This window comes from Cucumis melo, chromosome 8 (genome assembly GCF_025177605.1).
Source record: "Cucumis melo cultivar AY chromosome 8, USDA_Cmelo_AY_1.0, whole genome shotgun sequence".
NCBI classification, from domain to species: Eukaryota; Viridiplantae; Streptophyta; class Magnoliopsida; order Cucurbitales; family Cucurbitaceae; genus Cucumis; species Cucumis melo.
The window spans coordinates 9719537-9780484 of record NC_066864.1 but is presented as its reverse complement, the minus strand read 5'-3'; the positions used below and the strand labels follow the sequence as shown (position 1 = coordinate 9780484).

The 60948-nt window shown below is 35.5% G+C and overlaps 2 protein-coding genes and 1 long non-coding RNA gene across 3 annotated transcripts; all 3 read left to right on the top strand.

Moving 5' to 3' along the window:
• Nucleotides 1–7127: 7127 nt before the first annotated feature.
• LOC103497254 (uncharacterized) lies at nucleotides 7128–12846 on the top strand. Its single transcript, XM_051088439.1, has 6 exons — nucleotides 7128–7199; nucleotides 11149–11172; nucleotides 11370–12176; nucleotides 12434–12487; nucleotides 12584–12664; nucleotides 12781–12846. Exons 1-6 carry the CDS (start codon nucleotides 7128–7130, stop codon nucleotides 12844–12846), a joined length of 1104 nt encoding a protein of 367 aa, XP_050944396.1.
• Nucleotides 12847–22081: 9235 nt separating this feature from the next.
• LOC103497255 (probable calcium-binding protein CML36) lies at nucleotides 22082–23241 on the top strand. Its single transcript, XM_008459367.3, has one exon. It carries the CDS (start codon nucleotides 22445–22447, stop codon nucleotides 23021–23023), a length of 579 nt encoding a protein of 192 aa, XP_008457589.1. The 5' UTR covers nucleotides 22082–22444; the 3' UTR covers nucleotides 23024–23241.
• A 17665-nt stretch (nucleotides 23242–40906) lies between these two features.
• On the top strand, nucleotides 40907–44129 carry LOC127150574 (uncharacterized). Its single transcript, XR_007822976.1, has 3 exons — nucleotides 40907–40919; nucleotides 42761–42889; nucleotides 43206–44129. It is a non-coding gene; the product is annotated as an uncharacterized LOC127150574 (long non-coding RNA).
• The last annotated feature ends 16819 nt before the right edge of the window (nucleotides 44130–60948 follow it).

Below are 60948 nucleotides of genomic sequence, written 5' to 3'. Positions count from 1 at the left end.
AAACCTGCTCAGATAAGACGCATGATGTGCAGAGAGGCGAAGCGTAAAGAAGATTTAGGGATTTTTCTTTAATTAATGGAAATTTTAATATTTTATTTATTTTAATTACTTAGTAAATCTTGACGTTTTTAAAATTTCAAGAACTTTGGAAAATGACTCCCCTTTGCCTTTTCATAAAAATTCTTGACGTTTTATAACGTCAAAATTTAATTGATATGACTTGACATTTTTAAAACATCAAGGAAAAGTACATATTGCTTGACGTTTACAAAACGTCAAGAATGTTGAATTTATAAATATTCTTAATGTTTTAAAAAACGTCAAGAATTTAACAAAAAATACATATTACTTGACATTTAAAAACAAGAAATCTGAAAAATTGGCCTACCTCCACCTTTTAATAAAAATTCTTGACGATTTATCCTTCAAATCACCCATTTCTTGACTTTTTTTTAAAAAAACGTCAAGAACTAAAAACCACAATCGTAAAAATGTCCTTTTTCTAGTAGTGTTTGCTCATCTATAGTGAATCGAGTCTTAATACCACTTAGGTAATGCGAATAAAAAGTGCCCGATTCATTCATCACATATGCTTCTACAATAGAGCCCTCAAGACGTGCTTTGTTGATGGTTTATCCTTCAAATCACCCATTTCTTGACTTTTTTTTAAAAAAAGTCAAGAACTAAAAACCACAATCGTAAAAATGTCCTTTTTTCTAGTAGTGTTTGCTCATCTATAGTGAATCGAGTCTTAATACCACTTAGGTAATGCGAATAAAAAGTATTTGATTCATTCATCACATATGCTTCTGCAATAGAGCTCTCAAGACGTGCTTTGTTCCGAACATACTGTTTCAAAGTGCGCGAACTTCTTTCAATGGGATACAATCCAACTATAAGAAAGCAAACTACAACCTTGATTTTATATGGTATGTGAACGGCATGGTGTACCATAATGCTGAAGAAAGTAGGTGGAAATAAAGCCCTCAAGATGTTCTTTGTTCCGAACATACTGTTTCAAAGTGCGTAGACTTCATTCAATGGGATACAATCCAACTGTAAGAAAGCAAACCACAACCTTGATTTCATATGGCAAGTGAACGACATGGTGTAAGAGAATCATTCGTACGTACACCGAAATTCCATAACTCTTTCAATTCCTCAATCAATGGCTGAAGGTGAACATCAATTTTCCTACTAGGAGATCTAGGCCCAGGAATGAGCAATGACATGAAGAAATTTGAATTTTTTATGCATTTCCAAGGTGGCAAATTATAAGAAATCAACACAACAGGCCATATACTGAACAAGGTACTCATATGACCAAATTGATTAAACCTATCTGAAGTTAACCCCAAACGAATGTTCCATTGATTAAAAGCGAAATCAGGAAATTCACAATCAAAGTGTTTCCATCCCTCTGCTCAGCTAAATGTCTTAACATATCGTCTGTTTCACCACATTTATCTCTATGACATCTCATGTCAGCAGACCTTTCTTGCGAGACGAACAAGCACTGTAATCTCGATACGAATGGAATGTGGTGCAATACCTTATGTGGAATTTTTTTTCCTCTGTTAGGATTAACCTTGTACGGAGACTCACTGCATGTAAGACAATGTTGCAAATCGCCAAACTCCTTTCAATATAATACACAATCATACTTGTACCTATGAATAGTCTCGTATCCCAAGTCCAAGTCATGTAATTTTCATTTCACTTCATAAAATGAACTAAGAATAGTACTACTAAACATTAGAAATGTTGCATTAACAGTTCTAACAACGAAAGATTTGATACTCAGCTCCAATCGTTGAGAACTGTGACGTGTATAAACTTAACCAAAAAATTCGAAAAAATTTATGAATAATCGGGGTACAGCTCCCTTGTTCTATATCTATTATAATATTGCACGGTATGTCATTCTCCAAACGACCTTCCTCCGTTTTCTCTTCTTGTTCAATCGAAACTTGTAAATCATTCAGCATTCCAAACATTTCATCTTCTTTATGAAAGTGACTACTACTAGTTCCTTCATCAAAAGGTTTACTACTAGTTCCTTCATTCTATGTAGTACGGGGATATTCCAATAGTAAATAGATGTCATTTCACACCCTCTAATGAGTTTCAATTTAAGTTCATAGATCTCTTGCATGGACAACTTATTCATCCATAATCATCGACTTGAAACTTGGCAACCTCTAAAAACTTGGGTCACTTCTTCTCTATACTCAATAGAAAACTTATTCCTATGTTTAATCCAACCCTTGTCCATCGTTAAAGCCCCTAAAACATAAATATGTTTGGTTAGTCATATATTTCTCCTTTCAAATCCTAAACTTATTCCTCTAAATAAGTTATGCCCAATCTCTCAAACTTTTCACCAAAGCTAAGTTAAACTACAGAGACTACCATAACTGTAGGATAGTCATCATAAGCTAACCACAAACAACTTCAATCTTTACAACCTACCTATCCCTTCCAACATATATACTTTACAAGCTACCTTCCACAGCTTCAAACTCTTAAAAATACTAACAAACTCAAAACTAAGTTGCGACTTAATAGGCTACCATAACTGTAAGATAGTCATAATAAATCAACAACAAACGACTTCAAAACTACTAAGAAATAAACAACTAATTTTGAACTAAAGGCTACCATAACTGTATAGCTAAGACAAATCTCAACCACAAATTACAAAAATTATAAAACAATAACAACTCTCACCCTATACGACCCCTCTCCTTAAATTTTCAACCCTAACCCCTTCAAATTTTTAATTCAAACCCCCCTTCAAATTTTTAATTCAACCCCCCTTCAATTTTCAACCCACCCCCTTCAAAATTTGAATTCAACCCTCTTCCCTCTCAAATTTTCAATTCAATATAACTCACCAACTTAAGTTTTTCAAATAACCTCGTCCCTTTCAAATTTTCAACCCACACCATTCAAATTTTCAACTTCAAAACCGAAATCTATTAAAAAACAATATCCTAAAACTAATTCACAATCAAAATCCAAAAAACTAAACGAAACTAACCCTAAACAAAATAAAAATTTAAACTAAAATACTTACCGGAATAAGGACGAGTAGCAACAAACAACGACGAATGACGGTAGGGGCACGACAGCGAGGGACGACGGTAATGTGCGATTCTCTTCCTCTTCTCCTCCTTTGTTCTTTTTCTTTCTCTCCTCTTTTCGTTTTGGTTCTGTGATTTACAAAACTGAAACTTCTTTTCTATAAGGGAACTCTCGATGCATAATGAAAATATTAAGAGAACCCCACTATTTCCGATAGCATTAGTAATGCATCGGGAATAACTATACACATTGCCGATGCATTACTAATGGCATCGGGAATAACTAAACCCATTCTCAGTGTCATGCATGGCACATCATAAAAAGCGATATCAAATATTTAATTTTTAACAATTTATGACGCCTTTCACAGTGTGTCAGGAATAACGCCTCACATTACTGATGTTTTACTAATGGTGTCGGGAAAGTAGACGCTTATTTTCGATGCCATGCATGGCGTGTCATAAGAAAAGCTATATATTTTTTAATTGTTAGCCATTCCTAATGCACTACGTCAACACGTCAAGATTGGCTTCTTGTTTCTTAATTTCATGTATGTGACGTCGAGAAAGGTGACCAACACCCTATATATAAGACATGCCTTGGTTTCATTTAGAGCTTAGCTTTTCTCTATAACCACTTATCAGCACTACCATGCACCGTAGGAATAAGATACAACTATTTTACATACTAGTGCTCCCATAGTCACTCTCTAATTTTGTTGTCACTCATTGAACCTCTTTCATGCACTACTACAAAAATAACATTACTTGACGCTTTTTATCGATCAAGTATTTGTTTTACTTGACGCTTTTAAATGCGTCAAGTAATCTAGTGTCACACCTCATTCTAGGATTTTCCCTCTTAACCTAGATTGTGGCATGAAAACACTTTTTGAAATGACATTTTCAACCTAAAATCCGAGCGAATAAATTTTACAAAATTCTTAGAAATTTTGGCAACAGCTCCCTTAAAATATGGATTAGCCAAACCTAAAAAGAGAGGAAATTTTGGCAATGGCTCCATTAAAATATGGGTTAGCCATACATACATCGAGTGTGTCTCACCACATATCAGTACAAGAACAATTGCCTACCACAAAATTTAGAAGAGAAGAGATTAAGAGATGGAGAAGGCCTAGTTTTCCATCTCATTATGGCTATGACGAGATAGGACACTACTGATGCCTAGTTTCTGTTTTGTAAGTTGTGAGGCTCTGATCCAAAAAGAAAGTTCTATTGAAGAAGAACTACGACGAGATAAGTTATTTTGACTGACTAAGTGTAGTAAGAGGCACCTATGAAGAAGGATGCTATTGAAGAAAAGGTAATGCAAAGAGAAGTAGTTAAGCCATTGTGTGAAGTAGGTAACGCATTAAAGTGGCGAAGAATAAGAAGTTTGTGTTTGATGCTAAGAATTAGACGATTGGGGTCATAATGTAGGGAGAAGTACCTGTGCCAAATAGTATGGTGATAAGGTAGGTGTTTTGTTGAAATGACTAGACTGTCCTCTTGGAAAAATCAAGTGATATAAATAAGTTTAGCTTTCTAAGGAGATATGGTTGACGTCTCAAGGAAAATATCTAATCGTAATTGATATTTAGTTTATATGGCAAGTTCAGGTTGGCTATATAAGCGCAGTGAAACATTAAGGTGTAATGCCCCAATAAATTTGATTTCCTTTTCATTATTATCTTAAGTGTGGATATGGAAATTTCAAATTTATTTGAGGAACTTGATTATTTTGACCTTGTGATTAATTAAGGTTTAGAGTTATAATTATTTTGATTTGGATAATAATTGTTTTATTTGGAAAATAAATTTGGTAAAGTTATTTGTTAAAGATTAAAGATATTTGGGTTGAGGAGAGAGAGAAGTGATTTTTGTTCAAGATAATGGTGAGATATTATTTGGAAAAAGAAAAAGGAAGAGAAGGGATTGATGTGATTGGTTGGAATTGAAATTTTTGGGGAAAAGGAGTAAAGCATTAAATTAAAGCAAAATAAAATAAAATAAAAGGTTTTATTTTATTTAAATGGGGGCATTGGGATGTGCAATTAATGCACCATCACCATCATCTTCACCAAAGAAAAAAAAAAAAGAGAAAACCCTAGCAAGCTGTCGCCGCCGCCCTTCGCCAGTCGCCGCTGCAGCCTTTCGCCAGACACCGCCGTCGGGCGTTCACTGCAGATCAGCCGAGCCGCACCGCCACTCGTCTCGAGCAAGCCAATCCTCTTCGCGTCGCTCCACTCTCGATTCGCTCCCCGTCGCTCCGCCTGATTCGCTCCGCGTCCCCTTCGCCACGAAACCAAACGTCGCCCAATCGCGACCGTCCGTCGGAGCCGAGCGCCGTCGATTGAAGTCGTGAAGCCGAGCCGTGTCACCGCTTCGCGTAAACCCCGAGTGACCCGCGTCCAGTCGCCAGTCGACCCGCGTCCAGCCGCTCGTCGAGCCGCGTCCAACTGCTAGTCGGGCCGTATCCATTCGCTAGTTGAGCTGCGCGCCTGTCCCATGCCCAAGTCGTGCCTGCACCGTGTTCGTGAGTCGAAATTCTTCAAGCCGAGCCAATCCTTGCTTTCCCAGTCGAGCCGCCAAGCTGATCCCTGCTCTTCTAGCCGAGCCGCCAAGACCTTTTGAGCCACCTAGTTTTTGGTCCTTTCCCCACTTGTCATTAGTAAGTTTTTGGTAAGTTGGTTGGGTTTTTGGCATACCCAAAGAAGAGTAATTTTGCTTTTTAAATAATTTAGTTTTGGATTAAATTAAATAATCTTTCTTAAAGGGCCGGTTGGACCAATTGGAGTTGGACCGTGGGAGTTCTCAACTTAAAGGGAATTATTGCAACCTTGATCTTAGGGCCTCGCTGCTTGGAAAGCACACTTTTTCTTGCTGTTAGGACTCGTCGAGCAAATATCCAGGTAAGAGATTTCTACTACTAGCTCTACGACTAGAACCATGAGACCGCATACACTTCCAGTTATGCACGTTAAGGACTAGACTGTATAACACATGTAAATTAATGAGAGCATGATGTGACTGATGATGTTGGTTTTGTATGATGGCATGGTATAATGTGATGACGTGGCTTATTATGACTGTATGTTGGATATTGTGATGCGATGTGAGATGATGATTAGACTGATACGATTACATGATGATGTTATGTTTATGTATGCTATGGTTAGGGTACCTGTTAGCTTAGCCTATTAGAGTCGTACCTGCATGGGTATCCTTTCGGATCACCACCGATTTAGGACTGCGTAGTTCGACGGGACGCCAGTCTAGCATGGATATAGATATGATTCGAGTGATTCGACGGGATCCTCGTAGCCCGATTGTCTTAATGTTTCCTCCGGGTTCGCTACAGACAAGTATGTCCTAGGTGCTCCCCCGGAACACCGAAGACCAGATTTTCGTTCCTATGGGAGCGCATGTTGCACGTGTTCGGAAACGTGCTAGTTATTGAGTACCATTTTCAGGACTCTAATAGGAAGTTAACAGGCACCTAGTGGGACTAGTAGTGGGTCCCTTACTGAGTATTTTATACTCACTCTCTCCATGTCATGTTTTTCAGGTAGAGGCCGAGGTAGGGGCAAGGGCAAGCTAGCGAGCGACCAGAAGTGACCGTGGCGAGCCATAGGGATCTCTGCTTTCGCTTACACCCCGTTTTAAACATTAGTACTTGAGTTTTATTTTTCTTTACTTACTATTTTGTTTCTTTAAAAGTAGATAGGGCCCGAGTAGGATTTTAATATTTGTTTATATTTCGCACATTTCCCTTATTTGATTTTTATAAATAAAATTATGAGGTTTTATTCATTTTAACCAAACTTTGTGACTTAAATTATGGTATTTACATTTAGTAATGACTTCATCTCAGTATAAGGAGTTGGGTCTTTACATAAGGTGACACGTGTAAAGTGTGGAAGTGACCCTTGGAGGTGAAAGGTTGCTAGAAATAGGACCAAAGACCAGAAGAAAAGGAAAATGAATGCTAAATGTTTTACTTAGTTGCTTAAAGAAGATTTTAGATTGTTGAAAACCTGGATGAGGAAAACCACCAGTGAAGAAGAGGAAGCAGAAAGCCAAAGGGAGAAAGAGTTGAAGCTAAGTGTTATCGTGAGTGATCCTTTAAGACGAATGTTTGTCCGTAAATGTTGTCTTCAATGAATAATCATTTTAAATGAATGCTTGTTGTTTATTATAGAAACGTTATACGTATGATCTTTACAAATAAAAGGAAATATTTTATGAATGTTTGTATGAAAAGATTTCTTATCAAATCATTTTGTTGATGTCTATTGTGTGATATTGATAGTATATGTGACCAGTTGATCTAATGTCTCTCATTTTGATGTTGGTGTTGTGTATGTAACGAGTAGTGGTGATTGACCTATTGCAAGACGCTAGTGAAGTGAATCCCAAGTCTGAGCGAGTTTGAGTTGTGTTCTTAATGCTAGATGCTGGTAAATGTGAGTCTTAGATCTAGGTGAGGAATGAAATAAGAAACGCTAGCGAAAGTGAATCCCAGGTCTATCGTGTGATGCTGGTGAAGTGAATCCTAGATCTAGGCGATGAGACACTAGTGAAAGCGAATCCCAAGTTTAAGATGAGATTGAGATTGCTATGAGACGCTAGTAGAAATTTTGATTCAATTGTGTGATACTGGTGAAAGTGAATCCCAGTTCAATCGCGTGATGCTGGTGAAAGTGAATCCCGAGTCTAGGCGATAAGATGCTTGTGAAAGCAAATCCTAGGTCTAGGTGATTAGATATGAATGGGAAAATCTCAAGTCTCGACGGTGATTGATGACTATTCATTGAAATGAGCATGTAATGTTGTTTCACTCATCATGTTTGTATATGAGTTAAGAATTTGTGGTGATTCATTAAAATACTTATGTCCTAGAGATTAAAGATTGTTATTGTTGATTTTTTTGTATTCCCTAAAGGTCGTCTGATTCTTCAAGGTTGGTAAGGCCGAAGGCGACGATGAGTGTGAAAGGACTGAGCTAAGGAAAGCAAGCCTTAAATATTGTCCCAGAAATGGTTGTTGGGCGACCGAGGAGAATGATGAAAATAAGGTTCTTACACCTCTAAATACCTTGTTGTAAGGAGCAGCATTTCAATGGATGAAGAAAGACTTATGGATCAAAACTTAGGTTTATTTATGTGCCTTGCGAGAAAAAGGGATGTAATTGTTATGTGTGAACTTCATGTAAACTCTTAAGTTAATAAAGAAAAAAGTTATATTTATTCCACTACATTATTATTTGTATTTTATTTCTTAGTAAACGATTTGTGTAATGGCAAGAGTACTAGGCGATGATGTAAAGTCTAAAGGTTACATATTTTCTCGCTGCGATAAGTAAGTCTCTAAGATTCGAGGTGAAGGCTTTGTAATTAGACGAGTTGAAGTGAATTGTTCTGCTTACTAGGCGTTCATCGTGTCATCTTGCGATGAGGTACGGGATCGGTGTCTAGGTGACACATCCTCATCTGGTCGTAGGAAGTGGCGTTTGGGGTAGGGCGTGAGTATCGTATCACGGGATAGGGCTTCCATGCCTAGTTTATCATTTTCGTCATAGTGATAGCAACTGAAAGCGAAAGTTTGAGATAAATTTTTTAGTTTGATATTCATTTATGTTAAGAATTAATCGTTAAAGATTTACAGTTCAAAAGCAAGATTTATAAAATAGTCACCAACTAGACTATTTAGCTCACCCTTTTCCAATATTTTCCACTTTCTAGGAAGAGATCGTGATTTGTAAGCCTTATCAGTTGTCTCCAATCTACTGTACTAATTTGCTATTAGGTTTGTTACTTTTAGTTAGTATTTTTAGTTAAGGTCATGCCATCTACATATGTTTAAAGTTAGGTTAGTCAAGTTGTTTAGTTTACGTTTGGTTTAAGGTGTTGTCTGTACTTAATGACATATAGTCTTAACCAGTTCTTATAAGCTATGTAACAAAGTTTGTTTAATCTATGGGTATTGTTTAGGCTCAATGCTTAAGTTTTAAAGTGTTGAAGTTGTTTACACTACAAGAAATAACAAAAATGATAGATAACGAAAAACACCATAATAGACTTTTTATAGCGTTTTTCAAGAGTCCTGACAGCCCATGTTATTAAAAGTCTGGGTCTTTTTATAGCATTTTTTCAAAGCTATAACTAGTGCTATCGTAGAGTTTGAAGATATAGCTTATATACGTTGCTATAAAAACATTTGATACAGTTTTTCGTTAGAGCTATAATAAGTTAATATAGCTTAAATAATGTGTTATCTTTAAGATGTAATAGCGCTTTCTCGACTCTATAGTATAGTATTTATAACTATAATTTTCAGCTATAATAGCCTTTTTTCGATGCTATAGTATAGTATTTAAAACTATTATTTTCAGCTATAATAGCATTTTCTCGATGCTATAGTATATTGTTTATAACTATAATTTTTAACTATAATAGCCTTTTTCGACAGTATAGTATTTATAGCTATAATTTTCAGTAATAATGCTATTTAATCGTTTTCACTCAAAATATAAGTAACATTTTTCTCAAAAATCTATAAAACCATTCATAATGTACTAAAATTACCAAACAATGTAGTCATTCTAAATGTACCAACCATACACATTACCAATCAAAATACACATATTAGTAAATAATGTATGAACCACACAAATTAACCCTCAAAATACAAATAAAGTTCATCATAAGTCTACAAGCAAAGTTCGTCATAAGTGTACAATTTTTAGTCCTCTAGTAAGACGACTCCATTTCATTCACCTACATAAATTTATAAAACATATATTAATTAAACAAGTATAGAAAATCTTTAACAAATGTAGAAAAAAAAATATTAGAATTAGACAACATACTAATGATCACTTTATCAGATGGCCATGCAACTGTACTTCCCAAAGCTTCTTCAATACATGTCATTTCTGATGTTGGCCTCCACAAATATGCGTTTGGTTTCTTTGCTACATCAACCCATACTCTAATTGCATGTGGACCAATAGGAACATGATGGACCAGAGCAGTTGAATCATTAGAAGACCATCTTCCTTCAGCAACAATCTCTCCCGAGCCATATTAATCTAATAACTTGCACTTAGTTTGACTGTTGTTATTGATACTCTATGAAAAGACAAATATGAGATACTAGAATAAGAAGATAATGACATCATAAACAATTTTCATCCTATTACAAATAAATTTACCGATGGAGAAGGCATTGGAGGAATATTTAGTCGCTTAAGCACACTTACAGTAGCATTTGAAAGTTCCTCACTTGGTTCAGTCTATGATAATCACATATGAAACCAAAAATATAGTTAACTACTATGAGAAAAAAAAAGAATCTAAGTTAGTAAAAGAAAAAAAGAAATACATGTTTCTTTAAATAAGATAACATAAGTGCTTTCATTTTAATCATTTCATCTTTCATTGTTTTCATTTCTACCATTTCTTCCTTCATCTTCAAATATTCTTTTTCAAGAACCTTATACTTGTGGTCTTGTTGAGACAAAAGAGATAGGTTTGAACGAGTCACACCAAACCCAAATCCTCTTACATGACCATGATCGGGGCCAAGAACTTTACTTAAAGCATCATCAACCACGTTTGTTGTTGAAACTGTCGTCTCAGCCTCAGTTTGTTCAATACGCTCCTAGTAATATATAAACAAACAGACCTTAACAATTCTTAAAAATCTAAGCTGCTGTAACTTAGAGCTATTGTTTTAAGCTACTATTTTATTAAAGATCTAAGCTACTGTTTTAAGCTACTGTTTTATTAAAGATTTAAGCTGCTGTAACATAATTCTTAGTGGACTGTAGGTATTTTGGCTTGCTGTTTTGTAACTTTTACCTACTGTTTTGTAACTTTTACCTACTGTTTTGTAACAATATATATACACTCATAGCAATATATGAACACATATCTAACATTATGCTTAGTCAAAGTGATGTTCAGCAATTCTTTAATACAAGTTGTTCAGCAATTCTTTAATACAAGTTGTTGTTGTTGTTGTTGTTGTTTACTGTTTGATTGGTGGTGTGTTGTAGGTTTGGAAAGATGTGGGAAAAGTTGTAAGCTAAGATGGATAAACTACTTGAGACCTAATTTGAAGAGAGGAATGTTTTCACAACAAGAAGAGGATTTAATTATCAGTCTCCATGAAGTTTTGGGAAACAGGTGAATTTAGGTTTGAATTTGAATTGAAAAGCCAGAAATGGTTTTGTTTTGCCCTCTGTTTTTTAAGATTTTTTATTTGGGTTTTGTGTAGGTGGGCTCAGATAGCAGCTCAATTGCAGGAAGAACAGACAATGAGATAAAGAATTTTTGGAATTCATGTTTGAAAAAGAAGCTGATGAAGCAAGGAATTGATCCAGCAACTCACAAGCCATTGGAGGAAAACATGGAAGCCATTAAAGATGAGAAGAAGAACAGTACTTATAATAACGAGAAGCCAAAAATGGAAGCTATTCATCATCATCATCATCTTCATGGAAATATTTCCAAGATCAACGAAGAATCATCACAACATTTTGTTAACAAGATTGAATTTGATTCTCTCAGCTCTTACTTAAACGGTGAGTACAATAACAATTCACAATTTGCATCAGTACAATACAATTCCAATATCAGATCATATGATCAAAACTTTTTCTATTCAAATTCAAGTATTGGGATAGGAAGTTATTCAAGTTGTGAACATGGGAACGTGTCAAGAACAGATTTTTCTGAGAATTCAGCATCTGGGTTGACTTCATTTTTTATGAATGAAGTAAAAGAAAGCTCAAGTAATAATAGTTCAGTAGTGAGTAATTATTCAGGGTATCATATGAACAATAATCCAGGTGAAAACAACAACAACAACAACAATGAAGGTGGATTTTCATGGGAATCTGAGAACAAGCTCGAGAATTTGTTAGAGTTTCAAACAAATCAAATGAAGAACTTGGAATTCAAAGGAAGTTCTTCTGTTGAAGAATCAAAGATCATTCAAAATCAAATAAATTCAGCAACTTTTGGAAGCTATCATCCTTTAATGTCAATGTCAGAAAATGAAAGAGCAGGAAGTTTTGGAATCGTTCATCACAAATGAAATGTAAAATAAAAATATGATTTTTGGTTGAATATCAAAAATCATTAGAAAAGCTAAAATGCTAACAATTGACCTTGAACAACTCCAACTGACCTTGGCTTCTGATCATTTTAAAATGCTAATAACTTTAAAAAGTGTATCTTGTTTTTTGCTTTAATGTATATTCAATTCATCCATCCCCTTCAACCTTTGTAGCAAATTTGGTTAAAAATTCTCTTACTTCTATTTTTAATGGTAACAAGGATGATGAACTGCAAGCTGACATTGAAGGTGGAAATGGGGACATATTAACTACTGTCCAAATAGATAAACTTAGTAAATATTTAATTATCGCGAGTCATGTAGCCATGAACCAATTAGTGTATATCGAATTGTGCACCTGAATAATCCAGAAACAAAAAGTGAAGGAAAAAACAGTTGTCGATGGTCAGACTGGACACGGTAATGATGGAACAGTAGCTAATAGTGAGAAGGTGAGTTTTCCTTTTGTATAAGAATCGATTATAGGACCAAGGTATGGTTGTCTATTTATTGTTTTATTACTTTTTTTTTTTTTGGAATATAAAGTTTAACGTTTAAATTCTTGCAGGAAGATGGCATCAATGCTGAGCTAGCCTTGCTCCTTCTGAAGATGCAATTGTTGATTCTCTTTTAGAGAAGGAAGAAAAAGAAATTGCTTTTGGTAATTCAAGAGGGAAGAACTTAATAGGACACTGTGCACCATTTCTTTCCAAGCTTCGCAAAAATTTTAACTTGATGCATAAGGTGAATGTTTGCGACCTGTTTCATATCTATACAGCTATACTATAGATGAATAGTTTATATTACCCTTTAAATTATTCAATTATTCGAGTCTTGTTATTATTTATTAAAAATAATTTACATTGTAAAAGTTGATATTATATTACAAACAAGGTTAAATTGCAAGTTACAGTAATCTTTTTCACTAGGAATTATGTACCAATGCATTGAAGAAATATGGTGTTGGTTCATGTGGTTCTCATGGGTTTTATGGGACAACAGTAGTCTTCTTTATTGTTATAATATGTTTTCTTTATTAGGTAATTAGTCATTTGTCTTGTACTATCATTAATAATTGTTGTTTGGTCACCTCTATAGTATGATATGGTTCGATTTATAAAACATCAGTAGATTGAAACTGTCAGGTAACTCACATAAACTTAAAATATTTTTCTAAGCTTTATTTCAAGTTCAATAGTTTTTTAAATATTTTTGGGTACTGTTATTCATGTTGCTGCAGGGGGTTTCAATTTAGTTCTCCTGGTTACCACTACTTACTAAGTGAAATAAAAGAGAGTTCATTAGGAAAAAAAAGGTTCCATCGATGCTTGTGATGCTGGAGTACGTTACTAACCCATTTGAGTACGTTATTAACCCACTTCCATTTCGTCTTTCTCAACTGCTTCTAGTTTTTTGGTTCTTCATCATCATCAGTTCCAGATTCTCGAAGGCCCATAACATTATTTTTGTTTATATGATTCTCTAAATACTTATTAATGGGCTAGATTTTGAGTGCTTTCCATCACAATTTTTATTTGATAAGAGGCCCAGGTGTGGTTGCTTTAAAGCCTGTTGTTAAGTTCACATGCACACCAACTGTTTGTAGAAATGTTAGGTATTTTTCTTTTCCTTATTTGTGGAACTACAGATTAAAATATTTGAATTTAACATTCTGAGCTTAGTAGCTTAGAGTTTTTTTTTTTTTTCTTTTTTGATTTAGTAGCTTGGAGTTTGATTTTAACATTTCAATGTGTATTATTCAGTGTTTATATTACATTAGTACGTAGTTTTCTCTTTGTCTAGCTTGAGATGCTAATTCTTCATGAGATTTATGCCTTCTCTCTTTTGTAGGCATTTTCATCCTCCATGTGCATTATGAACTTACCTACTTTCCATTTTGCTTCTTTACTATAACACCATCTTTCAACACTGAAAACAACTCAAGCAAAGACATAGAAACTTCACTTACTTAGTTCTTATGATTGTAAACTCATAATCATTGGTTTTCAAATGATTTACCGAATTGCTTAACAAACACTTTGCAGGTGGAGGTGAAAATATTCCAAATCCTTGCCACTTACAATGGTCATTATGGAAGAATGCCTTGTTGTATATCTGAGAGAGCAGGTAGATCTTTGAATCTCTTATGCTGAACTTTAGATTTATAGTATGTGTGGTTGATATTTAGATATTATCAATTAAACATAACTACTGTAGGTGGATTACATTGGCAAACATGTTTTTTTTTTAAAGTTGATGAATGAATGGAGATTGATAGATGAGCTAGCAGTCTTACATGCTGTTTATTTGCTAGGATCAGGTATTTGTTAAACATTCTATTGTATGAGCCAGATTTAATTTTGCCAGTTTGTTTGCAGATCGTTGGCAATATCTTCATATTTTCAGCGGATCTGCGGCAGCACTTTAACTATGATTTTCAATAAACTGGACAAGGGAGAAACGTGGGATGATGATTTTGAGTTGAATACTATATTACAGGTGCACTATTGTCTTTAAAAGATTCTCACCCTCTAGTTGTGGGTCATCTTGTTTACATAATCTAAAACTATCGAATAGCATTCTTATGGTTATGATAAGTTATAGTTAGTGGTTATTTGAAATGGTCTTAAAATATTTAGTGGTTATATAAACGTGCATAATATTTAGTGGTTATTTAAAATGGTCTCAAATAATCATCATAGTTGTGGGTGTTTTTTCTCTTAAATAAGTTCTTCTTCTGCTTCCTAACTTCAAGTTACAACACTAGGTTCTTTCCATTATGTTTTTTTTATACTATTCTCAGATACATTGCTCTTTTTCTTTTAGTAGGTCAAAATTTGGTGCACAAGACATTAGGGAATTACTTACTGACTTCAAATTGATTACTTTAGCCTCATCCATCTTGGACCTTGGTTGTGCTCCTAGTGCCTGGATTCAAGTCTCATTTCTCCACTCTTCACCTTCCATTCCCTTGCTAACTTTTCATTTCACGTATAAAGTTTTGTTTGTTTTAGGTAGCTTGCTAGAGTATGGGGCCTTCCAGAAATGGAGCCTCTGTTTTTGGTATTGATATGAAGGTGAACTATTTATCTTCTTTTAGGTTACATGATTATGTTGGATCTCATTTATCAGAAAGTTTTAATTTGTGAAAGAAAATGTGGTTTTTGCAGAAAGGTTCCTCATGTGCATTGCAATTCAAGGGTATAAATTGTTTGTGCTGATGTTATGAACCTTCCCAAAAGCAAATTTAAGGTTCCTCATGTGCATTGCGATTCAAGGGTACAAAGATGCCACATTTTTTTTCAAACCTGCCTTGGTAGAACTTTTGGATATTGTTTGTAGAATGATTGTTGAAGTCATATCAAGTTGAAAGCTAAGCGATTATGTAGATGGTCAGGCGACCGTTGAAGGTTGAAGGCTGAGAAGGTGTTTAAGATTTCTAATTATTTAAGTATTGTATTAGGATTTTTTTTCATGTACTGTTGTAGAATGTATATATAAACACAACATTAAGATTTCATTTTGTGTATACAAATGTAAAGAACAAATATTATAGTTTCTAAAATAATATTAATTTCACTGATTTTTTGGCATGAAGAAAATATTTATCTACATGGACCCAACGTCAGTCTATAAAAAAATGGACAATAATGAAACAATTTAATAAAAATAAATTTGAAAAATTGGGTCCATAACAAAACAAATATGTCGTTTTTAAATGGACATTAAGAGGCCTTTAATGTCGGTTCTAACCCGACATTAAAGACACCTTTAATGTCGGTTCTAAACCGACATTAAAGGTCAACCGACATTAAAGGTCTTCAATAACACCATCAAAGATGTCGGTTTATAACCGACATTGAAGGCAGAATAATGCTCGCAAAGATGTCAGTTGTCAGCCGACATTACCAGCATTAAAGGCCAAATTTCTTGTAGTGCACCTGCGTTTAACAATTACTAATTGACCGCATATAAACAATTGGTTCTCGTAACAAGATATTACTATCTATGTAATGCGGGTTATTCAAACTCGGAGGGATTTCTCACCCCATACAAAGGCCAGAGGTACCACTTGCAAAAATGACTTGGCGTTGGAAATGCATCAACCATTGCAAAGAAATACTTCAACAAGAAACACACATCCGTAAGAAATGTCATTGAGCGCCCGTTCAGTCTTCTGAAGAGTCACTGGGCAATATTTTGTGGGAAGTCGTACTATCCCCTCCAAGTGCAATATCGCACCATCCTAGCATGTTAACTGCTGCACAATTTGATTAACAGAGAAATGACAAATGGCGAGACTTAGACAACATTAACGAGGGAGATTCGACATACGCAATGACCACCACAAGAGATGACATTCAGTACATTGAGACCACAAATGTGTGGTCTCAATGGTGGGATGAATTAGCTGAAGCGATGTTCACTAAATGACAGTTGTGTAACGCATAGCTAAAATCATTTCAAATTAGAACCCCTCCGTTGTATGGAAATTTAAATTAACTCTACTCTTTAATTTAAATATCGAATGTATGCGTGCATGATTTATAGCAATGGAAAAATAGAAATTAGAATGATATGTCCTAATATTGTTTCGCCTTTTGTCTCTTCAATGTGAAAATTCTAAATTGCTAACATGATTCATGTATTTGTTATCATTTATCATTGTCAGCTATGGCAAGCTCATCTCGTGCCCCCAAACATTTAAGAACGAAGGAGGAGGAGGGCACTCTAGTCGAGTGTTTAGTGGAGTTGCTATCCGCCAGCGGGTGAAAGTCGAACAACGATACATTCCGACTAGGTTACCTGGCCTAACTTGTCTTTATGATGGCAGAAAAGTTGCCTAGATGTCGTGTCTAAGTCACTATTGTAATAGACTGTAGAATTAAAACACTGAAGCAGACCTTCCAGGCTATCGCAGAAATGTGTGGATCATTGTCCAGTAGGTTCAGATGGAACGATGAGGCAAAATGCATCATTGTCGAGAAGGAAGTTATCGACAACTAGGTTAAGGTAAGGAAACTAATAAAAACATGACAATACTTCCACAATGTACTTTCATTGACCATTTTTCATATGGTAGTTTCAAGTGCTCATGTTTTTTATGCAGTCACATCGTACAGTGAAGAGCCTCCTTAACAAATCGTTTTCCTATTACAATGAACTTGTGTATGTGTTCGGGAGGGATAAGGCGATGGGTCTAATGAGCCTATCGGGTACAAAGGGTTTGACATGTTGGATGGAAAGGATATGGAGTTTCCCACCATGTACAACCAAGGGATTGACATGTCCTAGGATGATATACGCGCCTCGCGACCTGGTCGCGCGTTCGATGGTAGAACCAAATCTAGCGGATCAAAGCAAAAGAGTGGAAGCCACAGGGAAAGGGAGGAGGAGAGGGTGAGATTAAGATGATAAATATAGTGCTGGGGTGTGCGAATGACTAATTGAAGGCCATTGTCGAGTGGCTTGTGGCGCCCTTGGCAATGACACGCAGTTCGCCAGGAATTCCTACGCCTATTACGTGCAATACCCAACCTGAGTAGTTTAGACAGGGCAATTTGCCAAAGGGTACTCATCCGCAATATGGACGACATATATAGTTTCATTGAGATGACTGACGGAGAGAGGAAGAATTACTGCAGAGTCCTCCTACCAGACGACTCCATATAGTTTCTCTACTTCCACTGGCTTACTTGATGTTTTCTTACTTCACTAAGTATATGATTTGTATTGTTCTTTGTAATTTTATTTTATCAAAATATTTTTGTACTTACTTTTTTTCGATGTGTATATGATTTCTACTATTTTATGAAACTACTTTTTGTAATGTTCTAGTATCGAAGTTTGGTTTAAGAAGTGTTGGTTGAAATGAAGGCAATTTGTACAGTGTGTGTAACATTTCTAAAAAAATGGCGTTTAAGTGCTATGTAATAAGTAATTGAAGTCGCCATTATAAATATGATCATATGTGTTAAGCACGTAAGCAAAGATGTTAAAAACAAATGTAGGACGCACTCCATAATTACAAATACGCAATTGCTAGTTTTTATTTGTTCAAAATTTCTTGGAATAAAATTAGTTGAATTTGTAAAGAAATTATTGGAAAATTGGTGAAGTGTATTTACTAATTTTGGACGCTTTCGGAATAAAACAATATGCAATATAATTTTTTTTGTACATGTATAATGTGAATTGGAAAAAAATAATAAGTAAAAAAAATTTCAACCCTACCCACATAACACTTCCACTAAACACATCTTATCATAACACTACATACATAACCCTTCTCCCTAACACATCTTAGTCATAACAGTATCATAACCCTTTCCACATAACCCTTCCCCCAAACATCTCTTATCATAAAACTATCTTTCTAAACTCTTCCCTCAAATAAGGGTTATAATAAAACTAGGTTTATCATAACATTAGTTTTATCATAACTCTAACCCTTCCATAACTCAACCCTTCCTCCAAACGGCTCCTAATTAATAAAGTTTATCGATGGCTAACATCCAAATTTTTTCAGTTTAGCTTACCCAAAATTTTAAGGTTGAAACTAATTCAACCTTTGATGGAGAGTATATAAATTAATCCTTCCAACTTATTGGGAAAAGCCACAAAATTAACCTAAACATAAGGAAAATAACTAATGATTTTACTCAATAAAATTATCAACTAATTCATGATAAGCATGCAAACAACCAATCATACTTTTCATAGTAAGCATTCCCAAGTTACGCAAATCATTGTCCTTTACACATTCCATAATAACCTTAGACCAAACCAATAGCTACCCTTCATAAATTATCATTTCTTTAAAGGCTATCCTTCACAATTACTACAGTAACCTATAGACTATGCAAATAAGTGCCCATAACAATTATCACAATAACCAATAAGCTAAGCAAATAATTCAACTCGTAGCTCACAGTAAACCATCACAGTTAAGTATATTCAAATAATTGTCCTTTACACCTTAGCCTAATCTAATGGCTACCCTTCACAATTTAACAGTAACCTTAGACTATATAGATAATTCACCGTCACAAAAGATATCACAGACAATGCATATAGTTGTATCACCATTATTAATAGTAATCCATCCCTCAATTGGGGATCCAGTAGGAGAACCCTTACCTAAGGTTATGCTAAGTTCCTTGCTGCAAACGAAACCACAATTGTCCTATGCATAACCAAAATTAAATTAAGAATTTTGTCAACCATAATTATTAATTTAATTACCTTAGCTTACCAAATGCTTAATTAAATGGATGTTGAAAAATCCTTCAACCTTGATGAAACAATTTACCACTTAAATCCTCAAGTTTTGTCGAAGAGACATTCCAAAGGCATGCAACCAATGTAAATTCTAATAATAAACTTAATTTAGAGTCTCAATTAACCTTTAATCGATATTAAAATCTCACGTTAAAAACCCAAAACACTTACCTAACTCACAAAATCTTTCTCTTTTCTCACCAAACTCCGATCAAAATAACATCAAAAATTTTGAAATCTTAATAAAACAAGACAAATAGGTTGAGAAAAATATCTCAAATTTTAGAAGTCTAATAATGGGCTGGAAGATTTAGTGGCTAACTATGAGTGTTTAACTTTTTTGACAGACAAAGATGGAAAAGTACCTGGTAGATGAAGAGGGCCTAGCAAAATCCTTAGAAATTGACATTGTGAATAGCATAAACAAGAGGAAGACAACGCAACGGAGAACACATAGTCCAAGTGGAGGAGACAACACATCGAAGAGATGGAGATGGCGTGGTAGAGAGAAGCGGATGACTTGACAGACTTGCAGATGAAGAGACGACAGATAGATTTAAAATCTAAAATCAATATGAAATAATCATTTTAAAAAGATCATCCGACGCTGTAAAATAACACTCCGGAATTGGTAGTCTATTGTTCAGGAGATAGTCACCGTACTAATGTGAAATGAGATGCTCCAAAAGTAAGTCCTAACGACGTCCAAAGTTAGTGAACACTCCCAACACCTGTTGTACAACATTGGGGATACCCTATCTCCCTATAACTTAATGCCAAACACTATTTTCTAGCATCGATAAAGACACTTTTTTCTTGTAGTGTAACCAACAAACTGCTTCCGTTTAGTCAGTCACTTTTATTTGTTCTTAGTACGAACACAAGAGCGAGAGAACAATAAGAGACAAAACTTGGAAGGAAAGAGATGGTTGCCAAATGGAAAGGGAGATGTCTTGAAGAGGCAATAGGGGTGTGACCGTTAGAGAGAAAGTAGCCATGACAACAACCGTTGTGATCTAACACTCAAGAATCAAAGGAAGAAACCCTACAATTATAAATGGTTAAATTATACACACCAATTAATATATATACACATATATGCATACATATATAAACAACGTTTTTAAAATAGAAAAAATATATCCATTGGTTTGGTGATCTAGGCCCTACCAACTTTGCGAACTAATCGATCAGTTGATTTTGCATGTTGCACGTTTGTCAATCCTAATGTCGAAATAGAACATTGACTTTGATTTGGTCAATTCAATAGACAATACTCATTTCCTAGATTAGACAAAAGCATCAACCAAAAACCCAAAAAATTTGGAGACTATAATAGATATTTAAAGAATTCAATGACTAGTTTCCTTTCTTCTAGCAAATATTTAGATAAAAAATAGTTATTTTGAATGAAAAATCTAAAGAGTCCAACATACAAAATGACGTTGAAATCTTTAATACTTATTAATTACATTTTATTTGTTTTTGTTTTCATCTCTCCGTACTTTTTTTTTAATAAGGAAAAAGTTAATTCATAATATATTTGTAAAAACAACGTACATCTAATGGTTCCTTTACAATAGGGTGGTAGTTATTTGAATGAGTAAGAACAAAACAACACTAAATAAAGAAATTTAGAATAACAAAGTAAAGTTAAGTCTATAATGGCCACCCACTTATTTAAAATACTTAAATTTCTGCCCATGGTTTTTATTTAAGAATAAGTTATATTGTTAGTATAATTTAGTAATAAATTATTGTACAATGAATGTTGGACCTTTACATAACGATGTTAAAACAAATATTACATTTGATAGCGTTATCGTATACTTTTTATAATCTTTTCAAAATGCTATTATAGTCCATGTTATTGAAAGTATGGTTTACCATATGAAAATGCTATAAAAAGTCAACTTTTGATAATATATTTAAAGAGACTTTCTATAGGGATTTAGGCATGCTATATACTATATATCTTTGGAAGTTTTTAATTTTTGTAGCTTTTTTCGATGTTATAAAAAAATTATAAAAAATTCATTTTCTCAGCACAAATTTAATATTATGAAAACATCTTACTGTATTATAAAAATGCGATGACGTACTTTAGTATCATTGTCTTATATATTTAACTCTAGGTTCATTTTAATCTTTATATCTTTAAAGTGTTCGTTTTGGTTATTGGACCTTCAACTTCAGTTCATTTTGGATAAAGTAATCTTAATGGACATCATCATCTTCTTGAAAAATTGTATATTTGATCCGATAAGGTCATTTTTATCGTTGTATACTATTTCACTGCCCTTTATTTTTATGTTTAAGAGATCAAAATTATTATTATTATTATTTGTTTCACAATTCCAGAATCAAATTGTACCAAATTTAAAAGTTGAGCTAAAAAGTACAAAGACGACAAGGAAGTTGTATTTCAACCTTTTAATTTTTATATTTCAAAAAGCACATTGTGTAAATTTCCAAGCACACATCAGGTAAAATAATGGTATCAACCTCTTCCCCTTTCCTTTCAATTTCATTTTCGAATTTTTCTTTTGTTTTTTTAAAAAAGGCCACCCACCGCCCAACCAAAAAAACTACATTCTTTCATTCTCCTTAAATTCTCCATTAATTATTAAAACAAAGAACAGTTCCTCAACAATTATTTTATACATCATATTAAAAAAAAAAAAATAGACAACTATTTAATAAAATACTTTTTTTTTTTAAAAAAAAAAAACAAATACCTAATTTCCCATATATATAAAAATAAATTTTTAAAATTAGTCCTTAACGGCGGATTCTTGTTACACTATAACGAAACTTCCTGGAAGCTGCCATGGCGGATCTCCCACTCTCTTCCCTTCCATTTAAGTCGGCATTTTCTCTCCTTCTCTTTCACCTCCATTTTCTCTTCTTCTTCTCCATTTTTCTCTTCTCTACCTTCCCCACTTTCGCCCATGATGAAAATCCCCAAAAGATTTAGCCCTAAACGACTCTTCCGATCCAAAAAGCATCAGTCCGCCGACGTATCCCGCTCCGATCCACCGTCTTTCGGCTCCGGTACCTCCTCCTCCTCTTCCTCTTCCGAGAACTTCTTCAAACCTAACTCCGTCAACACCGGTTACGGAACCCCGACTAGCGTTCTGGACTCCGACGTGAGGGAGAACGAAGGGGTTGTGACGAGGAAGGAATTGGAGGCGATTCTTAGCCGGATCGCGTCAGAGGAAGAGGTCGCGATGATGTTGAGCGAAGTGGATAGCGGGGGCGATGGGTTTATCCGGTTGGAGGAATTGATGGCTCGGGTCGGGTCAGGTGAAGCGGCGGGAGAATCGGAGCTCCGAGAGACGTTTGAGTTTTTTGACGCCGATCAGGATGGGAGGATAACGGCAGAGGAGCTTCACGGGGTTTTTAGATCAATCGGTGATGAGCAGTGCACATTAGAGGATTGCCGGCGTATGATAAGGGATGTGGATGAGAACGGGGATGGGTTTGTGTGTTTCGCGGAGTTTGTGCGTATGATGGAGCTGCAGAGATGAACGAATGAATGAGTGTACGGCTCTTGATACTTTTTTACGATGGACGGCTATGATGGGAGGGGATTGTGGTTTTTTTTTTTTTTTTTGGGTTTGAGTGTGTGCTATGTGTAATAGATATAGACACATGATAAAAATTGTGGTTTGGACCGCTTTTGGCCTCTCGTAAACAGGGATCCTCAATTTTATATGATTAATGAAATTATTGAATATGAAGTAAATGGGTATATATTTTATGTTTTTGGGATATTTTTCTAGTTCATAGAAGCAAGCAGCATTTTGGTCTTATTTCTTAAATTTTAACAATAAAAAAATATAACATTTACTTGCCAATTTCTTATTAAACGTGACAACAAGCAATAAATAGATGGTTGGAAATTTTTGTGTCGAACAAAATGGTGTTTGGTAAAGAGACCGTTGGAGATTATGATAGGATTCGTGCTTAGATATTTTATAAAATTTTGAGGCCAAAATAGTAACGCTCTTGATAGTTGAAACCTTCAACTTGCCTGTATTCCTATATTTTAGTCTTAGACAAGTGTGGAGAGGAAGGGGGATTTTTGTTCTACGGACACAAAGAAAGAGACATTTTTCAGAAACCCTTTCCCATCAATCTATTTCAAATCAAACTTTGATTGGGTTACATATTTTTGAGGTACCATTTCCTTTTTTCCTTTTTTTTTATGAAAAAAATATAATATTTAAATAAGTAATATAAATAATAAATTAAGTAATTGAGAAAACATAAAACTCTCCAAATTTCTGCCATAATTCAACCAACGTGTATCTTATAAACTCACCAAATGTCATTATTTATAGGTAGTTTTTATCACTACATTAGTACATCAGACACATAGCACAAACGAACACTATTGATAAAGATAATAGGACAGTTATTTTCTATATTATAAATATTATTTTTGTTTATTTGTAGAAGTTAAGAAATAAACACAATTTTCAATAATAAAAAAGACCGAAAGTGAAGAAAATTTATAGATTAAAGGATGACAGATTTAAACTTGAGATCTAAAATTGATGAGATAATTAGCTTTGTTTGATCACGTTTCAATTTTCTATTTTTTTTGTTTTTATTTCTAATTTTTCAAGACACGAATGTGTTTAATAACGTTTGTTTCTGGTTCTAAAATTTTAGGAACATTTCTAAAATATGGTTAGAAAATTTGCCTAAACAAAAAATATATATATACACACATATTATATAGTTTCTCTTGGTTTGTTTCCTATTTTTTGTTGTTCTATATATTTTCTCTCTCATCGGTAAGTCGAATTTCTTCCTCTCAAGCTAGGGTCACACATAAGTATCTTTTTTCCTTCAAATCTTACTCTCCATCAAATAGCAGTTACTCTCTTCTCCTTTAAAACAGCAATTCCCATTTCTGTTTGGTCGTCATTTGGGTTTCTCCGTCTAATTTTATCTCTAGTTTCTTTATGTGTTGGCTTAAACTTGGGAAGATTTTTGTGAGGGATTTGAGAGGTATATGTTGCAATATTTTTGTTGGGAATTCGAGTTTAGGGCTTGAATTTAGTTGATCTGTTGCGTCATGCTTATTTTTTGTTTTGATGGTATTTTATCAGTCTTCTTGGATTGACATTTCTTTTTGCTGGAATTGATGGTAGTATGCTAAAGTTAATGGTATCTTGGTGGTATTTCAGGTATGCTGAATTGATAGTAATTTTGCTGGAATGGATAGTATTTTAATGATATTTTGATCTATTTGGCATGTCTCAGTGTTTTTAGGTGTAGAGCAAGAAGGCAACTTTGTGCATGCCCTAAAGACCGGAAACAATAAATAAATTGTTTATGCTCTTAGTTGTAGCTGTTAAACCATGATATTCATTCAACGTAGAAAATCATGATACAAATAAATCCACATAGATCTAAAGAAATTTTCATTATATTCCAGATTAAGTATAGCCAACTTGATTACAATAACCATGATACATTCAATATAGAAAGTCATCTTTCTGTCACTACAACTTCACTCTATTTAAAAAGAAATTAATAGGTTATTTTATCATCACTAAACCCATAGTTCCTTGTCGAAGAATTATTATAAGTCTCAATTAATTCAACAATTAGATCATTGAAGTTATCGTATTATTAGTCTAGGGTTTATCTTTTTTAAGTGTAGGTATTCTTTGAGGGACAGTATGGGCTAATAAGACATGGGGATCGTATTGGAATTGGGACCCAAAGGAAACTTAGACGATATTCGCAATTTATTTACATCTAGTCCAAACTAATTGACTTTGTAAAAGTAGATAAAATCCTAAGCGTTAAGATAATCTATTGTTTGTGATTCTACTAGCTAGATACTCTCAATAACCAATTCATTTTTTATTAACAAGATTCTACAGTTTGATGGGTTAATAAGACCCTATGAATCAATTAAAACCTTAGATTCAGACTAGCACTACTACAAAAATTGGATTACTTGACGTTAAGACAGTGTCAAGTAAACGTTTACTTGACGTTTTTAAAAGCGTCAAGTAATCGACTGTCAAGTATAGTCTGATTACTTGACACTAAAAAACCGTCAAGTATACGTATACTTGACAGTACAACACCATCAAGTATACGTATACTTGACACTACAACACCGTCATGTATAAGTATACTTGACCCTTAAAAACCATCAAGCATACGTCTACGTGACACTAAAACACCGTCAAGTATATGTTTACTTGACACTAAACCACCGTCAAGTATCCATTTACTTGACACTAAAAAACCATCAAATATACGTTTACTTGACACTGTATTAACGTCAAGTAATCCATCAAAGTTCACCTTTTATGTGTCAAGTAATGTTGTATAGTTGACGCCTTATACGTGTCAAGTAAACATATACTTGACGTTTTTACATGTAAAGGAATATCGTATACTTGACATATATTTAACGTTATGTATAGTACTGTTTATTAATATATATTAAATATACAAATTTTTCATTTTCTGGTTCTTGCATTAGGTACATTTGTTTCAATAAAACATATCCATCAACAAAATAAAATTTTCAGAACTAGTATAGTTACGCAACAAGAAAATGACAAAATAATTAAGTAAACCAACAATAATTTCATTTGTTCTCACCAATGTCATCAACGATTACATAATTCCAATCCAAATATAGCCAACTAAAATTTCCTATCTGTGGCATATTCCAAAATCAACAATAATACTAGCTACCTTTTATATAACCAATAATAATAGCTATCTTGTATACCAAAACTAAAGTATTTATCCCCTTGCATCTATTGCATCATCTATAAGTATAATGACTATGAACAAAACGTTTACACAAAAAATGTTATGGGCATTCTCCTATGTTAGCCATTTACAAAATTAAGAAGAAGATCATATCTAGGTGTATCTATCATATGTATCGGGATAAAAATTCAGCCCACTCCACTCGTACTTCATCCAATTCAAGCTGTGAGTACGAGTTTCTTGTATCAATCTATAAAACATAAAAAGTCAAGTAGACACTTTGTTAAAAAAATAGTCATATTATAGTATTTATAACGTTACAATGTAAGTAGTTTAAAAACATACCGCATCAGTAATAATGCTTGTGTTCTTGCTCAAGATTTCGCGCATGTATCTCATGACATAATATCCACATTCAACAGTTCCTACCTGTAAAGGACACTATAACACAAAACCAAATAACAATGCATATTAGATTATGTGCTAAATTAAATTGTAAATAAATTTATAAATATATTTACCTTTACCACTTTCCAGAATGTTGTTTTTCTGGTCTTTTTCAAATTCTTCTGAGATTGGAAAATCGTCAAGGCCCTACATTTCCCAAAGTATAGTATAAATTAAAATGAACTAATTTCTTTAGTGATTAAAAATAAAGAAACATAAATATAGTTAGCTTACATATTCGTTACGTATTTAATATCATCTCGGGAGCTTGTTCTCAAGGAATCAAGATGGTACACCACATCATCATATGGATTAATAATTACTAATGACCAATGATCCCTAAATGAATTAAATATGCAAGTAATTAGTATTTCCATACTAATGCAAGTTTAAATTGATAAAAATTATACTTACCCAGGATTATAAGGAGCAACAACCAATTGATCTTGTTTGGAAGTCATTAATCTACTACAAAGGTTTCGAGCTCTAATCTCTTGAGTACTATGGCCAGCTGAAATAAGAGATGGATCTACAAAAACGTACTTTTAAACCTTCTTTAAATCAATAATGAGTGAGTATAAGTACCTACAATAAATTGTGAATATATATATCATGAAGAAGTAACATTTAATTGCATACATCAACTTACTACTAACTAAAAAGTGTGAATATATATATCATGAAGAAGTAACATTTACTTATGTAATATAAGCCACCATTGATAAAGTCTTAACTTTTTGCATGTTGCAAAAATTAATAACATCTTCTCGCAAAACATAACTCTTCGAGATATACCAAATAACTCAAGAGGTAGTTGAAATGAAAAACTAAACCCATCAACCATTACCCTTTCAGCATATCTAAGAATATACTTCAATTGTATTGGTAGATTTGATGGTTCGCTAGTAACTTCCACCTCCTTTGTCATCGGCCTTGAAGATTTTACCTAACACAAGTAAGTAACAATCTAAGAACTCATATACGTAAAATTGTTTGCTTACAATCCACCTTCACATTTACCTCATTTTTTGTCATCGACGTAGTAGCAATCACTTCCTCCTCTTTCACTTCCTCTTCTTCTACGATCTTCTTCTTTGATGTAAGAGATACCGGTGGTAAACTAGTAGCAATCCCTTTCTTCTCTTTAACTACATTTTCTAAACCTTTCTCCTAAAACCATCGATATTTTCAAAGCACAAGTAAATGATAGCTTCACTTTGATAAACAATTAATATTGTAACTTTACTTTAGAAACAAACATTTTACCTTCTCTTGGACTTTGCTCTTGGAGCAACTACCATGTTCCGATGTTAGGATGCTTTCAACTTTTTGTTCCAACTCTCGAATACGTTTACGAAGAGCTTCATTTTCATCAATAATTTGTTGGGTTGTATTCACCTTCTTTGACTTTCTTGGCTTTGCTTGATGAAAATAAACAGTAGGTGTAATGAAACCACCCACACCACGTACTCGTCCGTCATATTCTGGAGTACCCAACGCTTGAGTCAATGCATCATTGGGTGATTCCTCATTGGGTGCTTTATCCAAAATCTCATCCTAAAAAAGATTAAATATGACCAGTAATACGTTAGAAGTATATATTCATGTGATTTGGTGCAAATGTAGCATTGAGAATCTTACTATTTCATTGGCAACTTATTGTACATCTTCGTTTATGTATCCTCCATCTTTTTTTGTCCGAGCTTTTTTCCACATATTAGCTCGTCCAAAATCATGTTCTTCGAAAGAACCCTTTTTCTGTATATCATTAAGCACACCATAGTTAAATTTTAGGATATATTTGTAAAATACAATAACATTCTTAATTACCATATCCTCGACAAGATTAGCATAGCCACGTCTTGACATATTATGAGTATATTTACTCCTCTTTCTTCGATCTTGTTGCTCTCTTCTCAGTTTCTATACAAATTTTACGTAAAAAGATTAAAATAACAAACATGTGCTTTATACTATGATTGATTTGTTTACAAGACAAAAGGTTAATACCTGAAATTCTGAAGACATTCTTGACCTAACAAACTCTTGCCAAACAGGTTTATCAATTATGTGAGCATACAACGAAGGTGGATCAATCAAGAGTTGTGGTTCATCCATAAAAGGGATAATATATTGAGTTGTCAACCAACTCTTGAATTGACAAAATGAAACTCCAGCCGTTTTCATAATGGCCTTCTTACTTCGACCATCAACTACGAATGCTCCTTAGACAAACCGAACAATGCGTTCATTTAGAACAACTACAACTAATATATGCATGATTGGCTACCATAGTACAACTACAAGTGTGTCAATGTATACATGATTGGCTACCATAGCTGCAGGATAGCCACAACATAGTACAACTTAAACTATACAATAAGTGTGTCAATGCATAATTGGCTACCATAGCTGCAGGATAGCCACAACATATTACAACTTAAACTATACAATAAGTGTGTCAATGCATGATTGGCTACCATAGCTGCAGGAGCCACAACATACTACAATTTAAACTATACAATAATTTTATCAATCTACATTTGCTACCATAGCTGTAGGATAGCCACAATTTTAAAAAGAGAAATGATTATTACATACCTTAACCATGCTGCATATTTTTTCTTTTAATTTAGTTGACACTACCTTCCAAGATGCATGTGTGATGGGGATATGATGATGCACACAAGATCCAATGAAAGATTGAAGCTTGTGCTCATTCTCCCCAATAGGTATTCCATTTTCATTGTATTCAACTACTATTTTCTCCCCCGTGCTCTTAATTCTTGTAACATCATGCATCAATGTTAGTCCTCTTGTTTTCTTCTTCTCGTTCTTTGATGCATCAGTTTGTTCTAAGTGATCCGTATGTGCATTATCCAAACCTATTTCAACCTCGTCCAATCCAAGTGTTAAGTCCTCAGCAGTTGGTAGCTCCATTATATAAGAATGAATCTGAGAAAAAAAATAAAGTTTAGTTAGCTAAGTATAAGATGCAACATATTCATACAAATTAATAAGTAAAAACCTACCCAAACATTTACTCATTAGCAATTCATGTGCCTTCACAATCAGCTCGTACATATGTTGGAGTATTTTCATCTAAATCAAGTCTATATTCAATATCTATTGTAGCTTTAGGCATTCCTTGACAATTTAAAACTGTATCTCCAAGTTCGTCATCATTATATTGATCTGCAAAATCTCTTTGTGGTGGAGTAAGAACAATAGACCACCGACTATCACTTGGATCCTCAACAAAAAACACTTGTTTTGCTTGAGTTGCAAATATAAAAGAATCATTCTTATGCCCTACTCTACTTAAGTAAACTAACACAAACCCAAGCTCGTCAGTTTTGATACCACCACTATTTTCAACCCAATCACATTTAAAAATGGCAACCTTAAATGAATTATAATTAAGTTCCCAAATCTCTTCTGTCACACCATAAAAGGACATTTCTCCGATTATAGGATTTTTATCTTTCGAGCTACATACTTGCATTGTTTTTGCAACTAAACTAACTCCACTATTTTGTACAGTTTTATTCTTGTCATGCGACTTTGTGTGGTAGTGACATCCATTAATAGCGTAACTATTGTAAGTAGTAACAACTGGATGAGGGCCATGAGCAATCCACCGCAAGTTATCTGAACCCTCAACATCTCCTGTTGCAAGTTTCGTTTCAACCTAAGTGACAGCGACTGAAAGAATTAGAATATAAATGAGAACGGATAATGTTAAATAACTAATTTCAAGTTATACCTTCTAAGGTTCGATTGTGTTCATCTTGAATCCATTTCTGGTTTTTTGATCTACTTCGGTGTTGTTGTTGCAATGCAATCAAATGTTTCCTTATGAAGTACAACAAGAATGTAATTACTTTTAGTTTCATGAATTTCAATGAAATAAATGGATTATAGACAGAAGAACTTACTCTATATATGGTTGCACATCAACGGTATTCTCCAAAACATATCGATGAGCTTGATATAAAAGCTCTCGTTCAAGTATGCTAGTAACTCCACTTGACAATGGTCTACCAAGTTTTGAATATTCAGAATTGTCTCTTAACTTTTGACAACCAAGTCCAATAGAATCTACTCCACATAAAAATTCTGAACAAAATTCAACAGCTTCTTCTAATATATAACCTTCAGCAATACAACCCTCTGGACGATTTCGATTTCTCACAGCGTTTTTTATAACCTTCATGAACCTTTCAAATGGATATATCCATCACAAATAAATGGGCCCACAAAGTTTTACTTCTCTAAGAAGGTGTACAGTGAGATGGACCATTATCGTGAAGAATGAAGGAGGGAAGTACTTCTCTAGTAAACATAATGTAATCACAATGTCTTCTTGAAGCTTCTCTACTTGTGTAACATCTATGCCAAAACCAAGTCTTATAACTTTCATCAATGCCATTAAAATATAAATGATCTCTTATATCATTGGCTTTATGTTTTTGACAATTTCCACACTTTAAACAAGGGCAACGTATAGAAGTATTAGTTGTATTGGAAAATCCAAATCTGATGAAGTTCTCTACACCCAACTCAAACTCTTTAGATAATCTACTCTTTGACATCCATGATTTATCCATACTTATAATATGATAATCTTGGATCTACAAAAAAAATTACAATATTCAAAATCAGGTAACTCATGCAACTTACTATCCTATCAACAAACAAATCCCAATCTAGCCTAAGTGTTCTACTACTCGAAATCAAGCTCAAATTAAAAACTGTTGTAATGGTTTGGTTTATTTTCTTAAGAAAATAAGTTCCAATTAAATAAAAAAAAGAACCAATTCAAACCAAAAGTGGAGATAAAAATAAAAACAAAATTATAAAAAATAAACATATCAAAAGCCAAGAACCAATTCATCCTTATTACTTCCAACACCACCCATTAATCTAAGTTTCTAATGCAAGATTCGTTAAACAAGGCATTTATGTCTACTTTTAAGTTGGTATTATATAACTATTGATATATTTCAAATCTAGAAAAGTTTACAATACCCACCAATTATCAGAAATTCAAGATGATCCAAACAATAAAATAGTCACGTCCGATGCAATCATAAAAGTGCTCTACACCTAACTAAAACATATCTTTATCAAAATTTACATTGTAGAAGGGATGTGGAAACTATTTAGCTCAACAATCATATAATTCTCAATCCAAAATTCCACTTACTTGAAGAAATACTAACTTTTAGAAAGCCTAAATGATAAATCTCAACCTTAATTAACACCATGAGATTTTCAAAAGTAATATACGTATCCAAAATCCACCATAAACCTTAATTAATCAAATTAATTCAGAACTAAGCCCAACAAACTTTCCCGGTTCAAAAATTGATCTAAGACATCTTAATCAAGTGCGAATTAGTCCAAAAAGAAAGTATAGCAAACAGTTAGTAATATACCCAAACATAACAACAAACGAATTCTAATAGCTCATATGAATATTCAAATACTTAAATCCAATTTGAAAAAGAAAGTATAGCAATAATCCTTACCGACTCTTACCGAAAAGGCTCGAAACCTTGCTGATTGGTGACCGAAAAGTTGCTTCAAGATAACGAGGGTGAAAATGGGACGTCGGCGCGGGTCTTCGCGGGTCGTCGATGCAGGTTTTCGCACGATAGGCGAGTTCGGGCGGCGGGTGGGTTCGGGCGGAGACGTTTCGGGCGGCGGGCGTTCGGGCGGCTGGTTCGGCCTTTGTGGTCTTCGACGGCGGGAGCTTCGCACGGGTTCGGGCGGTGGGTGTTCGGGACCGCGTCGGCTGGGATATGCGCGACGGGCGGCGGGCATTTGGTTCGGGGGCGGGCGGCGGGCTCAGAGATGTGGAGATAAAGAGATGGAGATAGAGAGATTGAAGGGTTCTGGGAGAGAAAAGGGGGAAAATGAAAAGTTGTTTTGAAGGGAATTTTTTAATAATTTTTTTATTATTTTAATAAATTTCTTTTTACTAAATTTATTTTAATACATTTCTTTTTATTAAATTTAGTTTCATACATTTCTTCTACTAAATTAATTTTAGTTTCTTTTGGAGAATTTATTTTAATAAGTTTGTTTTAATAAGATTGTTTTAATAACATTGTAATAACTTTATTTTAGTAATTTTATTTTAATAAATTTATTTTAATAAGTTTATTTAATGAAATGAGAGAAATAAAAAATATTTTTATATTTAATATTTTTATATTTTTATATTTTTATATTTGACATTTTTAAAATATTAATTTTCAAAGTATCAAATAAAAATTTTAACTATACTTGACGTTATTTCCACGTCAAGTAAATGTCAACTATACTTGACGCGGAATCAACGTCAGGTAAAATCTGCACTATACTTGACGCGACAAAACCGTCAAGTACAATCTCAACTATACTTGACGGGACACAAAACGTCAAGTAAAAATAATTCGAAAATTTTGGTGAAAATTTTGTCTTCTTTAAACTATACTTGACGTTGTTTTCGTGTCAAGTAACGTTTCGCAATACTTGACACGAATACAACGTCAAGTAAAATGTCCTTTATACTTGACGCGAAAAAAACGTCAAGTAAAGGTTAGCGTAAAATTATCTGAAAAACTCCGTGAAATCTCCGCTTTTTTGTGATTATACTTGACGTTTTTCCTTTAAAATTGTCAATACTTGACGTTTTTTTAACAAAAGCGTCAAGTATGTAAAACTGTCTAGTGTCAAGTAAAGTAGATTTTGTAGTAGTGTAGAATCACCATGATTCAATAAAAAAGAACTTCCAAAAAAGTTAATAAATTCCTTGAGTAAGAATTCTTGGATTATTGCTTATTCAATGCTTATTCAATGACTAAATATAATAATAAAAGACAAAGAAAAGTTTATATTTTAACCAAAATAAGTATAAACGAAAGAATATAGTTATTTTTAATTTATATTTATCGCTTCTAACTCTTTTTTCGAAGTCCAGCCATGAGATCTGGTAAGTATGAATCATAGTTCTAATTGTTAATTTGTTCTAAATATTTTGAAATTTATTTCATATATTCTTTTTTTTTCTTGGATTAGCTTATAAACGAAATTGGTGTCAACTTAGTTAAAATTGATGTAAACAATAGATGAATTAGCATCTTTCTAGTTTTATTGATTTTTGTTTTTATTCCAATTTTTAAAAATTAGTTTTGCTCATGTCTAATTCAAGAAAGAAAAATCTAATAAACAGTCTCTAGATGTCACCTATAGATGTTTTAGTTTTATGTCGTTGACTTCTTCATATTAAACTTAAACATCAATTTTGTTTGTTTGACTTTGTGGTCTGGTGTTGTGAGACCCAAATCCAAAATAGGGAGTTCTGTTGAAGAAGATAGTCATCGAGGAGTGGGATGATCCTTCTAAAATGAAAGGAATGATTATTCTAAAAATAAAGTTCAAATGAAGGAAGTTGTGTTTGAAAGAAGGCAATAGAGGAAGCCATTTGAAGCCATATGACCATTGGGTTAAACCCATTTGAAGCCAACCCCAAACGCACGTTCCGTGGATCAGAAGAAAAATTAAGAAATTCAGAATCCAAGTGCTTTCATCCCTCCATATCAGCTAGATATCTCAACATGTCATCTGTTTCAACACATTTATCCTTATGTCATCTCATGTCAGCAAACCCTTCATACGATATAAACAAGCGCTGTAATCTCGGTACCAAGGGAAAGTGGCGCAATTCCTTATGCATAATTTTTTTCCTCTATTATGATTAACCTTGTATCGAACCTCGCCACATGTAGGACAATGTTACAAATCAGTAAACTCTTTCCAGTACAATCACAGTCGTATTTGCACGCATGAATAGTCTGTATCCCAAGCCCAAGCCATAAAGTTTTCGTTTGACTTCATAAAATGAACTAGGGATGGTACTACTACACATTGGAAACGCTGCTCTTAAGAGTGATAACAACATGTCGAAAGACTTGTTACTTCAACCATTTAGAACATTCACAGGCATCAACTTAACCAAAAAATTCAAGGAGGAAAATTCAGAATAACCGGGCTACAACTCATTATGTGATTTATTCAATAAGTCCTTAAATATGTTTGTTGTATCTTCATCTACATCTACCCTAATATTCCTTGACATTTCATCCTCCAAACGACCTTCCTCCGTTTTCTTTTCCTATTCAATCAGGGCTTGTAAATCATTCAACATACCAAACATTTCATCTTCTTCATGAAAGTGGCTACTACTAGTTCCTTCATCAAAAGGGTTACTACTAGTTCCTTCATCAAAGTTTTCTGTACCTCTAAAGCTAATTGACTCTCCATGATACATTCATTATGTGTAGTAGGGGGATATTCCAATAGTCAATAGATGTCGTTCCACATCATCTAATGAGTTCCAATTTGAGTCCATACATCTCTTGCATGGACACCTTATTCGTCCGTAGGCATCAACGTGAAACTTGGCAACTTCTAAAAATTAGGCCACTCCCTCTCTATACTCAATGGAAAACTTATTCCTAAGTTTTATCCAACCCTTGCCCATCGTTTAAGTCCCTAAAACACAAATAGGTTTAATTAAAAGCATATTCCTCCCCTCTCACATCCTAAACTTACTCCCAGAATATACAATCTCCTAAAATTTTCACTAAAACTAATTTCAAACTTCAGAAGCTACCATAACTGCAGGATAGCCATACAACCTAATTAACCATAAACAACTTCAATCTTCCCATCCTACCCACCCTTTCTAATAACACTACCTTACAAGCTACCATACTACCATCCCTTCAAACCCTTAGAAATACAAATAAATTCAAAAGAAAAAAGACTACAATAATTGCAGGATAACCATCTTAAATCAACAACAAAACTATTCAAAACTAATAAAAATAAAAACTAGAATTGAACTAAGGCTACCATAACTGCAGGATAGCCAAAACAAATCTAAACACAAATTACAAAATTTTTAAAATAGTAATAACCCTTGACCCCCTCAAAATTTCATCCTTAACCCCTTCTCCCTTCAAATTTCAACCCATTCCCTTCAAATATTCAATTAAACCTACCTCACCCCTTTGAAAAGTTCAATTTATCAATCCCCCTTTCAAAATTTCAATTGAACTCCCGCACCCCTTCATTCCAAAATTTCAATTCAATCCCCTCTAATTCTTAACGCATTCCATTCAATTAATTTTTCACCCTTAAATTTTCAAATTTTGGAACCAGAATTTAAATTTCCCAACCCAATTTCTTAAATAACTCTCTCCCTCAAATTTTTAACCCACATTCCAAAACCAATTCAATATCCTAAAACTAATTCAATATTCCATCTTCAACTAACTTTAAAAAACAAAACTATAAACTAACTAACATAAACTACATAAACCGTAACAAAAAATAGTTTTAAACTTATAAAAATGGATGAACAGCGGCATGATGGCCAGGGAACGATGTTGACAAGGTAGACGACGGCGAGGGCAAGGCATGGTGGGCGCGGGGCGATTGGATTTCATGTTCTCCTTCTTCACCTTTTCTGTTTCTTTTAGTTCTGTCTTTTACAAAATTGAAACGAAAATATAAGTAACTCCCAACGCACCACGAAAAATTTGATAGTTTCGCCTAGTATCTGATGCCATTAGTGAATCATCGAGAATAGTCTAAACCATTCCTGACATATCACTAATGGTGCTAAGACAAGGTATCATCATTCCTGATGCCTTGCATGACCCGTCGAGAATCCTGCTCCAACAAAATTAATGTTAACTTTTTCCTGACATCCCATGCAAATTGTCGTATGTTACCCAGTTTTGACGTCATGCATAGTGCGTCAGAAAACGTTAGACATTTATTTTAATTTTTAACTATTACCGATGCTTTAGATACAGACGTCGAGAATCGGTTCTTGTTTCCTGACTTCAGTCGTTAAACGTGGGGACAAGGTATTAAAAGAATGCTTTCATCTTGTCCTGACGTATGGAAATCGATGTCAAGAATAGGTTTATTTCTCAACGTTCCCTCTTTCAACGTCTTTTTGTGCATTGGGAACCCTCCCCCCCCCCCCGATTTCTTATAGTGAAAAGTGTCACAACGAAGGAGTTCTATCGCAAGGAGAGTTAGGCATTCTGGTAAGGTAATGCAGAGCGAAGTCAAAAGAGAAATGAACGATTGTGATATATCGCGAGAAAGAGAAGGGGGGGAAGGAAAAGGTGGGAAAAGATTAGTTTTCCAAGAAGGAGAAGGCAAGGAAAAGTTTAGCTTCTTGAGAAGATAAGGTTGGCATCTTGAGGAAATGTCTAATATATAGTTGATCGTTAGCTTACATGTCAAGCTTGTATTTGATTGCATGGTGTGACGAGGTAGTAAGATGACACGTGTAAAATGGTAATTCGAAACTAGCGAGTAAAGAATGTAACTAGTCCAAAGGATTAGTATAAATAAGGGTGGAGGTCCTAAGCAAAGTGCTTTTATTTGGAGGTTTTTGCCAAGAGAGTGCAAGGAGTTGAGTTGTTGTTGAGGAAGTACTTGGAAAGGAGAAGTGTTCAAGAAAGAAGAGGATAAGGCATTTACGTGATGACCTTCTCAAACTAAACACTTCTGCATGAGTGACCTTAAACTAAACACTCATGCATAAATGAATTTCTTAAACTAAACACTCATGCGTGGGTGATTTGTGAACCAAAAATTTTGTAATTTTTTCTTAATAGATTCTTTCTGCGTTTGAATTATGTATAACATGTTATATTTCTCTCTGTGTTATTATTGTTGTTATTTTTGTTTGAAAAGAGAAAACTACTGGTTTCTATGTGATGTGATGAATGTGCAAACCATTTTTTTTATTCCTATCGCGTAAGTAGTGATTATGGAGTGTGGACATAATGTGAATGGCATCGTGTGGATGGTTGATGCAACAAGAAATGAATCAGGAAACTTTCTAGATACTGTAGATGGAAAGGTAAGATGGATTGTGATGTGGGAAAACTGATCAAGTTATCTGTCTTCGGATGGTTTAAAGTTATTAGATGTAGGGAGGATTGTATCCCAGTTTTGTGTGTTAATGAGTCTTCTCTTTGAGATGGATTGCTAGGCGATCAAGCAGAAAGATAAGAAAAGGGTTCTTATACTCTTGAATACCTTGATGTGAAGAGTAGCATCCTAGTAGATGAAAGAAGGCAAAGAGCTTAGAGCTTAGATTTTATTTTTGTGCCTTGTTAGAAAAGAAATGTAATTAAAAAGTATTGATCAAGTAATAAAAGAATAGTTGTATTTTCTATTTTCTTTTGTGTTAGGTTGTGTATCACTGTTGTATTTTCTACGTTGAGTTGTAAAGATCTCTTGAGTTCAAGTTGGACCTTTACGTTAGAGATTGACAAGGGATGTTTAGCTTACTAGGCGTTCAACTCGTTATCTCACGGAGGGTACGCATTGGGTGTCTAGGCGGCATGCCTCCTTTTGGTTGCATGAAGTAACTAGTGGGTCGAGGCATGTTTGGTGGTATCAGAGCATAAGTTTCCTGGGAAGGAGAGGGTAGAAGTTTAGATTAAGTTTGCATAGAGGTTTAAGTTTTGTAAGGTCAAATTGATGCTTGACTGAAGTAAGTATGAGTTGTTGTTAAAGGAAAAATTGGACTAAAGTTTGAGCTACTCTTGTGGGAAGTTGTTGTTGTCATGCCAAGAAGAGGAAGGGGTACAGAACAAGCGGAAGCAACAAAATCAGTTAATGTGCAAGCAGAGAAAGAGAGAGAGGAGCAACTATTCGCTAAAGCGAATTTGGAGAAGCGATTTAACATAGAAAGATTGAATGCGCTAGGAACCACAACTTTTGAGGAAAGTGAATCCAACTGACGCAAAGAAGTGATTGTGCTTAGTAGAAAAGTGCTTTGGAGTAATAGGTTGTTTTGAAGAGAGAAGAGTTAAGTTGGCCACGTTCTTGCTGGAAGAAAGCGCTGAGGATTGATGGATCATGTATGTGACAAGACTAGGAGGAGTAGATTTTGTTACGTGGGAGGATTTTCGAAAAGGATTCCAGGAGAAGTTTCATCCTCTCGTTTGATTGTTGATGAGAAAAGAAGAGAATTTTTACGTTTGGTACAAGACGATAAGACTGTCGCAAAGTATGAGAAGAAGTTATTGAGCTGGTAAGGTATGTGATAGACTTTATATTGGATGAAGAAGATAAGTGTAAGCATTTTGAGGAAGGCCTAAAGACAACAATTCGATCCCTAGTCATGGCGAGTGCAAGTTGGTCAAACTTTTCTAAGTTGGTTAAGGCAGTCATATTGCATTAAGAAATCATTATTAGAAAACTGACAATACTTGACATCTTCAGTTTTGAAATACTTGACAATTCTAATAAAAACTATCAAATAACATGAAAAAATGTCAAGAATAACAAAAAGTGAAAAATTGCATAATTTTTTATTTTTTAATTTAATTACTTGAAAGATTAAAAGCGTCAAGATTAGTTTTAATTACTTGACATTTAGTAAAATATATTTTCTCCATTTTCTAAAAAAAAAAAAAACTTTGCCCTATTTTTTTCCCTCGATTTCTAAAAACAAAATTTCCCTCTCTTTTTCCCCAAATTTCCTTTTTTCGCCAATTTCTAAAAAAATCCTATCTTTTTTTCCCTAAATTTTCCCTCTTCCTCGATTTTCACCAGTTCATACGCTCCCCTTCTTGGCCAACACTATGCGAACGACTACTTCCAGACAGTCGGTTGTTGAATGATCTCACACCACAGACGTTCCACCATGCATGAGCATTCACGTTCATGCTCCACCACATACGTTCACGCCGCTCCACCACATACGTTCACGCAAACCCACTCTAGTCCTCCCCACATACGTTCACATAGACACTCTACCACAATTGTTCATGCACTGGCCCCAACATTATTCCACCGCGAACGATTGACGATGGCTACAGGCCTTCTTGATCCACGACCCAAACTGCAAACCTTCTTGCTCCACCACAGATGACCACACACAGTTGACAATATGGTTGATTTTCTTATTCAATTTGTCGTCTTTTATTTTTTTTGTTTTTTTGATTCAAGTTATCATCGTCTTTCTCAAGTTTTCGTTCCACACATTTTCTTCTTTAGCCATTTACAACTCTTTTCGTTTGGATCAACATCATTATAATTGTTGGTATTATTAATTTGCTAGATGTTTCTAGAGGTACCGCTTTTGGGAAGACGACGGTATGTGACATGATTATCCAGTAACTTCATAATCACAAGGTTGTATTGGTCAATCAGGTTAGCTTCTTATCTGCTGAATCCTACTCTACATGTTTCTTCTGTTCGCAGAACTTCATGGCTTTGCTGTAGGACTCATTTTACCGTGGGTTGACTGCTGAGGAACTAGAACGCGTACACGAGTATAACTTGGATCATCCTGGTAATGACATCGATGTGATTTTTTTTTTTTTGTGTACTCTCATTGTAAAGGAAAGCATAGAGATTCTATGTTGTATTAGCTGTAAAATATTTCTTAAATGTATGTCATAATGATTTGATTACTTTTAAACTAGGCGATGTTGAGAATAGATAAAAGGGATTAAAACTAGGCGATGTTGAGAATAGATAAAAGGGATTAAGTTTTTCATAATCCAGTACACTAGAAGAAATGTGGGCTTTAATGTCGGGTGGAAAAAATGAAAAATGAACTTTAATGTCGCTTTTCAAAAAGCGGATGTTTAATGTCGGTTTTAAACCGACATTAAAGCAGAAGCTTTAATGTCGGTTTTAAACCGACATTAAACATTCTCCCTTTTTTAAAAGTGACATTAAAGCTCATTTTTAATTTTTTTTTTTAATATTGTAAAAAGTCAATGGTTTCTCTCTCTTTTTTTCCCCAATTTAATTCAGCAAAAACCCTAGGGTAGTCTTTCCCTCCCATACGATCTTTTCTTTTTCCCATTCTTCTTCCTGTCCTTCCTCCACCCAAGCTCGTCGGCCTCCAATTTCACGCACAGATGATGTTACGCACAAGCTTCGGCTGACAATCCACCACCAGACGTTCACGCACAGACGACATTCGACCATCACAGACGACGTTCACGTACAAGCTTTGGCCGCGCCACCACAGGGATATCAATCGACTTGTCGGCGCCACCACAGACGACGTTCCCTCCCCTGATGTCCATAACAGACTTTCGCGCAGTAGATCCCCACGAATGGCCGCCCCAACTTCGCTCCACCACGTACGTTCCCGCACTGATTTGTAATGTGAGTCTAATTACTGTTGAAAACTGGTTCAATTGCAGGAACAGAGCTTCCGGCCGCAGCTGTGATACTAACATTGTGGAATATTTATTCAATTTTCAAAGTGGAAGGTTTTCATTGAAATTTTGTGTATTCAAAAACTTTTAGAATCGTAGATAGATATATTTGTAGTTGGATTCATAATGGGGGAATAATAAGAGAAAAGTTGCCTTTTCTTGAGAAGGAGGGTAAAGATCAATATGGGATTTTTTGAATATTCATTTTCTTTTCCATAGAAATGAAATTATTTGAAAGGAGTGTAAAGAAGCAGCTTTTTCGGAGTCACTGTTCACCTTAATTTCATTGTGCCCAATTTCTACTTTTTGGACAAAAGGTGGGTCTCAAACCAGCCCCCTCAAATTAAGTAGGAAGGAGACGTGCCGGATTTATTGGCTTTTTTCTTATTTTCAATTAAATTAACTCTCGCCGCAAAGGAGCAGAAAATTGCCATGATTATAGTTATGGTAACTAGCCTGCACACTGGCCTCAATTAAGAATGAAGTGGCCTCCCTCTTCCAAATTTTACTTGGCCTTTATTCGTCTTTCCTGAGATAAGAAGAGTTCCTTAAAGTAGAAAAGTAGCACAGCCGTAGATTTCAAGGATTCTATTTTGACCATTTCAAATTCATATGAGCTATCATGTTCATTTGAATACATGATTTACATGATTTTGATGTTCAAATAACACCCCTTGTAATGTCTAGAAGGTGTCACTTCAAGATTCAGTAGATTTGTGTTTGAAAGGATTTAAGCTTAGAAATGGGAGAGATGATGATAACCACCCAACACTATCATGTGTTCATGTGTCACCTACCCTAAAGATTATTCTGTATTAACAATAATTTAACGTTAAAATTGATAATCCATTCTTTGTTGCCAAAATTGGTTTGTACTTTCTTGAGTAGGTATACATCATATCAATAAATTCAACGTTGACGAATATACCATATCCATTAGATTTGGCTCTTTTGACGAATATACCATATCCATTTCTTTTCCTTCAAAAGAAAACATATCGATGCGAGTATTTGCCGATTGTCAATTGTTTTAGAAACTGAATCTTAAACGTTGTTTGCTGGTTTTCTGCTTTCTACAGAGCTGGTCGTTTTGGGGCAACGACCCAGTGCGAGCACAAGGATTGGTACGCTTTTGGAAATCCTTATACTTCATTACTTTTTCAACTGAAAATGCCAACTGAAGACTTTAGCTATCTCCTCAGTAAACCTATTTCCAACGCAAAATTTGTTTTTTTAAAAATATACATCGTTGGGGAAAGAGAACGCTTCGAGTACTGAATTGAAGCGAGACCATCAATGTCTTGATGAAGATACGGAACCCGAGTCTTTGCATAGCAAGAAACAAGCTAAGGAAGTGTCGAATGAAGACGTTCGCTCAGAAGAATTCTTATCTATGAATATGAATACTTCAAGTTACAAGGTACAAAATTAGTTGCTGCTGCTTTTCTCTTCGGAATTAGAAGTCATTACTGCCTCCATTAGCATGGTGTAAGTCTTCTCTCTTGACATAACTTTCAGAAATATTAAAGTTTATAGAGTACTCATATTCTCTTCACTCTCCTCCACATGTGAGTTCAAACACTAATTTGATTTAAGAAACACAATATGTGAACTATATATAGAGAAAATTCTCCTGATTGATATCATGTTAAACCACAACTAAATGTAACTCAAAAGCTACATTGGTATCATGTTAATCACCATTGAACCTGAAAGTTTAAATTGATAGACATATTTATGTTTATATATATTTTCTTACCTTTCTCTATTATTTTTTTCCCTTGTCAGGTTGCATCGTCTTTGAATTCCTCCTACTCCTACATATTGAACAGTAGCTCCAATGTCTTTACATGGTCTGGAAGCCTTACAAACTCAGATAATCAAGAACTTGTTGAGCGGTTGTTGGATTTGATAAAGGTTTGCATAATTTTTTCTCACCTTGCGCACAGAGTTTGGCTTCTTAACATTCTTGACAAATATGTTCTGTATGAATTAAACCTGGTTATATAAATTTGGTGCATCTCTCCACATCCATATGACATTCTATGGTTAGCTATAAACATCTCACTTTGGCAAGAGAAGTCTCGCTCATGTGAGTTCAAGTATTGTTTAGCCAGACTGGCCAAAATTCATTTTAAATTGGCTCTTTGACCAAATGGTTCACATTTTACTTATTGTTTTACCTCGTTACATTTTCTGATTGCTTTCTAACTTGAGTTTCAATTGTCAGCAGCCCAATGTGCAATCTAGATCACAAAAGGAAGGCTCAGAATCTGAACAATTTTGGAATTTGCTGGGAGGCAAATCTGAATATCCTAGCCACAAAATCAGTCGAGATGCTGAGAGTGATCCTCACCTATTTTCTTGTATTTTCTCAAGAGGTCTGTATAATTCCTCCTGCTAGTGAAAATTTTATGCTTTATCTTGTAAACTTTGCTATACTCCTAATTCTAAATCTGACCCCCTTTCCTGTGAACTTTTTGGGTGAGCATAGGCTCCTTGGGAGACCCTCCAGAATGTGTCCTGAGGAGTTTTGGTTATTAAATTCCTTTCTTGCAATCGGTCCTAGCTTGATATTGTTGTTTTTTATTTTTCTTCCGAGTTATTGGATATTTTTCTTCTTGTTGGGATCATCTGTTTGCGGAAAGAATAATCCTATTATTATCGTAACAATATGTTTTCTTTTATGCTTTACATGTTCATGAAAAGATTCCTTGCTTTGTTGTGACCATTTATATGGGGTTGTTTTGAGAAATGGCAGGTCCACATCGACGAGATGTTAATGAGAAGAGAGATTGTTTGTTCTGATATTTTGATATTTTGATATTTCTACTAGCAACTAGGTCATAACATTGTTACTTATCAATTCAACCATCCATCTTCATGTCTTTTACAGGGAGTTATCACTAAACAAATGACTGCAATAGAAGAAATGGTTGCAAGTGAGTACAATTAGCCAGACCCTCATCTTTGTGACAAGATCTTGAAGTTGGTCATTTGTGAAGCGTTCTACTTTTCTTTCTTTCTTTTTTTCCAAAGGATGATCAGTGTAATAATTAAGCTTCATAATTTCTGTGTTTGGATCCAAGTTGTATATAAATGTCACATTATTAAGATTTCATTTTGTATATGTACAAGTAAAAGATTTCGTTTTTAACTATTTGGTGTCATACAAAATGGACAATAATGCAAGGATTTAATAAAAATAAATTTGAAAAAACGACATTAAAGACAGCTTTAATGTCGGTTAAAAAAAAATTAAAGACATCTTTAATGTCGGTGGAAAAACGACATTAAAGATGTATCATAAGTGACATTAAAGGCATATTTAATGTCGGTTATCCACCGACATTAAAGATGAACCGACATTAAAGGCCTTCAATAACACCTTCAAAGATGTCGGTTTATAACCGACATTGAAGGGCTTTAATGTCGGTTTATAACCGACATTAAAGATGTCTTTAATGTCGGTTATAAACCGACATTGAAGCCCAACCGACATTAAAGCCCTTTAATAACGCTCGCAAAGATGTCGGTCGCCAAGCGACATTAAAGGCCAAATTTCTTGTAGTGGTAGCATAAGTTTCTGGGTTTAGTTATCATTATATTCAATAGAAACATAATACATAACACATATCTCTCTCTTTGATTATTTTAATTGAATTGTTCCTAGATTCTTGTACCTTGCGAGAAAAGAAATGTAATTGTAAAGTATTGGATGAAGTAATAAAAGAAGAGTTGTGCTTTTGATTATTCGTTGTGTATCTCTGTTGTGCTTATCACTTAGTTTCTAAAAGAGTTAAAGTGTTGAAGGGCTAGGTGGTTAAGCTAAGTTGGTTGTTTAAGTGCTTTTCCGGTCTGCATTGAGTTGTAAAGATCTCCTAAGTTTAAGTTGAGAGCTCCATGTTGGAGATCGCCAAGAGAAGTTCTGCTTACTAGGCATTCAACTCGTTATCTCGCGGAATGGTAGACATTGGGTGTCTAGGCGGTATGCCTCTTTTTGGTCGCATGAAGTGGCCAACGGGGCAAGGCATCATAGGTGCTATTTTTTAACATTGATATTTTGAATGTGATTTCTTTTGGAATTTAGAAAAGTATTATGATTATATGTTTGATTTATATAGGATGGATTTGATTTTTGTTTAAAATTTCTTTTCTTAGGGATATACCAGTAAAGTTAGATGAATTTGATTCAATACTATCTTCTCTCGAGTTCCTATTCTTAAGCAAGTGTCTCCTTACCCAATCAACACATAAAAGTATATATGGATAGCATGTTTGCACAATCCATAATTATGTTAGATTGAATGATTGTCAAAATAATTTATTCAATGACTTTAGCAATGAATCAATGATAGTTGAAGATGATACACAAATTAAAGTTTTGTCAAACAACATACGTAGTGATATAAATAAATTAGATGTTAATCAGCATCATCTAAGACAAATGGCTCGTGTGAGGGATGATAATGCCAATAAAATTTGAACAAACTTTGAAGAATAGATACAATTTTGTTATTGTTCTTAGTTGTGCAATGAGACTTTTTGTATTAAATAATATAACCTTTTGATAATTTCCTTTTTAGGTTTAACGTAGGATATATTTTATATATATATATTATATTATTAAAAAACAAAAAACAAAAAATAGAAAATAAAAAACAGTTATCAAACATATTCTTGTTTTTAGATAAAAAAAAAAAAAAAGGAAAAACAAATGAGTTCTTAATATCTATGTTTAAGTATGCATAATAATTAATGTGTGAGATTTAATATTTATTTGTTGGACCAAATTTGTCTATATAAACTAAGATTAAACTTTTTTTATATAATAAAACCTAAAGCTAAATAATTATTGATGCGGGAAGAATAGTTAATGTATACTTGAAATACATTTTGGCCAAGTCTACAGAAATTTGGTACAATAACAATAAGTTTCCATTGATATAGGTAATTGAATTTTACATTTGGCCAAGTCTACAGAAAATTTTCTTTAATGCGTTTACTTGAACATTTTGCTTACAAATTAAATAGGATTGTTTATGTGGTAAAGAGATAGCTTTCTATCCCATTTAGCTAGCCAAAACATTTTGTGGTATTCCATTTTCTTCATGTGTATTGTAAGTCATTTTCTTCTTCAACATCCCTATTTCCTCCATCTTTAATATTAGTTCAACTAATTTTCGCTCTCCTTTATTTTTTCATCTCAATCGCATATGAAGTTCTTATCCTCAGCCAACCATTTGGGTTTCTGCAGGGCACACCCTAATTCTTCCTCAAAAATCATCTCATTGGTTCCTCCATCAACCAATTCATATACTCAGGTTTTGTTTTCCTTTTCATATGGACATATCCAATTTTCCTGTTTTTATTACTTTGTTCAAGGAAGCCATTCTCCATTTAGGTAACCATATCACTACACCAAAAGAGAAAGCACACCCCTCCGAACAACACCAAACCCATTTGAGTTTCAACATATATATTTTCTTCATGGACAACGATTATCTGACAACATAGATGTATAATTGATCGATAACCATTTATCAACAAAATGGTCTTAACCCAATATATCTATTTAATTTGGTTACATTTAAATTTGGTTACATTGATAGTTTAGATTTAGCGACCTAAATCTAAATGATTTTTTTTTTCAAAATTTGGTATATGATTTTTTTAATTCTTTTGTTACCACGATCGTTTAAATTTCTCTAAACGATAATTTTTTTTACACGATTGTTTATTTTTTAACATGATCGTTTACATTTGGCTACTCCAATCTAAATGATTTGTTTCAAGGTTCTTTATACACAATATTTTATTTTTTTACACGATCGTTTACATTTGGCTACTCCAATCTAAATGATTTTTTTCAAGATTCTTTATACACGATCTTTTATTTTTATTTACACAATCGTTTACTTTTCTTACATGTTCGTTTACATTTTGCTACTCCACTCTAAATGATTTTTTTCAAGATTCTTTATACACACGATTTTTTTTACACAATCGTTTACTTTTTTTACATGATCGTTTACATTTGGCTACTCCAATCTAATTTTTTTTTTCAAAATTCTTTATACACGATCTTTTAGATTTTGTTATTTTTTGTATACGGTCGTTTAGATTTGGTTACCCAAATTTAAACGATGTAAAAAAAAAGAGGAAAAGAGGAAAGACGATGGAAATGGAAAGAAATCATAGTAAAAAAAAAAAGGAAAAGGAGAAATACAATGTGTAACGCCCCAACAATTTGGAATTTAATTTATTATCTTAAGTGTAGTTATTGAAATTTTGGGTCTTTTGAATTAAATGATTTATGATCATTTGATTTTTAGACATCAAGAAAATATCAAAGGGTGATATTTATTTGGGAAAAGATTAAGGTGATCAGGTGATTTTTGATATTTGTATATGGAGATTGTTGGGCTTAAATAAGAAAGAGATTAAGTGGTTTTAATTGATTAAATTAGGGAAAGAGAAAAGAAGAATAATATTAAGCCTATTATTATTATTATTATTATTATTATTATTATTATTATTCCTTTAAAAAGGACCATTGGGACCTGTGCAAGCCATCATCACCTTCTTTGAGAAAGAAAAAAAAAAGAAAAAAAAAAGGAAAGAAACCCTAGCCGTCGCGTCGTCTACCCAGCCGTCACGATTTGCCGCTCTCCGCCGCCTCTGTCGCGCAGCCGAACCGCGTAGCCCAGCCACTCGCTTAACCACGCCGCGCACACCGAGCGCCATCCATCGAAGTCCACGAATCCCAGCCACGCCGTCGCACATCCAGCACCGTCTGTCGAAGTCTGCGAAGCCCGTGTCGCCCAACCGCTCGTCGTTGCCTCCATCGCACAGTCGAGTAATCCCGAGCGAAACGTACGCCGACCACAGTCGATCCGCGTACCCGACTCGAACAGCTGTGCCTCACCTTTAACCCAGAACCCGACCCGTGCGCCCGCGTTTTCTTCATCGCGTGAAGCCGACCCGACCCACGCACTTCTTCGTGAGCCGATCGCGAGCCACGCCAGCGCTTACTCAATAACCGAACCGCACGCACGCCGTGCCTTCCGAGCCGTCCTGCACGTGCGAGCTGCCTGTCGAGCAGTCCTACACTCGTGAGCAGCCTATCCGAGCCGTTTTCTGCTTTCTAGCCGAGCCGCCTAGCCGCTTCGCCTGTCCTTGAGCCGCTAGCCTGCTTTGGTTCTTTTCACCTAGTTTGTTAAGTTGATTGGATTTTGGAATACGTAACTAAACATTAAAATTGGTTGGATCTCAAATAATTTAATTTTGGCATTAAAAATTTAATTATTTCTCTTAAGGAACAGCTAGGACCAATTGATCTTGGAGCGTGGGACTTCTCTAGTTAAGGGCTCAAGTGTCACAACCTCGACCTAAGGTAAGATACTTCAATAGAATGTCTGGAGTCTTTGGTCAAATGGTGATTAAGTTAGGAAAAAATTATGTTTCTGACCAGTAGGACTTCGTTGCTGGGAAAGCGTGACCTTGCGGTTAGGACTCGTTGAGCAAATCTCCAGGTACGAGATTCTACTACTAGCCATACGAGTAGAATTAAGAGATCGCATACATTCTTAGTTATGCACATTGATGACTAGACTGCATAATGACATGTCAATTAATGAGGATATGATATGACATGATGATGTGATTTGATGTGATGATATGATATGACATGATGGTGTAGTTTGATATGATAATATGTTTTGACATGATGATGTGATGTGATATGATGATAGGATGTGACATGATGACGTGATGATGCTATGTTATGTGTATGCTATGGTTAGGGTGCATGTTAGCTTATCCTATTAGAGTCGTACCTGCATGGGTGTCTTTCGGGATCACCACCTTTTTAGGACTGTGTAGTCCGACGGAGCCGTTAGTCTGGCATTGATATAGACATGATTTGAGTGATTCGACGGGATCCTCGCAGCTCGATTGTCTTAGTGTTTCCTCTGGGTATGCTACAGACCAATTTGTCCTCGGTGTTCTTTTGGGTCACCGAAGACCAGATTTTGTTCCTACGGAATCACATGTTGCATGTGTTTGGGAACATGCTAGTTCTTGGGTACCATTTTCAGGACTCTAATAGGAAGTTAACAGGCACCTAGCGGGAGTAGTAGTGGGTCCCTTACTGAGTATTTTATACTTACTCTTTCCATTTCATTTTTTCAAGCAGGGGCAGAGGTAAGAGCAAGGGCAAGCTGGCGATCGACCAGAAGTGACCGTGGCGAGCCATACGGATCTCTTGCTTCCACTTTATATCCGAGTTTAGACCTTAAATGTTTGCATTTTAGTTATTCCTTATTTGTTATTTTGTTTCTTTAAAATTGGATAGAGCCCGAGTTAGGATTTTACCTTTACACATATCGCAAATTACTTTTAATTAGGCTTTAAATAATTTAAATTTTTTAGGTTCGTTTCCTTTTATCCAAACTTTATAAACTTTATTTTTTTAAAATTAGTAATGGCTTCGACTTAGTATAAGGAGTTGAGTCGTTACAGTTGGTATCAGAGCCTATGTTCTAGGTTCTGTTGACTGGCTTGCGATGTAAGCCCTTGTTTTGTGTTGTTTTATTTGGCTATGCGGTCCTTCGTCACTCGCCAGGTATGTTTTAAGACCTTGTTGAATGTTATGGTTACAATCTTGCCTGAACGAAATAAGTGCAGTTAGTGTAAGTGTTGTGGTTGTTTGTGAAAAGTTTCTTCTTGTGAAACTTCAGGAAAAGATACTGCCACGTAGAGCTGCACCTCGAGGGGGTGGTAGGGGAGGCAGAGGAGCTGGACGTACCAAGCTGGAGGAGCAACCTGCTGTGCAAGCAGCCAACCCTAACGCATCGATCACCCAGGCGGATCTCGTCGCGATGGAGCAGCGATATCAGGACATGCTACAGGCTGCTTTAGCACCTTTTCTCGCTGCCCAGCAGATCCAGGCCGCCCTTATTCAGGCCCAGACCGTCCCTCCTCCAGCATCTGTGGGAGTTCAGCCTGCGCCGGTTCAACTGTCGGTTGAGGCCAAACACCTGAGAGACTTCAAGAAGTACAATCCTAAAACATTTGACGGATCCATGGACAACTCCACCAAGGCCCAGACGTGGCTGACCTCTATTGAAAAGAGCTTCAGGTACATGAAGTGCCTTGAGGACCAGAAGGTCCAGTGCGCAGTTTTCTTCCTGGAGGACAGAGGCACCGCGTGGTGGAAGGCTGCTAAGAGGATGCTGGGCGAAGATGTTAGCAAGATAACCTGGAAGCAGTTCAAGGAGAGCTTCTATCCTAAGTTCTTCTCTGCCAACGTAAAGTATGCGAAGCAGCAAGAGTTCCTGAACTTGGAACAAGGCGACATGACTGTGGAGCAGTACAACGCTGAGTTTGACATGTTGTCCCGTTTTACCCCTGATGTAGTGAAGGATGAGAAGGCCAGGATCGAGAAGTTTGTCAGAGGTCTCAGACTAGACCTTCAGGGTATTGTTCGAGCCCTCAGACCAACCACTAATGCTGATGCATTACGCCTGGAACTAGATTTGAGCCTGCATGAGAGAGTTGATTCATCTAAGATTGCCAGCAGAGGGTCAGCCCTTGGACAGAAGAGGAAGGTGGAGTTGCAGCCTAACTTGACACCGCAACGAAATCTGAAGTCAGGAGGTGTTTTCTAGCGGTATCGTCGGGAGCTTGCAGTAGTCGGGAGGACCTCGAGAGAGCTACCCGTTTGTCCTAGCTGTGGGAAAGTTCATGGAGGTCATTGCTTGGCTGGGAGCGGAGTTTGCTTCAGGTGCAGGAAACCTGGGCATACCGCTGACACTTGTCTTCGGAAACCCATTGAGACTACCCCGCACCAGCCTCTCACTTCCCAAGAGGGAAGAGTTTTTGCCACTACCCGTCAGGAGGCCGAGCGAGCTGGTACAGTGGTGACAGGTACGCTCCCAATCTTGGGACACTATGCTTTTGTGCTGTTTGACTCTGGGTTATCCCATTCGTTCATATCCTCTGTGTTCGTTCAGCATGTTGGTTTAGAGGTAGAACCGTTGAATGTTGTTTTGTTTGTTTCTACTCCGTCTGGGGAGGTTCTGTTGTCTAAAGAAAAGATAAAAGCATGTCGGGTACAGATAGCAAACTAGATGTTAGACGTGACCTTACTACTGTTAGACATGCAAGATTTCAACATAATCCTAGGCATGGATTGGTTGTCTAAAGAAAAGACAAAGGCATGTCGGGTAGAGATGGCAAACCAGATGTTAGACGTGACCTTACTACTGTTAGACATGTAGGATTTCAACGTAATCCTAGGCATGGATTGGTTGTCTGTTAACCATGCAAGTATAGATTGCTTCCGTAAGGAAGTCGTTTTTAACCCTCCCTCTAGGATTAGTTTCAAATTTAAGGGGGCAGGAATCGTACCTATATCCAAGGTAATCTCAGCCATGAAGGCTAGTAAACTACTCAGCCAGGGTACCTAGAGCATCTTGACAAGCGTATAGATACCCGAGAACCAGAAGTTTCCTTGTCCTTTGAGCCAGTGGTATGTGAGTACCCCGACATTTTTTCCGACGAGCTTCCAGGACTTTTGCCTCTCATGGAGATAGACTTCGCCATCGAGTTAAAGCCAGGCACTGCTCCTATCTCGAGGGCCCCTTACAGAATGGCTCTAGATGAGCTAAAGGAGCTGAAGGTGCAGTCTGCAGGAGTTATTGGACAAGGGTTTTATTCGACCCAGTGTGTCACCTTGGGGAGCACCAGTGTTGTTTTTGAAGAAGAAGGATGGGTTGATGCGCCTTTACATTGACTACAGGGAGCTGAACAAGGTGACAGTTAAGAATCGCTATCCCTTAGCCAGGATTGATGATTTGTTCGATCAGTTGCAAGGAGCCACCGTCTTTTCTAAGATCGACTTGCGATCAGGCTAACACCAATTGAGGATCAGGGATAGTGATATTCCTAAGACCGTTTTTCATTCCAGATCCGGACATTACGAGTTCATTGTGATGTCTTTTAGGTTGACTAATGCTCCCGAGGTATTCATGGACTTGATGAACAAAGTGTTTAAGGATTTCATAGACACGTTTGTCATAGTCTTCCTTGATGAATTTTGATTTACTCTAAGACTGAGGCTGAGCATGAGGAGCATTTGCACCAGGTTTTGGAGACTCTTCGAGCTAATAAGTTGTACACCATGTTCTCCAAGTGTGAGTTCTGGCTGAAGAAGGTGACTTTTCTCGGCCACGTGGTTTCCAGTGAGGGAGTTTCTGTAGACCCAGCAGAGATCGAAGCGGTTACCAGTTGGCCTCGACCGTCTACAATTAGTGAGATTCGTAGTTTCCTGGGTTTGGCAGGTTACTACAGGAGGTTCGTGGAACACTTCTCTCGTATAGCCAGTCCTTTAACTCAGTTGACCAGGAAGGGGACTCCTTTTGTTTGGAGCCCAGCTTGTGAGAGTAGCTTCCAGGAACTTCAGCAGAAGCTTGTGTCTGCACCAGTTGACAGTTCCAGATGGATCTGGAAGTTTTGTGATCTACAGTGATGCATCAAAGAAAGGACTGGGTTGTGTTCTGATGCAGCAAGGTAAGGTAGTTGCTTATGTTTCCCGTCAGTTGAAAAGTCATGAACAGAACTACCCTACCCATGACTTAGAGTTGGCAGCGGTGGTTTTTACACTGAAGATATGGAGACATTACCTATACGGTGAGAAGATACATATTTTCACTAACCATAAGAGCCTAAAGTACTTCTTCACCCAGAAGGAGTTGAACATGAGACAGAGAAGATGGCTTGAGTTGGTGAAGGATTATGACTGCGAGATTCTGTATCACTCAGGTAAGCAAATGTAGTAGCTGATGCGCTGAGTAGGAAAGTTGCACATTCAGCAGCGCTCATCACCAAGCAAGCTCCCTTACTTAGAGATTTTGAGAGAGCCGAGATTGTAGTCTCAGTAGGGGAAGTTACCTCACAGTTGGCTCAGTTGTCAGTGCAGCCGACCTTGAGACAGAGGATTATTGTCGCTCAGCTAAAAGATCCTTATCTGGTCGAGAAGCGTCGTTTGGTAGAGGTAGGACAAGGTGAGGATTTCTCCATATCCTCTGACGATGACCTTACATTTGAGGGACGTTTGTGTGTGTCGGAAGATAGTGCAGTCAAGAAAGAGCTTTTGACTGAGGCTCACAGTTCTCCATTTACTATGCACCCTGGAAGTACGAAGATGTACCAAGACTTGAGGTGTGTCTATTGATGGAGGAACATGAAGAGAGAAGTGGCAGACTTTGTCAGTAGATGTTTGGTGTGCCAGCAGGTGACGACACCTAGGCAGAGGCCAGCAGGGTTGTTGCAACCCTTGAGTGTGCCAGGATGGAAATGGGAGAGTGTGTCGATGGACTTCATTACAGGACTGCCTAGGACTCTAAAGGGCTATACAGTGATCTGGGTTGTTGACAGACTCATGAAGTCAGCCCACTTTGTTCCAGGGAAATCTACTTACACTGCCAGTAAGTGGGGACAGTTATATATGACCGGGATAGTGAGATTGCATGGAGTACCTGTATCTATCATTTCTGACAGAGATACTCGTTTCACATCAAAGTTCTAGAAAGGACTTCAGTTTCCGTTGGGCACGAGGTTAGACTTCAGCACATCTTTTCATCCTCAGACTGATAGTCAAACAGAGAGGTTGAACCAGATTTTAGAGAACATGTTGCGAGCCTGTGTGCTAGAGTTTTCAGGGAGTTGGGACTCCCATTTACATTTGATGGAGTTCGCCTATAATAACAGTTATCAGGCCACCATTGGTATGGCGCTGTTTGAAGCTCTCTATGGTAGGTGTTGCAGGTCTCCTGTTTGTTGGGGGGAGATAGGCGAACAGAGACTGCTAAGCCCTGAATTAGTGCAGACCACCAATGCAGCCATACAGAAGATTAGAGCTCGTATGTTGACAGCATAGAGCAGACAGAAGAGTTATGCTGATGTCTGGCGTAAGGATCTCGAGTTTGATGTGGGAAACATGGTTTTTTAAAGGTAGCACCGATGAAGGGTGTTCTGAGATTCGACAAGAAGGGGAAGCTAAGTCCACGTTTTGTAAGGCCATTTGAGATACTGAAGCGGATTGGCCCTGTAGCTTACCGTTTGGCGTTGCCCCCATTATTTTCTGCAGTACATGATGTATTCCATGTCTCCATGCTGAGGAAGTATGTTGCAGACCTGACGCATGTAGTTGACCTCGAACCATTGCAAATTAATAAGAACTTGAGCTACAAGGAGCAACCTGTTGAGGTTTTGGCAAGAGAGGTCAAGAGGCTCCGTAATCAAGGAATTTCTTTGGTCAAAGTTCTTTGGCGAAACCACGGAGTTGAAGAGGCCACATGGAAGAGAGAAGAGGACATGAGAGCCGAGTACCCCGAGCTGTTCGAGGATTAAAACTTTTGAGGACAAAAGTTTTTCAAAGGAGGGAAGATTGTAACGCCCCAACAATTTGGAATTTAATTTATTATCTTAAATGTAGTTATTGAAATTTTGGGTGTTTTGTATTAAATGATTTATGAACATTTGATTTTTAGACATCAAGAAAATATCAAAGGGTGCTATTTATTTGGGAAAAGATTAAGGTGATTGGGTGATTTTTGATATTTTTATATGGAGATTGTTGGGCTTAAATAAGAAAGAGATTAAGTGGTTTTAATTGATTAAATTAGAGAAAGAGAAAAGAAGAATAATATTAAGCCTATTATTATTATTATTATTATTTTCCCTTTAAAAAGGACCATTGGGACCCATGCAAGCCATCATCACCTTCTTCGAGAAAGAAAAAAAAAGAAAAAGAAAAAGAAAAAAAAGGGAAAGAAACCCTAGCCGCCGCGTCGCCTACCCAGCCGCCGCTCTCCGCCGCCTCCGTCGCGCAGCCGAACCGTGTCGCCTACCCAGCCACCCGCGATTCACCGCTCTCCATCGCCACCGTCGCGCAGACGAAGCGCGTCGCCCAACCGCTCGCTCAGCCATGCCGTCACACACCAAGCACCGTCAGTCGAAGTCTGCGAAGCCCAGCAACGCCATCCGTCGAAGTCTGCGAAGCTCGCGTCGCCCAGCCCCTAGCCGCTGCCTCCGTCACACAGTCGAGCAGCGCCACCTACCCCAACCGAGTAATCCCGAGCGAAACGAACGCCAACCTGTGACCATAGTTGATTCACATACCCGACCCGAACAGCCACGCCTCGCCTTCGACTCGGAACCCGACCCATGTGCCCACGTTTTCTTTATCACGTGAAGCCGACCCGACCCGCGCCCTTCTCCATGAGCCGATCGCGAGCCACGCCAGTGTTTACTTAATAGTCGAGCCGCACGCACGTCGCGCCTTCCGAGCCGCCCTGCACGCGCGAGCTGCCTGCCGAGTCGTCCTGCAAGCGCGAGCCGCCTGTCCGAGCCGTTTTTCTGCTTTCTAGCCGAGCCGCCTAGCTGCTTCGCCTGTCCCTTAGCCGCCAGCCTGCTTTGGTTCTTTTCACCTAGTTTGGTAAGTTGATTGGGTTTTGGAATACCCAACCAAACATTTAAAATTTGTTGGATCTCAAATAATTTAATTTTGGCGTTAAAAATTAAACTATTTCTCTTAAGGAACAGCTAGGACCAATTGATCTTTGAGCGTGGGACTTCTCCAGTTAAGGGCTCAAGTGTCACAACCTCGACCTAAGGTAAGGTACTTCAATGGAATGTCTGGAGTCTTTGGGTCGAATGGTGATTAAGTTATGAAACAAATTGTGTTTCTAACCAGTAGGACTTCGCTGCTGGGAAAGCGTGACCTTGCGGTTAGGAATCGTTGAGCAAATCTCCAGGTAAGATATTCTACTACTAGTCCTACGAGTAGAATTAAGAGATCGCATACATTCTTGATGATTAGACTGAATAACGACATGTCAGTTAATGAGGATATGATATGACATGATGATGTGATTTGATGTGATGATATGATATGACATGATGATGTGGTTTGATATGATAATATGTTTTGACATGATGATGTGATGTGATATGCTGATAGGATGTGACATGATGACATGATGATGCTATGTTATGTGTATGTTATGGTTAGGGTGCACGTTAGCGTATCCTATTAGAGTCGTACCTACATGGGTGTCCTTCGGGATCATCACCTATTTAGGACTGCGTAGTCCGACGGGACCGCCAGTCTGGCATTGATATAAACATGATTCGAGTGATTCGACAGGATCCTCGCAACCCGATTGTCTTAGTGTTTTCTCCGGGTACGCTACAGACCAGTTTGTCCTAGGTGTTCCTTTTGGTCACCGAAGACCAGATTTTGTTCCTACGGGATCACATGTTGCACGTGTTCGAGAACGTGCTAGTTCTTGGGTACCATTTTCAAGACTCTAATAGAAAGTTAACAGGCACTTAGCGGGACTAGTAGTGGGTCCCTTACTGTGTATTTTATACTCACTCTTTCCATTTCATTTTTTTAGGCAGGGGCAGAGGTAAGGGCAAGGGCAAGCTGGCGAGCGACCAGAAGTGACCGTGGCGAACCATAGGGATCTCTTGCTTCTGCTTTATATCCGAGTTTAGACCTTAAATGTTTGCATTTTAGTTATTCCTTATTTGTTATTTTATTTCTTTAAAATTAGATAGGGCCCGAGTTAGGATTTTACCTTTACACATATCGCAAATTAGTTTTGATTCGGCTTTTAAATAATTTAAATTTTTGAGGTTTCGTTTCCTTTTATCCAAACTTTATAAACTTTATTTGTTTTTTTTAAATTAATAATGGCTTCGACTTAGTATAAGGAGTTGGTTCGTTACAGGATGGAAAGAAATCGCAGCAGAAAAAACGAAGAGAAAAAGAAGAAATACGATGAAAAGAAATCGCAGTAAAAGAAAAAATAAGAGAAAAAAAAGGAAGACGATGAAAAAAATCGTAGCAGAAAAAAAAAGAAGAAAAAGAAGAAAGACGATGAAAGTAATCGCAGGATCAAGAAAATGAAAAAAATCGCAAGAAAGAGAAGAAAGATGGAAGGACAAACGTGAATTATTTAAAAAATAGCTAATTTTATGGCTTTTGTTACCCACTCCGTAAATAGTTTGATATTTTTCTTTAATATATTGTGGTAAATAATTATTTAGATTAATTAAAGTGAAAAAAGTGATCATTAAATAATTTGTTTAAAGGATACTGTAATTAAATAATTTAATTTGACCAATAAACGTATTTTTAACCATAATTAAAATTAACCCGTAATGATTTGTTGATATTAATGCATTCACTAATTGAGTTATAATTAATCATTTATACAAAAGTCTACTTATATCAGAAAATTTGAGTGTAAAAATTAGATTTTGAAAAGGGGAATTTTAAGGAAAGAAAGCAAACTATTTAAACTTCACACAAAAAAAAACCATTAAAGAATAAAAACGGATCATTACACATTGGTTTATTATGAAATGTTAATACTTTGTTACAATTCTCGAACTCGTTACAAAATTTGTGAAACAAATATAATTTTGAGGTTTTTCAAAAAGAATAAATAAAAAAGCAAGTATTTTGTCAATTTTGTTGTTTCTACCATCTCCATAAAAATTAAGATAGTATTTTAAATAATTTATCTAATTATTTTTCAAACTATAGGTCTTTTCAAAAATATAACAAAACAACAAAATATTTACACTATATAAAACAATTCTAAAAACGGAAAAAGCCTACAGACCCACCGTGGAAAAAATAAAAAATGTCCCGTTAACAACGCGCACAATATATTTGGTAATGTGCATAATATATTTGGTACACGATTGTTTAGATTCGTTCGTTTAGATTTGGATAGTCAAATCTAAACGATTTACTTTTTCAATTATATTGTTTAACTTGGTTATACGATCGTTTAATTAATTGGGTTACACAATCGTTTAATCAATTGGGTTACACAATCGTTTAATCAATTGCGATCATTTAATTAATTGAATTACACGATCGTTTAGATTTGACTACACGATTGTTTAGATTTGAATCCAACTCTAAACGATTTTTTTCAAAATTTGGTACACGATCGTTTAAATTTGACTAAACAATTTTTTTCAAGATTCTTTATACACAATCTTTTAGATTTGGTTACCCTAATCTAAACAACATGAAAAAAAAAAAGAAAGACGATGCACGCAGCAACAAACGAAAAAAAAAGAGAAAAAGAAGAAAGACGATAGAAAGAAATCAGATTTTGTAACGACCCGAACCTTTAAACTAAGTTAAGGTCATTACTAAAGAGATAAACATCAAAAGACACAATTTTGAAAAGAGGATAGCTAAAATCTTTATAAAATTAATATCAAAATGTTCACGAAAAACATAAGATTTTCAAAATTAACAAAAATAATTTGAAAACGTGACCCGCGGGTTTTAACAATTTTAAAGAACTAAAAACAAATAAATAGAATAAAATCTTTAAGTAAAATGGTTAAAATTTAAAAATACTGAAAGACATATAAATGAGTGCGGAAGCTGAACTGTGTCCCCATATGGCATGCCACGGATCCCTCGCTATCGCTCGCTAGCTTCTTAAGTTCTTTACCTTAACCTGAAATATTAAACATAGGAAAGAGTGAGTATATAAATATACTCAGTAAGGGACCCACTACTAGTCCTGCTAGATGATCTGTTAACTTTCCGTTAGAAACATAATCATAACGTTGTGTGTCCAATGGAGCACACCTGAGTGAGTGAGACCTTACGAACACCCCTAAATCGTGCGAGTGATCCCGAAGGAACACCCCTAGTCGTGCGAATGATCGCAGGTACACACTCCATAAACATATATGTAATACGTAGGTACACCCCTAATCGTGCGAGTGGTCCCGTCGGAACACCCCTAGTCGTGCGAGTGACTCCGTATACACTCCATAAACATATATGTAATACGTAGGTACACCCCTAATCGTGCGAGTGGTCCCGTCGGAACACCCCTAGTCGTGCGAGTGACCTCATATACACAATATAAATGTCCCCTAACCGTGCATGTGATCCGTAGGTACACCCCTAAATCGTGCGAGTGATCTCGTGGGAACACCCCTAGTCGTGTGAGTGACCCCATAGATAGGACCACAATACAGGTGGGGTAAAAAGCTTAACAGACAAAGTTAACAGACACACCATAACCCAAAACATGTAACATCATTATAAACATCATAACATGACATGAATATTAATCATAACGTCCTTATTCATGTGATTAATATATCATGTATCATAAACATCATAAACATACCAGTCATCATCGTCAATCATAGTATCAGTCATCATCATCAATTTCAATATCAATCATCATAAATACAATATCAATCATCATCTATAGCACCACATTATGCATCTTAGCTACCATCAATGCATAATCATAATTACATGCGGTCTCTTAAATTTAGTTCGAAGGTCTAGTAGGAGAATCTCTTACCTGGAGATTTTAGCCAAACAAGGTACTCCCTATCTGACAGTAAAAATTCTCCAATCAACTTGATTCTAATCATAAAAGAAAAACTCAGTATCTCAATTAATGAAATTAGCAACTGGCTAACATCCAAAATTTTCCCAAATTAATTAAGTTTCTAAAAAAAAGGGGTTGAAACCAATTCAACCTTGATTGGGAAAAATCCAAGATATAAATCTTAAAAAGTTTAGCCAATTGAACCTTTAAAGAAAACTCAAATAGATCCAAAATTAAATTAATAAAATATTAATTTCATTTCATTGACTTACCAAGGTTACTCAAATGAAGGTTGGAAAATCCTCTTATCCTTGATGAAAAATTCATCACTTTAAATCCTCAAGCTTCCAAAGAGACCAATCTTAACTTCAACTGAGGTGGCGGCAGTAGAGGGTTATCTTAGAGAAGAAGATAAAGAACCTTTTTTTTTCTTTTATTTCCATCTTAAGCATTCCAATGCTATTTATAGACCCAAATAATAACAATAATTATTATTATTATTATTTCCTTTTCCTTTTCCTTTTAGGATATATATATATATATATAATACCAAAAAAATATACATATATCTTTATTCCCATTATCTTTCCTAAATAAATGTCTTAATCTTAGGCATTTATAACCATCAATAATAATAATAATACTTCTTTATTATTATTATTTTTTTCTCACCAAAATCTACAATAAATATATATTTATTTAAACCATTATTCTCTCTTATAAATAAATATATATCTTTTTCGTCCAATCAAATCAACTATCTCTCTCCTTATGGATTATCTTCTTTTCCAAACAAATATAATTATATTCCGACATATAATTAACTTCACTTTTCCAAATTATTAATTAAATATATATATATATACTCTATATATATATATATCCATATATATATACTCAATTAAATCCAATTCCACCAAAACCAACTTTTCCCTCCAAAATCTCAAATTAACTTAAGTCCTCAATTCTTTTAATCAATCAAATCTTTTCCAATAAATCACTTATAACTTCCAACATGAATTATCTTAACCCAACCATAACAACTTCACTCCAGAATCAATATTTATCTTTCTGCAGAATAATTAATTATCATCTACAATAATTAATTATTATTTACCTTTCTTCCAAAATAATTAATTATCTTTCACAATAATTAATTATTATTTATCTTTCTCCAAAAATAATTAATTATCTTCCACAATAATTAATTATTATTTATCTTTCTCCAAAAATAATTATTTATCTTCCACAATAATTAATTATTATTTATCTTTCTCCAAAAATAATTATCTTTTCCTTTAACATAATAATTATATATATATTTCCACTTATACATATAATTATTAAATCTCCAACAAACTTTTCACCCCACAATTTAATTAAATAACGTCCATAATTATTTAATTAAATTCAACTTCAACAACACTAAAATCCACAACTTTACTTAATCCTCTTAACCTACCATTTAAACAAAAACTTAACAAACACCACATGTTAAAACCTCTAATTAAT

Excerpts from the sequence above, each read along its gene's own strand:
- LOC103497254 (XM_051088439.1), top strand. The coding sequence starts at position 7,128 with ATGAGGAAAACCACCAGTGAAGAAGAGGAAGCAGAAAGCCAAAGGGAG. Across the intron at positions 11,173-11,369 it reads GGAAAGATGTGGGAAAAGTT|GTGGGCTCAGATAGCAGCTC; the intron begins GTAAGCTAAGAT and ends GGTTTTGTGTAG. Across the intron at positions 12,177-12,433 it reads GAGCAGGAAGTTTTGGAATC|GATGATGAACTGCAAGCTGA; the intron begins GTTCATCACAAA and ends AATGGTAACAAG.
- LOC103497255 (XM_008459367.3), top strand. The coding sequence starts at position 22,445 with ATGATGAAAATCCCCAAAAGATTTAGCCCTAAACGACTCTTCCGATCC.